The sequence below is a fragment of the Emydura macquarii genome, unplaced genomic scaffold, assembly GCF_026122565.2.
Source record: "Emydura macquarii macquarii isolate MOO-44397 ecotype Brisbane River unplaced genomic scaffold, CSIRO-AGI_Emac_v2 contig_1253, whole genome shotgun sequence".
Lineage (NCBI taxonomy): Eukaryota > Metazoa > Chordata > Testudines > Chelidae > Emydura > Emydura macquarii.
This window is the reverse complement of record NW_027131390.1, coordinates 87,540,527-87,612,615: the sequence shown is the minus strand read 5'-3', so window position 1 is coordinate 87,612,615 and position 72,089 is coordinate 87,540,527. Positions and strand designations below refer to the sequence as shown.

Below are 72,089 nucleotides of genomic sequence, written 5' to 3'. Positions count from 1 at the left end.
CAGTGCCATTGTAATCTTCTTTTTAGTGTGAAAATAAGGTACTAATAAGATAGTTGGCATTTTTCTTCCTTGTCTATTTCAACTTTAATATATTGGGCTTATTCTAGAAATTCTTGAGGTAGCCTTTAAAGATGGTATCAAGACAATGCAAGATGCTAGTGCAGAAAGAGAGGTCAGTGATGCCGTTATATTTTGTGCTTGAAAAGGAAGGAAAACTGAACCCAAAATAAACAGAGTATAGCTTTAAAAAAATATCAGTCACAGACAGCAGAATGATGAGATACTAGAAATAAAAGTGTTGTATCCTTTGCCCCTTCCCACCCACTACATCCTTGAGAGGAGAAATTGCTTTGTAAGTCTTAACAGAAAAGACTGAAAAAGTCAGCTTTATTCTAAGATGGGACTGTCAGCAGGCCTCAAATGAAACTTTTGGGAATGATGAAAACTTTAAAAGCTCGTTTTTTTCACCACACAGAGGTTCATACAGGGCAGCTTAGAGTGCTAATCTGTAATGACAGATACAAGATGAGAGAGTGGTTGTATACTGTAGGTCAGAAATCCAAAACCTTTCTACTAGTCCTGGCTCCTATTTTTTCCAGTCTCAACTTATAGATATTTCCTGAACATAGCAGCTGCCATATTAGCATTGACAAATTGTCTCTCTTCTCAATATCCGGTCTCCAAGCGTGGCCAGTACCAAATGCTGACTGACTTTTTGGGATAATGCTTCTAACGGTGTTTTACTGTAAAGGAGGAAGGGAAATTCTACAGTCTATTACCCTGAATCAGCAGGAATCATAGTCCTTATAGCTTTCACTAGGATTTGTATGAGGCTTTTGGAAGCCTACAATACCCTGTTTCACACTAAGAACTTGATTCAGAGTGTCAGTGGCCACAGAGGGAAGCTGGCACAAGGCCCCGGGGACCTAGAAGGTAGGCTTCTGCATTGCTGAACTAAATCTAACCTAGGCTTTGAGGAGAAGGTGACCCTGATTCAGCACAGTGTGTACACATGTGGGTACGTTCCGCTGCAGTCAGTGGGATGTAATCACATGCTTAAGTATTTTGCTGAATTGGGGTCTATGTAATTTAAATATAAATGGCCAGATTTTTCTCATTTACTTCAATGTGTATGTGGGATGACTACTGAAGTCAGTCTAGGTGCTCTGCTGGGTTTTCACTTGTGTAACTGAGAGCTGAACCTGACACAGAGACTTCAACCTTGAGATCTGTGTGATGTCTAGTTCAATACAGAAACTTGGTGGGATACAACATAACTGGCTTGGAAGTTTAAACATTATGTGAAATTATTTCTGTTATAGCTGAGTTCAGTGAGTTGACATACTATCCACACCAACCCTCTGGGGTAGGTAAGCTTTTTGCAGAAGAGTAGAGACAGCCACAGACCAGGATAAGTGATTTGTCTGAGGTCACACAGAATGTCAGTGGTAGAGCTGGGAATGGAGTCCAGGAGTTCTGGTTCCCAGTCCCCTCCTCTAATCACAAGTCAGCACTTCATTCCCTACCTAAAAAAACAAATACACACCAAAGAAAAGGGACTGCATGTATCTTTTTAAATATTATGATCCATTTCAAGGAAGCTGCCCAACTCTTATGATGTAATGCGATTAGATCTGTTTCAAGAATGATCATGTTCTGGACTCCAATTTACATTACGGAGTCTCTCCGACTGGAGTACTTTATGAATGCCTGAAATTCATTTGATGAATAAGAGCTGCTGCGTGGTTGAGCACAATTTCATATCTATCTCTGACATTAGGGGAGTATTTCCCTGACACCGTTGGCTTCAAGCCCTTGGGGGGAAAAAGTCTTCTGTTTGGAATGTTCTTTTAATCATGCCATATGTTTTTTGTTTCTGGACTTTGCACATTAACTTTGACCTTCAGAAGGATGGGAGAAGTGTAGACCTTATTACAAGGTTTTGGCGCTCAGCCCACAGAAACTAACAACCACCACCTTCATTTCATTAAAAAAAAAGTTTGAAGAATTTTAGGGTCATAACCATCAATCTGTCATCAGTTTTCTCAAGGAGGCACACAACTCTCAAAAACTAAAATATATGGAAGGGAAATTGCTGAATGAGGTAGGTCATCCTAGGAGATTTTTGATGAAAGCATTCAAGCTTTCTGTTTAAGTTTCTGTAATGGAATCAACAAAGCACCAAATGTGAAAACTGATTTGAAAAGGCCGAGCGCTACAGTATATTGCAGGATCTTGATTTAACTTTAGTCATATACACTCTAGGAAGCTGTTGGTACTGTACCCATGAAAATATTGCTTTCCCTACTTGAAGAGCTGCCACTCAAGAGATTTGATTTTTCTTATATGTGTCTCATCCCTTTGAAATACAACACTTCAAGTAGCCCCAGCATAATTTAAAATAGAAGGCTGCTTTCATAGTTGTCTAGCACTGCAAATAGCCTAACTTTTAGCTAGTTAACTGTAATGTCTCTCAGGAAATAGCCCTATAGCATTGTGTCTAGCTCAATGCACAGTATCGTTCAAAAATCAGATTGGTTAGGTTATCTCTAGAATGGGATAGAAAATCAGACTGAAAATTAGAGATGGTCAGAAAAAAATTGGCAGGAACAAAGTTTTAATGGAAATCAAATGTTCTGAATATTTTCACTCTTCCCCCATCCCTTATTTCTGACACTCTCCACTGAAAACTTTATAATGCTATTATATAAATTGATGGATCACCCTCACCTGAATATTATGTTCACTGCCATGGTTCCATCTCAAAATTAGATATGGAGGCTGTAGAAAATGTCCAGAGAAGGGTGACAAAAATGATTAGAGACATGGAGAGACTTCTGTATGACAAGAGATTGAAAAGACTGAGATAGTTCAGTTGAGAGGAGGACACAAAATATGGAATGGTATGGAAGAGGTAAATCAGATGCTCCTGTTTACCTTTTCTCATAAAACAAAAATAGGGCAACAGAATACAACTGAAAGGCAATATATTTAAAGCTGATAAAAGAAAATTTTTACACCATATATAATTAGTCTGCAACACTCCTTGCCACCACATATTATAAGACCTTATATAAATAATTAGATGATCCACACTCACAGTGAATCCCCAATTACTTTTTTATAGGATAAAGTTATCAAAAATGTGAGCCCTCATGCCTCAGGTCCATCTGGCTTTGGAACCTATGAATCTATCTACAATCAAATCACTAATGGATATGGGCTAGGAATAAATTCCCTTATTGGGCAAGGTATTGTACTGTGGTGTTTCTTGCATCTTTCTTTAAAGCATTTGGGATTAGCCTTTGTCGGAGACAAGAGACCGGACTAGGTGCACCACTAGCCTATGTTTATAAGGCACTTGTGATAGCAATAACGTTTCATGTATGCACAGACTGCATATGGGGATAAGTTTGAGCTCTTATTTCCTGTGTAAACATTGCTTCAGAACTATTTATGTCCCTTGGAAAAGAAAAGAATGTTGCTCTCCATGACATTATTTGTGTTCATTTTCTACTGCATGTTCCTAACATCCATTTTCTTCCTGGAAGACATCTCAATACCTTTTTGTTACTGCCCTTTGTAGCTTGATTTCTGTAACTGAATAATGTTCTGAACAGTCGGTATGCTGCCTGCTGCTAAACTGTTGTGTTGATGAGAGATGCCTCTTGTTACCAAGTTCTCCATGACTTTTACAGGCCTCATACAGGGACAACTTTGCAAGTATTTTATATGCTTGTCATATTATTTGCTTTTACTACTAGAGAGTAACATCTGGAGCTGTGGAATCCATTTGCAATCAAATTCATTTTATTACAAACTAAAAAGTCTAATCAGTTGCACAGAAAGGTTTACTAAGGATGAACAAGCCACAGACAATAGATAGCATTTTGGTGGAAACTCAGAAATTAGAAAATAAGCTTGTAAAACACACACTGAGACCTTCTTTTTAAAAATTAATAATTCAGAGCAAGACTTTGGAGTTTTTTTGAAAGTGATAAATGGGATTCAGTCAAAGGAAGAAATGAGTTTGGAGTTATGGCTCAACACTGGAAGTTGGAAGATCTAGTTCTATCTGTAGATCTGTTGACAAATTCTAGTGTGACTTCATATGGGATAAATGACTACTTATTTAAGGGAATTGCTTAGAATGCTGTGCAGATAATACACATTTGTCATTTTAAAAAAATCCATCGTCTCATTTACTGCATATTTTGCCGCATTTTTTTCTGCTGGGATTCATGCTATGATTCCGTGTGTCAAGTTGGAGATTGCTACTAACATTGGACTATAGGAAGAGTTGTAGCATCTGTTGTTACTAGTGCTATTAACTTTTAATGCTTAAGGTATTAGGACAGCTACATTCTAGTTACACTGCTCTCAACTAATTCTTGTAGTGCCACCAAATTATATTGCTAGAACTGTAGCTAGCTACTAATGATACATGCAACTAATGACATGAACTGTTGCATGAATACATTCACTGTTTCTTTAAATCTACATCAGGAAGTCAGGTAGGAGGGAAGCTAAGGAAGGTTTTAGGTAGCAGCTGGACAGTGAAGAAGATATGGCAGAAGAGTAGCTTCTTGGGCTAATGCTGTTTCCTTATTCTAATAACATTTTCATTGTTAAAGTGGCTCTTTCTGTACTGTTTTGCCAGTGTCACATGATTGTGCTGACCACTGGCCAATGCTTAGCTTCCTTTCCCTGATTTCAGGGAACTGAATGCTAATCAGACTAATGCTCTCTGCCACTTGCCATTGGACCAGGAGTTCAGAGTCCTCTGATCATCTCTCTTCCCTCGTCATGCGATGCTACCAAATACTTAATGTTTGTGTGAGGGAGCAAGACTCAGGAAACTCTGCGCTTGGAGATGGGTTGGATGACATAGGAGGAGCTAAAATGAAAATCAGAGAGAAAGTATGAAAGCTGGCCTCTGAAAGAATAAAAATGAAGGAGACTTTCCAGTTACGAAAGGATAATAGAAGGAGTAGGGGAGGGGAGAAGTTATTGCTGGGAAGCTGCGTGCAGGGCTCGTCGTACATGCACATAATTGCCTGTGTCTTTAAAAGATATTGTCTGTGTAGTAAATAGTTCCTGTTTGTTCTGTAAAATGAAATTTAACTTGAGAACATTGTTACCTCTTCATTTCTGTATTTGGTTCTTTATCCAAAGGTTATGCATGACTGCTGCAGAAGATCTGTTGTGTGAAAACAGTTTTAATGCAAGCCATCTGCTGTAAAGCCTGCTCTGTTTGTAAATGATCACTTTCACCTTGTGAAGTGCATCTTTTATTTAATGAATAATTCATCTTTTATTGAAATGCACAGTTGAATCCTTAATAGATGTTCTGGGGTATGAATAGTAGGACTGTTTGCTGAGGGAAAAGACAGATTTGTCCTGAAACCTACTTACAGTATTTAGCCTTCAAAGTTAGCTGGCTCACTGCATCCTTCCTGCATCTGCTATAAGGACTTCCTAGTCCTGGAAGTTGCTTTTGTATCTATATTAATTTCTAAATATTTTGTAGATGTTCATGCTTCCATAAGTCTGTATAATTGTTTGTTCGTTTCGCCAGATATCAAGCTGATACAAGCCTAACATAGCATTGAATTATTTATTTTCTTCTCTCAAAACTGAAGGCTGCTGCAGAAGATCAAATGCAGAAACATTTCCCGTGGGGTTACTTGAACTGCATAAACATTCTTAAATTCTTTAATATAACTTAGTGAAGGATTACAAATGATTACAAACTGTATGGTGGTGGTGCTGTTTATGTTACTGATCCAGTCCTTCATCTTACCAATACACAGAAATTGAGAGCCACATATTTTACAAAGTGAAGGTTTTTTGGCTCACATCTGAAAAAAGTGAAGTTCTGTCTGCCCTATGTGGACATGAGATTCTATTAAGATTTGCATAAAATCAGTGGTTTGCCTCTGTCTCCTTGACCACAGTGTCCCTGTTGTCTTGAATTCTCGTTACTTTTTTCTCATTTCCTACAATTATTTGAAAATGTGCAGGGAAGGGTTGTTTTGTTTTTGTTTTTAAAGCAAGGGCCAGTAAGATGGTGTGCTTCAAATGAAATGTTCTGTAACTTGAAAACAGATTGGGGGTGGGGAGAGGATGGGTATATTTGAGGCTGCTTAAAAGCAAGGCGTGTGCCCTACAGGTGTAGAATATACACTAATTGTACCTGGCCTTACCCCCATTAAATTAGTCTGCCTGCTTTCTTTAGCTTGTTGAGAAAATTGTAAATGCATTGCTAGTGGCTCCTTGGCAGTTAGGAGTTTAGCAGGACACTGATTCCTAGTGGATTTCAAGACAGACTCACATTGTTTATAATTAAAATCTGCCAAGAACTTATCAGATCCTGTGAGTAATGAAGCTCTTTCTTTTAGGGTAAGCGCCAGTACTGTCGGGGAACTGATAGTAATTATTGATCTTCATTTAATAGTAATCACTTTGAAGGATAAAAGCTTATTTTGTTTCCAGCTCCCTTCACATGGTTTTGATCCAGAACAAAAGAATAGTTGTTCAGTACGGCTCAGGTGTACTTGGGATACTTGTTAAGTGGGCTGCTGCTGCTTTCTGTGTTAGTGCACTGACAGTGGATTTTCTCAGGAATGGGCCTGTCAAGCTTTTTTTTGTCTAGTTTGTGGTGTGAGTTTCCACCTATATGGTGTTGAGGTTTTATTTTTAGAGACATCTTCTTTCCTTTAAAGCAATAAATCCCCAGGTAAAGCATCAGGACTTGACTTAATTCAAATGTTTGTGTGTCTAGTTGGGAATTCTATAAACTGACTTCTTAATTTTTTTTTTTATTATCTAGGAGCGCCAGTCATGGAACAGCATCTTATTGTACTAGGCACCATGCAAACACATATCAAAATGTGATGGTCTTTTTGGCCCATATCCATAGATCTAGTGGTTAAAGCATAGGAGTAGTAATAAGATGCTGTAGAGTCTAATGCTGGCTCTGTTTCTTCCTGTGTAGCTGTGGGTACACAGGTATATGCTGGTGGAGATCTTTGCTGCAAGCAATAACTCAAACTGCTACACATGTGGCCAAGAAAATTCTTGTGCCTTTCTCTCTGGTTCTGTATACTGCATACCAGTTTAGTTCTCTTTTTTTCAGGCTTGCACTTTAAGTGTAGGACCTACTAGTATTAGACTTTGGTAACTGAGCTTTGTGACAATGGTGATTTTTTTTCAGTGTATTGTTACTTTAAAGAGGGGCCATCAACTTGAAGATCACACTTCTCCATGAAAATGTGTGCTTCCTATAGTTTACTCATAATCTTCAAGATGGTTAGACTTTATAGAAATTAGTGAAGAAAAATCTGTTTTTCCAGTTTTACTTTGTTAATTGGACAGCACCAGGTTTATAGTCAGTTTTTTCCTTGTTGAAATGCCCCTAAACACTTCAACAGCGGAAGAGGGAAAACCATATCACTTTTTGAAATAATTTTTTAAAATGCTAGGATGAAAAGGAAGCTTTATCAAAAACTGGCTTAAAAAAAAAGCAAAACAAAAAACCCCTTAGTCAATCTCAAATGATTGCCGTTGTATCCTTTGAGAGGTGTCAGGCTAACTTTTGGGACTCACTGATGTGTTTTACTGCAAGATGTTAAAAAATGGCTTTTCCACAAAACACAAGGGGGCTTACAGAAGCTGTGGGGAAACCAGACCAGACCTCTCCCCATTTATCAAAGTGTTTCCCTAAATGAGAGCTGCAGTGCAAATTGTAATTAATGGACACTGAGCAAAGAAAATTAATCTATATCAGTTTTAAACAGTAAGTTTTGCTGTAGACTTGTTCGTTGTTGCCATCTCTTATCCCTTCTCTTAAGCAATGTTATAACTGAGGATTGGGAGCAGAGATTGATGGGATCAAGGGCCAGACTTGCACAGATACTGTGTATTTGCAGTCAAGTTATTTATTTAACTGAAGGGAAACTCGCAATCAGGTCGCTTGCCAGCATAAATTTTACTAAATACCCAGAATAATCTTGTGTTAGAGGCTGTCTCCATTGTTATCACCCTCTGTCCCCTTGTCACATGGATTAGCAATTTAGATTACAACTGTGAGTGTACAAATTTTGTAATCTTAATTACTAAGAAACAAATAGGTACATCTGAATCAAATGTACCAGCTGAATGTATTGGGTATGTCTCAGCAAGCCCTTGATACCAATGAGATGGATGATAGCAGCACAGAAGGTGTGGTAAGGGGACTAGCAGTGAAAAGATTAATTACAACAATTGGGCAATCACATTTAAGAAGGTTCAGGTTAGGTTCATTCAGCCTTGTATGAGCATCATCATATCCTAACACAAACATTCTTCTCATCTCTTGTATATAGATTATAGGTGATTTGCTCTCTGTGTGTGCGCTTTCATGGTCACTGCTTGCTTTGGTTTTTTAAGTTGCAGTTCATTCCCCCCACCCCCTTTTACTTATAAATTAGCTGTTTATGATTCAACATTAATCAGAAGGTTCTATAACACAGGTTTCAAGGGCGTTTGTTTCTGATGGCTTTATCCTTATTCAGTTTAAAGTGGGGCATAAGCAGAGTTCCGCTGCTTTTTCCTCAGTTTGGACCCCTAGGTTAAGGAAGGAATCTCTAGAGAGAATCTCATCTAGTTCTGCTTAACCAGAAGGATGGTCTCTGGCATCTAGAAGCCTTGACAATCTGTTCTGTTCCCATTGTTTTTTCAGTTCTACTTGCCTGAGACATCAGGCCTGTTAAAAATAGATTCTGGAGTTCCTGAATTTTTCAAGTCCTTTGAGTTACTTGAACGGTTAATTTTGTTCATAATTTCATCCATTCATATGCAAGCCTTGCTATCTACTCTGAAAGCCATCTTTTATGAAGACTTGGCAGTCATCTATGACATTGAGCATGAGAAACGTCATCTTACAAATGTTGCAAGAGTGAGATAAAAGGGTTAGGCTGGAATGACGTCTTCTGTCTTAAGTTCTGGATGTTCATTATAACACAGTTATCAGATATAGCTGTATTCTGCACTGCTTTCTTTTTTTGGTTCATGGAAACTGATCAATGAAAACCTTTTTTGAAAATATAGGGTTATGTCTTGGCCCTATTGAAGTCAGTGGGAGTTTTGCCATGGACTACAGTAGTCAGGATTTCAGCTATACTAAAAAATGCCTCCCCAAAACCAACCAACCAACCAACTAACTCCCTCCTGAACTTTGGACATTTCTGGGTTTTTTGAGCTAGTGTTATTTATAGAGCTGGTCCAAAACAATTTAAAATGAAAAATCTTTTTTTGTTTGAAAAAAGGCCTTTTTTCAAAACCAGAAATTTCTGTAAAACATATTTTTTTTTCCAATTAAGCTGGAAATATTTGCCTTACTTTTGGTTTTATTACTTTCTCTCCCCCACACTTTTTCATCTTTCAATGGCAATGGCATTGGCAATGGGGCAGGAGGTTGGAGAATGAAAACTGAAAGTTTCTATTAAAAATTCACTAAAAGTTTGGAATAAATGAAAACTCAGTCTTGAAACTTGAACAAAAATCGCTTCTGATTCCCCTCCCCTTTCCCCCCGCCCTTCTCTCTCCCCCCCCCCTTTTTTTTTTAAACTCTAATTATTTTGATTGGGCTGTGTTCAAGATGTAATTTCATGGTGTCCATATAAGGGAAGCTGTCTGTGTCTTCTACATACTAAAAACCAATATACTGGTAGCAAATCATTTTCCTTGTATCTGGATGATTGCCACTGTGGGTTAACAAAGCCCAGATTTTCTCATGGAATGCAGGCACTGATATCTGTGCTGTTTCTGTTAGAGCTATTAGCGCTAGAATGAAGGCATCTCATTTTGTGTCAGGTGTGCACAAAGAATGTTGCTGTTAGAGAGCAAAGTAAGAAATAGTGACTTTATGCTGCTCAACTATACAAATTTTCAGAGGGAGACCAGGAGATGTAATTTGACATCTCATTAGGGTGACCCCATTTCTACCTCTTCTTGTAATAATGTTACAGGAGTACTTAGAAATTTTATGCAAACACTGTAAGTGTTGGGTCAAGAGAACTTCAGGTTAAGTGGTGACAGGTGCTGTAGCATGTATTAGCAAATAGCTGTTTAGTCTTAAACTGGGTAAGTAGAAATTATAAGGGTTTGTGAAGGGGAGAATGATTGTCATTTGAGTTTAATCACTTATCAAGGTACAATGATGGAGAAGGACCATCAGTGCTTGTGTTGAGATATCCTGGGGATGGGTCCATTATAAATAACTTGGACAGATAGACAGGGCAGGCTTTAATTAATTACTTGAATCTATTACTTCATCATGAATGTTTGATTTTCTTTTTGAGGGATTAGTAGTCAACAACCCTACCTGGCAGTGAAAGAGACATGAGAGAGAGCTAGACTAACTTCTGTGATTAGTAAGAAGACACATTTTTAGTTTTGGAGGTAACTGAGTGAGAAAATGCTACAAAGAGTCAAATTTCTGGGCCTTGTTCAGAGGTTCACGGCTCCCTGGTGTGGTGGGTATTACTAGGACAGAACTAGAAATGTAAGTACCATTGGAAATCATTATCTGCTGGCCTCCAAGTCAATCATTCTGATCTGGGAATGGCTCTCGGTTCCATAGTAAGAACAGAATGAGGCCAAATCTTGCAGCTCTTATTGTTGATGTAGTTTTGACTTTGGAGTAAGTAGAATCGCTCTTGAGCATCAGGTCTTCAGTATTGGGCCTTAGAGAGGAACCCAACTCTCTCTCTCTCTCTCTCTAAGGAAACTCAGCACTGTAGGCCTGATCCATCTCCTATTGGCAATAATCGGAGCTTTTACGAGAGCAGGGTCAGGCCCACCTATCTTTGTGTTAATATCACATAGATGTCTGAGCACAGGCAAGCACATACCTGCTGTAAGTTGAACGATCTATTGCCAAAGCACGTAAGCAATAGAAATCTGTTACCCAAGCACCAACATCAAGAGTAGGATCAAGTGATCATAGAGGATACTGAGAAACTTAAGATAAGTCTTTGAGTTTTTATTTTTCCTGTACTTCGATTCTAGCTGCTAGAGTATATCAGGGAAAATATATAGCGGCTTTTCAATATTTGTATACCAGAAACCAGATTCATGCTGATATATTGATTGTACTATTACTTGTTTCTGAGAATGTGTTTAGCACTGAACAAAATAGTCTCTATTCCAATGACTTTATAGTCTGTGTCTCTTATGATTTTCATCTTTAAAGCACTATACAAACGTTAAACAATCCTCACAACTCTTATTGATGATTTGTGTGACCATAGCACTTATCTGCAGTCAAGGATCAGGATTCCATTGTGGTAGGCACTGTACAAACACAGAGGAGAGATGGTTCTGCCCCAGAGAGCTTACAGTCTGATTAGACAAGACAGACACAAGGGTAGGAGAAGGGGTAGAATGCACAAGCAGAGTGAACAATGGGATGGCAGCAAATGGCATGTGAATTCCATGGTTTTTTTCTTAGGTAGGTTTATTAAGGAGGGGATAAGCTAAAAGGAAGGAAGAAGGGATACTGAAGGGAAATGGGGTGCAGAGGACAAGGAAGGGGAAGGGGAGAAGAAGCTAAGAGTGACACTGAAGTGAAGTGAGTGTGAAGGATGAGGAGTGGGAGGGTTAGAGCAAACAGCCAATCAGCACATGGCAGAGAAAGTCCAGTGAAAACTGTAGAAAGTTCTTGAAAGGACTTTGGCTGCTTCTGCCCTTAACTGGATGGAGTCTCTGGATAGCTCTTCTTTGCAGCTTTCTCTAAGCCCCTGTTGGTAGATGCAGGGTACACCACCAGGTCCTAATGCTCCCAGAGTGTGTGAATGGTTTCCCAGATAAGTGTGTTTTCCCCATTTTACATATGGGTAAACCAAGGCAGAGCAATTAAATGACTTGTCCAAGGTCACAGAGGTAAATGGTGTGAGAGCTGGAATTAAAATTCAGGAATTTTAAGTTTTCCCTCTTTGATTCTGATTGATTTTTGTTGTTGTTGTTGCTAGATCTAAAACACAAGGCTCAGTGAATATGTATTAAAATACAGGTTTTAAAAGATCTTTGACTGTAATTACAATGTCCTTTAAGAGAATTAAAAAAAAAAAAATGTCCTGCTACATATGAAAGAATATTTGTGCTGATGTCTGTTGTTTGGAGAAGAAAAGAGTTGGGACTGTCAGCAACATAATAGAGAACTATGCTACAGTTGCACAACACATACAGCATTGCATATTAGTTTCCTAGCAGCTGTGACATTTATCAAGAGAGCTAAACCCTTCAAAATCCTGTTCAGCATTTTTAGAAGCAAAGTACTGTACTTCAAGTGAGCAACCCTGCCAACAGCCCTACTTTTGTAAATAAGGATATTGTGAAATATAAGCAATCAGAGACATTGATCATTTTATATTGCCTGTCAAACCTGAATAAACTGAGATTGATTAAACCATAGAACTTCTTACATTCCATGTCTGACAATAAGCTTTGGGTAGTTTTCAAAGTTATGGATATATGGGATGTATTTCTGTCCTAGAGCAAACAGAAATATAAAGAAGGTGCAATAAAAAACCAGCTCACGTGACATTTATCATCATAAATGTATGGTAGAACTTTGTCACTATTGGATTTGATTTTTAGAAAAATTAGATTAGAATTAGCTGTGCAATATCTCAGTGAAGTGTAATGAGAGGAATATAGCCATGATCTGTACAATATTTTGGTATAAAATATGTATTTTGTTTGTTTTGCTTTAAAGTGTGCAGTATGATTTGTGTACTGGAAAATGGAGTGCTCTCTTTACTCACAGCAAAGTCAGCGTAGCCAATGGTAATATTACCCTTACCTTATTGGAGTTGTGGGTCCACCATAAAATGCAGTCATCTCTAGGGTGAAAGAGAATAATTGTTAAACCATACACAGCAATGTTACATAGCAGTTCAGGAGATAAATAAGAAAGGACATGCATTTACTGCATATGTTTAATCGACCCCTGCTGTCAACTTTTGCCCTTATGTACTTCTCCCCGATTTGTTTTCTGGTTCTGTGGCAGGCTTGCATGACATATCTGCTGTATTTATAACATCTTACCGAGATAAAACACGAGGAAGGGAAATGTATGAAAGATCATTTAAAAATCTGCAGAGTGAAAAGTTGTGTAATCAGCTGCAAATAATGAATTTGCCAACTCATAGATCCTTTGTGGCTGGCAGTGTTCCTACTAAGACATTCCTTGCCATCCCCTGTCAAATTAAATAAAAGTGGGGAGTGAAATCAGTAGTGTGCTTCAGTAGCTACAAGTGTTGAAAGGAAGGTGAAGAGGCAGAGCAAGTAGTTTCCAAGACCCACGTCCTTAGTCTATTCTAAATCATGGGGATACATATGTAGAACTTCACTTGTCACAAATGATATCTGTGACTCAAAATGTACATCTTAAAAGCCTGAATCCTTAACTCTTTACCAGTTTTCACTCAGTCCTTACTCAAGCAAAAGCCCGATTGTCTTCAGCAAATGTTCCTGATAACATTTTCTATTGAAGTCCATTGGAATTCTGTCTGTTTAAAGCCTTCTCTACGTTATAAATGGTTTGCTCATATAACTTATACAGATTCCCTGAAGAAAGAAGCTACACTGAGAAAACACTTTTCTGCTGGTATAACTGTATCTACACCAGACCTTTATAATTTCAGCTACATCAGTAAAACAAAACCAAATGAACCAAAAAAAAATCACACCCCTCCCTGATGTAACTGTCATGATATAAGTTTTTGAGAGTAAGCCAGGCCTCCTTCATTTTCACATAGTGACTTTCAGCTTGAAGGATCCCAAAGCACTTTCCCACCCATATATAAATGAATCACTTTATGCACCAGAAGGATTCAACCAGAGTTGCACAGGCATTTTTCAAAGAAATATTCTGAGTTGTTGAAACCAAAACTATACATTGGGAAGAAGGAGAGACAAGATGGGACCAACTTCTGTTAGTGAAACCGACAAGCTTTCAAGCTCCACAGAGGAGTTCAGAGCTGTTTCTTCCCAGATCTGAAGAACTTTGGAACTCGAAACCTTGTCTCTTTCACCATCAGAATTTGGTCCAATAAAATATATTACCTCACATCCTGAGACCAACACAGCTACAACAACACTGCAAACAACATTGGAAAAGGGTCAGTTTTGACGAATTTCCCATTTTAAACAATTTTGGAAAAAGTTTTGAAAATGTCTTAAAAAAAAATCTAAACTTAAAATAAAAATTGAAATTGAAAATATCAAAATAAAACATTTTGATTGACTCAGTCTGAATTTTTGTTGGTTGTAATTCATGAAAATTTAAGATTTCAATTTTTTGTTCTGATTTGAGGATGGGGGAAAAGTTTTTGAAATCTTGAATTTTCATGGCATGGGAAAAACCCATTTACTCCCGTTGTCTAGATTCAACCACTTCTACACTTCTAGGCAAAATGTAGGAAACTGTATCCAACTGCATGGGGAATTTAGCTAGGCTGATCGTAGTTCTCTAAATTGGGATTTGTACAGGGCAGCAGGAATAAAAAGCTACCCTTGCAAAATGTATCATGGGCTGTTTAATGTTCACAAGCATTCAGGATCCCTTATTTACAGATCATCTGGAAAACAGCTCAAAAATTACTTCCAACACAACAAAGCCCCTAATGCCACTGTTGATTCAGAGAAGTTTCAGAAGGAAAAGTACCACCTAATGCACTCCCAGTACCATATCCTGCAACACATTGACTTTTCTCGAGGTCTGTTATCCAAATGTGGTGCAGGCTCATCCCTATTTAGCTTGCAAAATTTGCCAACCTGTGGTGGTGTGACTAAGGAGTTTCCTTGTCAGGTTTTTCAAGCATCTAAGATTACTTATCCCAATGGAAGAATACAAAATATAATCTGAGGCAACTGAATGGAAAAACATGTTACAGTTCCAAATTCAACTGCTCTTTCAAGTACATGGGAAAAGATGTGAGGTTTGACTCTAGGATGTGTTTGCTTTCTTGAACTGCCTAAATTTCACTTTCAACTGAGTTAATAGTTGTTGGAAATAGCGTGAAAAATTAGTTCAAGATGTATTGCAACAGTAATATTTACAATGTATCCCTCCTTAATAGTAATATATTGTGTCAAATCTTCCAGGGGAAGGAGGAACATGTTTCCTTTCTCTCTGCTTTGGATGAATTGGAGGAAATTCAGAGAAAAGCAACAAAACTGAGTGAGGCTTGAGGGAATGATTTATGAGGAAAGGGTAAAAGAGCTAAATATTATTTAACCATATTCTACATGACTAATGAGGGGGAGAGAACTGCTAAAAGTATTTGAAGGATATAAATGCCAATAAGGAAGATAGCTTGTGACCCATAAGGGTTCAAATAGGAATCAGAGTATTAATCTGAGCAAAGGGAATTTTAGGTTGAATATTAGGAAATCTTTCCTCATAGGTTTAAGAATCCTGCGAACGGGCTTTCCAATATGTGTAATGTTAATCACAGAAGGAATTCCCTCTCACTTCCTGAATGAAGATGGGAACTGGTACAGAATGATGAGGAAATAGAACTAACAAAAATGAAAATGTAAGTTGTCAGTTTCTGAGGTAACTGCATCTCTGACCCCACAGCCTTCTTGAGGGCCCCTACTTGAGTCTGAAGCATCTAGATATCACCTTTCTCAGGAGAGGATCCCACAATGAGCTGCCTCCAGACTAGAAACTTAGGCTGCAAATTCCTACAGTCACTGTGATTATCTCAGCAGGTCTCACTCTAGTTCATCACCTGCAGACCTGTTCTCTCAGGGACAAAGAAAGGTTAACCAGCGACCAGCCAGCTTTCGCAAAGCAAAGTACTATTTATTCAAAACACAGGCATTACAGAGAAACCATACAATGAAAACAATGAACAGCTTATATTCATGCCTATCTTACCAGGGGTTGCCCGTCTCCTAATTGGAAACCCTGACAGGCTTCAGAGTACATCAGGTTCTAAGCAGGACCTGTCAGTGGTCACAGGTTCATGTCCATTCTTGTACTGAGGGTGAGCACCCCTTTTCCAGATCAAGGGGGCTTTATACAGCTCTTTGTTTGCTCAGCCTCTTGAATCAGGTCAAACCAGAGTATCTATTTCCCAGGGGACAGGAGTGGAGGAACTTCCCCAGACTTATCAGCTTTAAGGATTTGCAATAATTACCCTCAGTGATTTGTTTCTGGTAGGAAGCATAGTTTGGTTTGCCTGTTGAGCCAGGAATATATGTAGCGTGATCAGACAGCAAGTGTGAAAAATGGGGATGGGGGAGCATAATCGTTGCCTACATAGACAAAGCCCCTAATATCAGGACAGTCCCAATAATATTGGGAACTCTGGTCACCCTAAATACATCACTGGCCAGCCCACAAAGATACAAGTAACACTTATAAAGTTTGCACAATAGTCTTGGAATATTCCATGCTTCTGAAGCATTGCATCTATCATGTAAGTCAGGGGTGTCAAACATACGGCCTGCGGGCCGCATCCAGCCCACGAACCTTTTTGATCCGGCCCATGTCCGGCCAGATTTTTTGAGATGCACTGCCGCCCAAAGTGAGGGCATTGGCACTTAAAGAGATTTCTCTGCCTACGGCATTGCCGGTTTAAGAGTCCATGAAATGTCTTAAAGCGTCGATGCCAGACGCAGAGAAATCCCTTAAAGCGGCAATACACTCAGTCCGGCAACACAGTCCCCCATGAAATCCCGCCGCCGAAAAGGGCTGATGCCGCGCCGCCGAAAAGGGGAAGATGGCCCAAATTTTTCGGCAGAGGGTATTGCATGGCCCCTGTGAAGTGCAGTTTATGAGAATTTGGCCCGTCACTATCAGCAAGTTTGACACTCCCGCTGTAAGTGTTAGTTTAAACCAAGGGTACGCCTACACTTAAAACACAGCTGCCCCACTGTACTGGTTCAGTGTAGACACTACATATGTTGACGGGAGGGGTTTTCCCATTGGTGTAGGTAATCTACCTCCCTGAGAGCTTGAGAATTCTTCTGTTGACCTAGCACTGTCTACATATGGATTTATGTTGGTTTAACAGCGCTGCTCAGATGTTTGGATTCTTCACACACCTGACCAATGTAGTTAACCAACCTAATTTTCTATTGTTGACCAATCCGGAGCTTTGTCCTTAATTCAGATCAAGAACTACATGCACACACAATTTCTTTTAAAAGAGGCTTGAAGATCTCATTTTAAGAGATGGTGAAATAGCACAAGTACAATAATGCCCTGGTGACAGCATCACTGGTCCTAACCACATCAATCACACCATAAGGGGCTCATTCACCTGCACATCCACTAATGTTATATATGCCATCATGTGCCAGCAATGCCCCTCTGCCATGTACATTTGCCAAACTGGACTATCACTATGCACAAAGCTAAATGGACACAAATCAGATATAAAAAATAACAACATCCATAAACCAGTTGGAGAACACTTCAATCTCCAAGGGCATACTATCTCTGACCTGAAAGTTGCTATCCTATCACAAAAAAACTTCAAAAACAGACTTCAAAGAGAAACTGCTGAGTTAGAAATTATCTGCAAACTTGACACATTCAAACTGGGTTTAAACAGCGATTTGGAATGGCTATCTCACTACAGGAAGTAATTTGCTCCTACTCAATGGGTGTCATTAGACCTCAAGTACCCAGCTTTCATCCACCTAACCCATTGTTTTCTATGCCTTTGGCTATGTATATGTTACCTACTATATATATGTTGCCTGTATTTGCTATGTTATTTCTACCAACTGCATCTGAGGAAGTGGGGTGCAACCCATGAAAGCTTATGCCTAGTGAAATTAAATTTGTTAGTCTTTAAAGTGCTGCAGAACTCTCGTTGTTTTTGCTGTATACACGGCTACCCCTCTGGAACTCTTTTACTTGCAGTTGTGATTTTTGACCACTAGATGTCTCTAAGCTGTTTTGGGAGTTGCAATAAAGGGAATGATCTCTTGTTATGAAAGCCCATTTGTTTTGTTTGTAGCTTCTTGCTGTTCTTCTGAGAAGTGCAGGATCCCAGCCATTAACTACTGAAGCTCAGGCAGCTGTTCAAATTTTTTCAATGCCTCTGCCTGCATTCCTCAAGCCTGACCTTAGAGTCCCCCTTGTGGGATGACATGGTAGTTCAGTGTCCATGCATGTGCAGACGTTGGCCTATGCTAATGAATGTGCCAACGATACTTGGTCCTTTTATGATGTGACGTAGGCACTTATCTGCAAGCAACTGGAGGAAGACCTCCAACTTATTCCATGCAGACCATCAAATAGTTATTAGAAGCTAATAGCTTGCACTCACTGTTGACTTGAATTGGATTTGAACCAATGACTTTGACATGAAAGATTCCATACTGTAATATTCCTGCTCTTAGCCATCCAGTCCTCCACGAGAGTAAGCCTTAATTTATTCTTGACTTCAATTTAAAAACAAAAGTAAGCATAACAAGAATTTTTCCTGCACTTAACTATAGATTTCTCCATAAATAAGTCTCCTATTAATGAGATTTTTGTCTACGCTGTTGGTGATTTGGGTTGTGCATGAGATCAGTAGTACTGTTTGTGCTTGATGTAGTTAGGGCAGGTACCATACATTTCTTAGCAAATTCAGCCCTGTATAGGTAATAACAGTGATGCTCTTTTTTCTAATTTGATTCAGGTCATTACTGTGACTTTCACTTGCCATTTGTTAAAAATTATTTATTTATTTTTACTGGGTAGAGCTTAATGGTTCCATGTAAGCCTAAAATAAAAGCTGAGATACGTTCTATAAATGCGAATGATACTGGTTTTATTTATGTTCCTATAGTGAGTGAACAGAAAGTAAGTATTTTTGAGTGTGGAAAAAAAATGACTCTTCCAAAAGTAGGATATTATTACTTCTGCAACAGTAATGACTAAAGGCATCAGTCAGGATCAGGGCCCCATTGTGCTAGGCAGTACAGCAAAGAGGGAACAGTTTTCCTATCCTGCAAAAATTGTTGAGATTTCAAAAAATGTTCCCACTCTGCACTGGAACAAAACCAGAACATTTTTGCATTTTTGGGGAGGGGAAGAGGGAAAGCCTATTTCTCCCCGCTTCTGCCCAAATAGTCAATAGCCCAGTGGTTAGGACACTGACCTGGGGTGTGGGAGACCCCAGTTTCAAGTCCCTGCTGTGAATCAGTCAGGACTTGAACCTGGCTCTCTCTGATCCTAGGAGAGTCCTAACCATTGGACTTTCGGCTGTTGTGTCTCTCTCTCTCCTGTTGGAGCTTTTTCACTATGTATAAACTATTAAATATTCATTAGGCCAGAGAGAGAGGCCTACTCTGTAGCACAGTGGTTGGGACACTCAGATGGGACATGCCAGTCCCTGCATCTCCCATATTCCAAGTGAGTGCCATAACCACTGGACTGTTGTCTGTTCTTGTTGTATGCTCTGGATCTGGTTTTAGCTGAGATTCCATCCTGGAGCTAAGAAACCTTCCTGATAACTGTTATCAGAACTGATATGTTTTTGCAAGAAGTTTTGATTTTGATGAAAAACTGTTTTGTCGAAAAATTCCTGACCAGCTTTACTGGGCGCTATGTAAGTATATAGACAGAGACACAGACCTTGCTCCTAGGAGCCCACACTCTAATTTGTAAAGTGCATGTAAGGAACAGCAGAAGGGAAGACAAGAGTAACAGTAAGATCACATAGGGACCTAGGTTAGCTATATACACAACTGGATGGCTCCACATTTTTTGAAGTTTAAAAAAAAATCTATAGAATGATAGCAGCTGTATCCATCTGTCCCACAGCCCTACCAGCATTTAGTGGCAGATTTCTTGTAGGTGTCACAGCAGAAGTGGGCCTTCTGAAGGGATTTCCAGGAGAGGCTGGTGGCTTTCCAGAGCAGTTGCGGGAGGAGGTTTTACAGTGCGAAATTAAATGGTTTCTTTGATGATCTGTGTGTTTCATCTGTTCTGTTTATACTTGGGATGCACAGTCACTGCTTGTCTGGTCATCATATGTTGCCTGTGTAGTGAAGTCCAGTGAGCTGGCTTCACTGATCCTTCAGAAGGACTTTGTGCATATTGTAGTGTAAATGTTAGGCCATTTGGACTCCATGGTTCTGTGGCTATGTAATTTGAGCTGGGCTGATGAATTTTCTCCCGGCAGCAGCAGCTTTGAGTATGAAAGTCTGATTTGCAACCTCTTATATATTCTCCCTTCACTTCAGCAGTCATGAATTCAGGGGGGTAGAGAGGTGGGGTGGAAGGGGAAGCTGACAATGCGCTGCTCCATGTGGTCCCCTTGCCCCATCTCTCCTGCCGTAGTGGAAGGAAGAGAAAACTGATACTAATTTCTTCCCTTCTTTTTCTGTGACCATCAAGTGCGTGCATTAATTTCCCATTAATATCATACCCCTACAGTGGAGCTGTTACTTACCATGCATCATTGGGAAGTGTTTTCCCCTATTACAATTCTAGGCCGATGGATGAATGTTTCTGAAACTGCCGACAGTGGCTGACTAATTGAGATGTATAAATTCAAATACTTTCTCTCTGCCCAGGTTTGACAAATTCCCCTTTGCCTGATGATTACAGGATTCTGATTTTCACATGGGGAAATTTGCAGGGATTCACATTCCTCTGCTGTTTGCACAAAGATAAACCAGAAACCCAGGTGATACTGAGAGAGCCCCTGTTTGCAGACCTTGGAGTACTCAAAGGTGATTTACCTTTAATAACAGAGCTATGTTCCACATGTGTTCACAAGGCAATTCCTTCTGGGAAGCACCAAGGAGGGTTGGTATGGTTGCGTCAACAAATTGGGGGGTTGCATATAAGATCCAGGGAGCTAGCACCTTTAGCAAACTAAAATGAGGAAACCCCTCTCCCCCACGTAATGGTGAGGCACAGAGAGTGCACGGGAAGAGTGGGATAGCCACAGAATGCACAGGTGGCTTAAACTCAGATTAGCAAATCTGAGGGGTGAGGCTCAAGGATTAATTTCAAATCACTGTGAGCTCTGCCAGCAGTGTCTCAATCCTGCCTAATCAACCCTCTTCCTCTGCTGAGACTGCCAGTGGGACATGGTGGTGGCCAGCAGAATATTCATGGAGACCACATGTGATGGGTATGTCAAGTCTGTTTTGTCTCAGAGCAAAACAACTCATGGTTCCATGTGTATGCTGTATGGTGAATGAACACTCAACATGAATAACTGCATAAACTCCACATGCTAGAAGCTTGTTCCAAAGGCTTCCAGTTCAAGGCTGCTTTTCATTCCTGGAGCCATGCTTGGTATAAATTGAGAGGCTTGATGAGGGTGGGAACCCAAAGCTATTTATAATTAAACTGGCTGGGATTATTTCTATTGCTGTTTTTTCACTGTTTCAGTGAGGTCTTCTGATAGGAGGTCAGCCCTAAGGCACCTTGCTCCTCTATTCCTGGAGTGCAGGCATTTGTAGCAAGGAGATCTGTGATAGGTTGAAAACTGTATCAAATGTGGGAAGGGGAAGTGATGATACAAACAATGCCACCAAGTAACGCAAAAAAAGATGTACCGCAAAACCTCAGACTGGGAGAGGGGAGTGGAGATTGCTAGGATCAGCAAACCTCTAGATGTGGGCATGTGTTCTACATTCTGGCTAGGGTTCCCTGAGCTCACTGACTTTTCATAGTCAGAATCCTGCATCCTCTTCCATAACTTTTTGTCAAGTTGCTGAACCCATTACTAATCAACACGCATTTTTCTATAGCAATGAATGTTGAAAAAAATCTGCATGGGAATCAGCAGGCTGCATTTATTATTTTGTTATATTCAACCCATGGATGGTAAACCAAACCATTCTCTTTTGAAACTCCTCCACTCATTCTTGTATTTTGTTTTGAGGATAAGACCTTAGCTGTGATTGTTTTGGGCCATCAGATACAATTTGCACAGTATCACTTGGTCCTAGTGGAATCTTATTCCCTGGGTTTACTTTATTACCAGGTGGGTTCTCTTCCACTTTCTGTTCATGGTAACATACTGATGAATGTTCCAATTTTGATTCTTCTACAATACAATCTTCTTTTGTTATTATCTAAGAGTCAGAGGTAGTACTGCTGATTTTTTTCCTAAATTAGGCCCATTTCTGAAGTTGAGGGTAAGTCATGTTGAATTTTGTTGTACTTGCTTTTCTTTTATGCATTTTGTTTGATGAAAAGTTCTGAAATTGTCAATGATCTCTTGCTTGACATTTCTGAAAATATTTTTTTTAGTGACTTGTGTTCAGAAATGGGGGGGCCTAAAAGCGGAGGCCCAGGCCAGGCCCTCTTGCAGGTTAGCTGTTTTGGACTAGTCCGGGCTGCAACTCCCAGGCTAGTTTCCTCTTCCTGTCTGAGTCCATGCCTCAGGAACGAATGTATGCCCATGTGGGGATGGGGAGTGCTGTGCCAGCCCACAGCACAAGCCTACTGTGAGATATGGCCTGAAAAGGAAAGGATCCATGCACTGCACCCTTCAGCGCCTGGGCTCACCTGGCCTGGGGTCTGGCCTGCCTGGGCAGAGTGTGTGTGTGTGAGTGAGACAGAGAGAGAAACTCCTTTGCAGATACATAGCCTTCAGGGATATATTCCCCAAGCAAACAGGGACACAGGAGGGTCATCGGTTTGAATCTCACTTCCATTGGTGTGTGTCCCTGTAGACTTTGCATTTCAGCATCAATCTCCCTGCTCTCTGAGGTAAGGAACTACCTGCTTGTATTTCATGAATCACTTCCACCATCACATCTCTCACTATAGTAAGGGAACAAACTGGCTTGGTTGCTATTCTACTTCTCTGGTCAGCTGGTACAGTGGAGGGGGTAGCGGGAAATATTTTGGAGGGATGCCTGCTACCCATTGGTATCATCCCTGGGTTGCCCCATAACTGTAAATGCAACACTCTCAATCCTTACTAGCCGGAGACCAAGCTCTGGATGTGAATGAGTCCTGTAGTTCATCAACGGGCAGCTACATCTCACATCTACTGTTTCTGTAGAAGACAACACAGTTTTATTTTTGCAAGTCTAAAATATGAGCAGCTTCTCTCTCTCTCCTTCCCAGGAATGTAAAGCCACGCCTCCAGGAGGGAGGTTGCCATGCAGGCTTCGATTCAGACCTCTGCCAGTGCAATGTTACAGCCACAAACAATCAAAAATCACAAGGCAGGCCCCAGAAAATCATCAGACTGGTTTGAAAATCACAAGAGTTTGAAAATAAATGTTGAGCTCTTTGCATTCACCTTCTGGCCTTTGACCCCCTTTAGGGGTCACATTTCAAGCTTATCTGCACAACCAGGAGGGCTAGAAATTTTAAACAAAATAAAAAATAAAAATACCCCCATTGCCCTAAGATTCTGAGTACTTACATGAGTCCAGGAACTGGGCATTTAAGAAAAACACCTAAATATTGCAAGATTCATGATAAAACAGGAAGATTTGGCAATATTTCAATGCACTTCAGCCCTGGCCTGTAAAACCCCATTTCCTTCCTTTCAAGAGTAGAACATTTTTTGCTAAACTGTTGTTGGGATCTGTGATGTGGATTAATGTTTACTGTGAATTAGGGGGAATCCGCTAATCATATTTCATTTGCGACTTAGTGCTGGATTTGAACTCATATCTATATGTATCCATTTTAAATACTTACGTAGTCCCTATTACCATAGTATCTGAGCAGCTCACAATCTTAGGGAATGTCAACACTTCGAGCCGGCAATGTGATTGCCAGCGTGAGGAGACATACCTGTGCTAGTTCTGATTAAGATAGTGAGCTAAAAGAGCATGGTGGTAGCAGGAGGGACTGGCCACGCTGAATTTATGTCATCTCAGACAGGTGTGTACGTAGGGTAGCTAGCCCCTCCTGCCACTCGCGCTGCTACATCCCCACTCTATTTGTAGCTCACTACCTCAATCTGAGATAGTGTGGGTATGTCCCTTCCAGCTGGCAATCACGCCCCCAACTCAAAGTGTAGATATACTCTTTAGTTAATGCCCTAATTATTGGACCATCCTTCATTTCTAGATCTTCAGGTAAATGGCCAGTGATTTATCTTGTAGGCCACTTTAGCCCTTGAATTTATAATTTGTCTCTGATCTGTCTTCAGAGCATGTTATGCAAAGACTGGTACATCAGTCAATTTTCTTGAGTGAGTTTAAAAGTGTTGCTCTTCTTTCGTTCCAGCACCTTTATCACATTAATTTTCCTGTCCCTAGTTATTTATTGTTTAGATTGCTTCATGTGAGCTGTTCTCAGTGCAGATTAGCAGGTCCTTAACCTCACTTTATCTCTTGTTATCTCTTATTGTGGATGGATTGACCTGCTTTACTTGCAAGCAAATATCTTCATTCTCCAGCTGAGCAGCTTTACAGCTTCATTCCCTAAAGCAAGGGTTTAAGCTGTAATAAAACAGCATCGTGTTCCTCAGCTGGGCCTGCTTAATTTGGGTGTGTTAACTTGTGACACCATTCTCGGATAACTGTAGCAACCATCAGTGGATGGAGAAGCTTATCTTCCCATGGCTGTTAGTGTTTACACTGTATCTGGAGAAGGAGAATTCCTTGGTCCCATGTAGCATACTTAATTGCATTCAAGCAGAAGTTGCTTTCTCAGAATATAAGGATACGGAATTTGCAATATTGATGCAAGTTAATTTGTATATGAAAATCATCTGTTGTATAGAGCAAAGTCTACATGCATAGGCCATAGTTACACAGTATAGATATGTTGGTAGTTAAGAAGGTCCTGTTACCTCTCACTGAACACACTTTCCCCCAGTAAAAAATGCTATCTACCTTGCTTTTGTGATAGTATTGATTGGTGTGACTCCGCTGGCTGTCCTATTTTGATAGGGCTCTTTGGAAATAGGCTGTGGTTTCCTGAGCTGGGTGCTCTCGATTTAAGAATTTGCTTCCCTTGCTTACCTGGTAGATCCAGAGTATTTTAATCCTTAGGATGGATAATTGGGTGCAATTTACATAGTAAATCAAATAAATTAAATAAACAAATCCTAAACAAATGTGAATGTTTTGCGCCTTACTGGTGGCAGTGATGGAACTGGTAGCTACCAGATATTCTTCCTAGCACAAGCAGTAGAGGCTTATGTGTTGGAGGAAACTATGCTATGTTCTATTCCCAAATGCTGTGTGTTCATGGAATAGCTGATGGCTGGGGTGTGTGGTTGGCCACAGATTTGTTATGACAAGTTTTGCTAGTTGTATACTTGAGTGAAATTTAAAATACAGGCAAAGGTTTCCTTCTTTCAGTGCTGCAGGAAACAGTGCAAATCAAAGATCAGACAGGCAGGCACAATTTTTGGTAGTGGAATTACAAGACTGACTGACCCTGGTGGTCCTTTCCAAGCTGTAAACCTGTGAAACATCAAAGAGTCAGTCCACATCAGTGTGTGAAGTATAGGAAGTAACACGCACATACTAACAGAGCTCTTAGATGTTTAAGTGTTAGCTGCTCTTCTGTCACCTTTTGTGTGTGTCAGCAGGGTTTCAGTGTGGCTGGGGCTTGTAGAATTGAATTGTTTAAGGGTCACTGATGATGGAAGTGTTTTCAGATTATTTTTCTAAGCTTTAAAATGATTTTGCACTTAAAATTCCAGCACATTGAATCATTTTTGGGTTACAAGAGCCTGGGATCTCCTCATGTCCATCTCATTGTTGCCTCATCCCCTCAAAGAGACTATTGCAATACAGAAAGCTGCCTCACATTATCCACAGAGCACATCAGAGATACTTGGAGTATTGGCTGGGCAGACCTGATGGAGGTAAACTATTTTCTCCTCTCCCGCTGTTCCACCCAGGAATTTAATGCTGCCACTACAGTGATTCTAGCCTCTGTTGGCTTGAGGAGCAAGGGATAAGCATTAGGATGTTTTGTGTGCTGGCACATTTAGATGCCAGTAGCTTGCTGCCCAGCCCAGTTTGCTGTTTTTTATATAATCTTACTAATTTTATGTCAGTGCTCTGTTGTAATTGCCATACAACCAGATACTCTGAACTCTTACTATGTATTGACCTGCATCCTAGCTGCTAGTTTCAATATGACATAGTAACTTCAGTATGACGTTGTATAGCATAACACTGATTAATTTTAAAAGTTGGTTTTTTTATAAAAATACGTATATAAAATAGAAATTAACTTTTATTTTGAAGAAAGATATGTTCTTTCACCAGACCCAGTGTATAGCACTGCATAGTTGAACCAGGTGTGTTTTGTGAGATTTTCTCTTCCGTCTCGTAAGTGTTAACTGCTGAAGGCAAGATACCAGATGTGATGAATCTAGGATTCTTCCTTCTGGCACATGCTATATTCCATGTATTCTGTTATTAATCTGTTGGCCTGCTAAGCTACTTTTTGACAGCATTATCATATGTCTGAGATGTTTCTGATGATGTGGGATCCTTTTGTACCAATGACACAAGCTATCAGTGCATAAAGCTATGCAGGATAATTTAGGAAATTATGAGTTAGATATTTGAAAATGCAGTCATTTTGAACAGTTTAGCAAAACATGTGGCTATGCAGGGGATGTGTCTTTGGGTTCTACACTGATACCCTTCAGGTAGAAAATAGTTCAGATACTGAGGGTTTGAGACTGGTGGTGGAGACCTGAAGTAGGGAATATTAAGGGGATTCTAGGTGTCGTCCTTTCCTTCTCACCGCTGCATGGTCCAGGTTGGAACTTCCAGTGTCCTCGTCTCTGATGCACCTTTAAATATGTAGTTGTAAATAGTTTTTAGAATTTTAGAGGTTTTATAGTAATTTTAACAATTGTATTGTAGTTTATCATAGTTTTTAGTGATTAGTGTAGATAGATTGGGGGTTTGTCTCCCCGCCCCTTCTTCTTCTCCATACCCACACGCAGGTACTGGACTATGCCCAGGACTCCAGGCTTTAAACTCTGTGCATCCTACCTATGCTCCTTCTTAGTCAGCAACGAACACCAACGCAGCCTCTACTGCTTGGGAGAAGCTCATATTGCAACCAGGTGCAATATCTTGCCAGTCTTTCCCCAGCTGTACCCGAGAAGGCTGGGCTGTCCACCTCTGGAAGCATCTTATGGAAGTTGCCACTTTGACTCAGGCTAGGGGATTCCCCCTGCACATTGGCCTGAAACCGTGTGGAGAATGCCTCCTACTACAAAATCGGAATCTGGCACTGGCGGTACCACCACTGTGGACCCCATACTGGGGCCTAGTCGGGAGGTAAGGAAGCATACCAATAAGTATGGGAATAAGTCTTCCTCAAAAGTGAAGAAAGTGGACACTTCTTCCACGTGTTCCAAACCATGGAGACTGAGTGCAAGTCCCATAGACACGACAAGAAATCTCACAAGCAGGGGGATTTGATGGTTCTGAACTCTGGCCCCCTGGTACCACCAACATTGATGCCCCATAAGACGAGGGATCTGCCTGCTCTGGGGAAGTCCTCAGCACCACCACCAGCATTGACTACGAGAGGGTATCTCTGACACAAGGGAGATCAAGAACTGTGTTTGAGCCCCCAGACATATTCACCTTAACAGAACCTGGATCACCCCATCTGTCAGGCCATTCTACCTCTAGGGAGGCTATTTCTCCCCCCTTGTGATATGCCACCACTGTGGGACCCCTCACCTCCTGCTCCAACGATCTACACCCTTCCACCAACCCAACAGTACCGCTAATGAAACCGGAGTCCGTTTTCTCATCATCTGATGAATCAGATGCCAGAGAGGGAACATCTATGTCATAACACCTCTAAATGCTCTCACAAAGGCTGTCCCGGTCTTGGCAACATCCTCTGCTCCAACTGCCACAGAGCCACTGGCACCCCATGCTGTGGGGATCCCCTCAGCATCCTTTGGATCCTAACTAATGGCTGTACTGGGGACCCTGGTCCCAATTCCCTCCCTCAGAGCCAGCCTGATCCATGAAGGTACCTTCATCTACCTCCCCATCGAGGGCCCCTTCTAGCAGGTGCTGGATCCATGGATGGAGGAGGAACCCCTTAGCTTGGTTCCGACGGTGCTGCTGGAACAAGAGAGATTTCCCTTCTCTTCCCCACATGAAGTAGTAATTACATCATCCCCTTCACCTCCGGATGATTTTAGGCAGTTCCAAGAGCTACTGTGCAGAGTCTTGGGGGATATCCTCCATTCCTTGGTATTAATTAGAGTGGCACTGTCTATTAATGAATGCCATTTTTGAGCCTGCCAGGAGGCATGGCACATCCCAGCCACATGCACGCCTACTTCCAAAGGGGCAGAAAATCTCTAGTATGTTACTGCAAGTGTTTGGGGAGTAAGCTCTTTTCTTCAGCCAGTCTCCAATTCAGGATTTCAAACAGTCAGATGTCACTAGCCAAATAAGACTTCTTGAATTATAGCACATTTGAGGAATTTGCTGATAGACTCCAACAACAGGACCTGTCTCATTTTCAGATGCCCGTTGAGGAAGGGAAGCTGGTAGCCAGCAGAGCACTCTAATCAGCTATGGACGCAGCAGATACCTCTTCCAGGGTATGGTTATGGCATAGCTATGTATAGAGAATCTTGGCTCCACTTTTCTGGTTTCCCTTGGGAAGTGCAAAGCACTATCAAAGACTTTCCCTTTGATGAATCCCATCTTTTTAATCAAAAGATGGATGATTCCTTACATACGCTCAAGAACTCTAGAGTCATCCTTCGCTGGCTGACATCTACACTCTTGCCCCAAAATGTAAGTTCCACTGCCTGCGACCCACACACTACAGGTCCTCCCAGTTCTATCCTCAGAGATATTATGAGCCACCAATGAAGCGACAGAAAACACAGAGATCCCACCTCCTGGGACCCCCTTCAAAGGCTTCCACTTCACAGCTTCAACCTCTGACCAATAGATATTTCTGAGACAACCTCAGCAGATGCCAACCACCTTGCCTGCCACCTGAAGGCCACCCTACCCCCTTTGGGAATTGTTTAACACTCGTTTCCCAAGCTTGGAATGCAATAACAATGTACTAATGGATGCAGAACGTCACCTACCATGGCTATATGATCAAATTCATCACACTGCCTTCTCCAAAAATCCCCTCCCAATCTTTCCTCAGGAACCACTCTCTTGACAGCATTCTCACCAAGGAGGTGAATTCCTAACTACTGTGAGGAGTGGTAGAACATGTTCACCTGCAATATCAGGGAATGGGGTTCTATTTGACTTACTTCCTGATACCCAAGAAGAAAGGCGGATGGAGGCCAATTCTGGACCTCCATCATCTCAATCGCTTCATCCACAAACCCAAGTTTCATATGGTGACGTTGGCAGCTATTATTTCATCCCTAGAATGGGGCATGTGGTTTACAGCTCTTGATATGCAGGACACTTATTTTCACATGGATATCCACCCGGCCCACAGACACTTCCTGAGATTCACAGTCGACACCCATCATTTCCAGTACAGGGTGTTCCCCTTTGAAATAACCATCACCCTTACAGTCTTCACCAAGATTTTCTCTATTGCAGCAGCCTATATTAGATTTTATGGGGTCCTGATGTTTCCATATCTTTGTGACTGGCTCCTAGCTGCACTGTCCAGGCACAAAACCTGAGTTTCAATCTGCATGTTACTCAACCTTATTTTGTCCATGGGAGTCAGCATCAATGTCAAGAAATCAATCGTAGATCATACATAATCCCTGGACTTTATAGGGGCCACTATCAATTCAGTCACAGCATGGGCCTACCCACTGAGGGGCAGGTTCCAGACAGTGTGAGAAATCATAACTCACATTGTTAACAATCCTCATGTACCAGCCAGGACTTGCCTGTCCCTCCTTGGCCACATGGCTCCATGTACATATGTGAACACCTTCACTCAATTCAACTTTCGCTGCTTCCGGATGTGGCTCAACACAGTTTACTCACCAAGACATCGCACCGTGGTCCTCATGCTGACAGTCCCCGCCAGCATATTGTCACCCAGAAGTGGTAGGTAGACCTATGTCATGTATGCATAAGGGTTTTCTTCCTCCCCTCCTCCCCAGACAAGATGATCATCACTGATGCATCCCTCCTTGGCTGCGGAGCACATATGGATGATTACATGACATGGGGGACATGGTTTCCTCGAGAAACCAGGATGCACATCAATATCTTGGAACTTCAAGCTGTAAGGAAATTATCAATCTTTTCTCCCCTTCATCCGTTCCCATCATGTTCTCATTGTGTCAAATGATACCATCATTGTCTTTTACATCAACAATCAGGCACAAGATCGACTGCTTTATGCACAGAAGCAGTCAGTCTCTGGAATTGGTGCATCACTCACCAGATCCTCTTGTCCCCTATCTTCTGGAGACATAGAATGTGCTCATGGACTTGCTCAGCAGACATTTTGTGATCGACCATGAGTGGGAACTCCATGATTCATTAGTTCACAACAGCTTCACTCAGTGGAGGATTCTGACCAGAGACTTCTTCACCTCCCATATAAGCAGCAGATGCACCACGTACTGCTCCAGGGGAGGTCTTGGTCAGACCAAATCAACTATGCCTTCCCTTTCCTATTGCTCCTGCCTCCGGTACTCCACCAGTTCTGATGAGACAGAGAGATAGTCCCCTGCTGGCCCAGACAATTCTGTTTTTCCAATCTGCTTCGTGTGTCAATCTGTCCACTAATTCCTATCCCCACCTTCCCCAATCTGCTGACACAGTGCAACAATGACATCAGACATCTCAATCCATTGGTGCTCCATCTCTAAGTGTGGGATTTGGATGGGCATCTGCTTTAGAATGGACCTGTTTTTCATCCATGCAAGATATCCTCTCCAGCTGCAGGAAAGAATCCACTAGACACTGTTATCAGGCCAAGTGGAAATGTGTCACCTCCTGAGCCAAACCAAATGGAGTTTCATCAGAATCAGGAGGCATCCCCCTCCTCTTGGACTACCTTCTATCCTTGAGGGCCTCGGATCTTGCCATCAACTCTCTGAAAGTCTACCTGGTGGCAGTTAGCACATTCTACCTGCCCTATGGAAAATCATTCTGTCTTTATACACTTGCTACTGCTAGGTTTTGGAAGGGCATCATCAGAACCTTCACACCCGTCCAACCCATTGCTCCGCAATGGGACCTGAACCTAGTTCTATCCATGCTAACAAAACCACCCTTTGAATCGCTGCCATCATGCTTTATGTCCCTCCTTTCCTTGAAAGTCAACTTCCTTGTTGAAATCCCTTCTGCAAGAAGGGTCGGCAAACTCAGAGCTATGATGGAGGACCTGTCTTTCACAATTTTCCACAGATAGTCTCTCTGTGCCTGCAACCCAAATTTTTACCAAAGATAATCTCCCAGTTTCACATCAATCAATCTGTTCCCTTACCCGTTTTCTTCCTGAAACCACATGCATATGCAGAGGAACGCCGACTCCACTCCTTAGACATTTGACGAGCTTTAGCCTTCTACCTACAGAGAATGCAACTCATCAGCAAGTCCCCCAGATTGTTTGTTGCAGTAGCAGAAAGACTCAGGGGACAGGCCATCTCCACCCAGAGAATCTCTAAATGGATTTTGAGTTGTGTTAAACTTTGCTATCAACTATCTGTCCTGCCTCTCCTCAATGGGATGTGCGCTCGTTCCAAGAGAACCCAGACTTCTATCATGGCTTTCCTCCATGTGGTGTCCTGTACACACCTTTGCAATGCACTACACCTTAGTACAGGACTTGGAGGTGGATGCCTCCTTCGGTGTGGCAGATTTCCGCATGACAATTCCATCTTCATCCTTGTACCTTTCTCCGACTTATATACTGCTTGTTAATCATCCTCAGTGGAATATACTAGAGACCATCACTCGAAGAAGAGGAGATTGGTTACCTGTAACTGAGAGACCATACATTTTGAAGATCCCCATCTGTATTCCTCTTCCCACTCTCGTTCCCCTCTATTACGCATCTGCCTGATTCATGGTGCAGAAGAACTGGAGACGCAATCAGTCTGCCCTGCCCTTTATCGCCTTGGATGGTGTTGCAACGCAGTACCTGATATGTCCACCTCTCGCCCCCACCTACCCACCTGGTGCATCAGTAAAACCTCGACCTGACCTTATTAGGCCATTAGCTCACTCCTGCTGAAACTGACCTTATTAGGCAATTTCCTCGCTCCTCCTGAAACTGACCAGGTGACTGGGAGCAGCTGTCTACCTGACTAAAAGCACAGCCACCCTAACGGTCGGCTCACCTCCCAGCCAAAGGTTTGCCCTGATTCAAATGTCTCCCCTCCAATCAGGAGTAACCTTGGCCACCTGAAGCGATTAGTATAAAGCCGGGGCACGCCCCAGGCTCCAGAGAGAGAACTCTCAGTCTGCTAGACCCACCAGCTGCCCTGTTTTTTCCCTCTCCCACTCTGGACTCCGAGCCTGAACGTGTAAGCCTGCTCTGTGTTGCAGTTTTTGCTTCAGGGTGTCATGTTGCAACTCTTCCTGCTGGGACTGGTGAGATCCTAACCCTCTCTCTCTTTTAGTTTCTGTTTTAAACCTGCTCTGAAAGCAGAAGCTGCCCCCCCCCCATTGCTAACCCTCTAAACCTGCCCTGAAAGCAGCCGCCCCCCCCCATTGCTAACCCTCTCTCTCTTTTAGTCTCTGTTTTAAACCCCGTTTGCCCCTTGCAGTTAACTGCAGTTAACTGCCCGTGTGACCCCCCTTTCTGTGCCCTGTGATTAACTCATTGTCTGTGAAATCTCTATGTGAAAGCATTCCCTCGTGTAGTTAACTGCTTCTGCCTCGGTGCTTTTCAGTTAACAGTTTGTGTAACCCCTTTCTGTTTCCTACAACCAAGTGTAACCCCTTTCTGTTTCCTACCAGCAGCTAGCTGTCTGTGTAGCATAGTGGTAAGTGTCCTGTCTGCCATGTGGGAGACTGGGGTTTGATTCCTGGTCAGGGAACCACTGTCTGCTTAATATTAGTTTAGGTCTTTATAGTTAGTTGCCTGTTTAATACTTTCTTATATCAGTTTGTTTTGTGCTTAATTGTTTTTATGTCCTTTTATAACTAGTCCTGTTTAATACTTTCTTATATCAGTTTATGTTTTGTGCTTAATTGTTTTTATGTCCTTTTATAACTAGTTAAACCTATATTACTCCTGTGTTTATAATTAAACTCATTTATTTCCAATCGATTCATTATTGACTCTGGGGGATCATTTACCTGTCGGAACAGATGGAAGCACGATCTGAGCCAGGGTGCATGCACGTACCAATGGACACTACTTTCAAATTCTCCGACTCTGGGCACATGTGGCACATGCATAAACCTTCAGTGGAATACAGATCGGGGCCATACATCTTGAAGAACCTCCAGTTACTTGTAAGGAACCTCCTATTTTCAGACCACTGCTGGGCAAAGGTCTGCCCCATTAAGCATCATTTTGATTCTGCCCTATTCCCATCGAAGCAACTGCTGCACACATTGTCTGCTTTTCTTTTCATCATCTTGCAGCAATGCTCTACTTCATTTGCAATCGATAGAACACTATTCTAAAAACTTGGACCGTCTCTCATCGGTCCATCTCGTGGTGTACCATCGACCTTGTTCCTTCCTTTTCTTTGCATAGGCTACCATGTCAGTTATCAATAATCAGCTGTCCAGTGGATGTCTTTACTCTACCCAAATACAATTATTATAGAAACTGCATTAGAATATACATATATCTTAAAAGCTACTTAGCCTGTTAATTATGTCATGACATTGTACATGTTCTTCAGTTCATATGTTAACTTAGTTTATGGAATGGACCAACCCTATACCATAGCATTCAATGCAGCAGAGTATTTGGTTTAGGATAAGCATGTTCCAGGTTTTAAGGGTGGTGCTAATGCTTTTTCTGTTGCTTTTGAATCGCTCAAGTCCATACATGACAGATAAGTGGAGATTATTTCAAAAGGCTGCTGAGCTTCTTTTCTCCTGTAATAAACATAATTGCTTCCTATGCATTTGCATGGTGATATGAAGACAGTTATCTGCATCTGCTGTGTAAATTTATGCCACAGAATTTGTCAGTTTATGCTTAAAAATAATCAAAGATATTTGCTGATTCAGCACATTTTTTCACATTCTGAGCAAAGTCCTAGACCTTCTGCTTATGAATTTTATTGTCTAATTATTTTACTGATTCAGTCCATATTGGGTTTTCCCCTGACTCTTTTGTTAAGCTATATTTTTTCAGGACACTAATAATTAAGAATCTGTCAATATATCCTATATGTACTGCTCCCTGTGTTCAAGAATGAATATTGCAGCATAACCATAAACATTTTCTCCTGGCTGACACTTGGCTTAGAAACTCTGAATGTTTTGTGAACAATTTTACTATATATTTACACACAGTTACAAAGTCATACAGTAGATGGTAAAGTTCTGTTGTCACTTTTTAGATAATCCACTTTAAAATAACAGGTAATAGCAAACTATGATTCAGCTACTCTTGCTCATGTGAGCAATCTTTTGATGTTGGCAGGATTGTCCATATGAGGAAGGACTGATTAACATTCATTTTCACATTTTGCACGATATAGTGCAGCTCATACAACATATATGGTTATCCTCTGTTTGGAGAGTCCATTTCCAGGCTCTAATATGTGTTTTCTTTAGGAGCCCATTAGGAAATGCATATGTTAAAACATGGAAATTGGGAATATCATTAGCAGAAATTAGATAAAGCAGCAGCTGAGTAGAAGTGGAGGCCAAATAGTCGCCTAACATTTTTAATAATTGTTTCCAATTATAGGGCCAGTAGCTAGCACGTCCATGATGTTGAGCACAGTGTGTATACCGGAATTTGTTTGCAAAGAAAGAAGAGAATTTCAAAACTGCTACCCTGCAGCACAGTGTGAATCGTTATCTCCTTATGGGAACAGTCAAGAGCAGAACAGTGGAGACCTCTTGGATACTTGAAAATAGCTGTTCTTATTTTCACATAAAAAGTAAGATAGAAAAACTTCCTAAGAACTTTTATTATTATTTCACCCAATGAAAAATAAATTGAAGATGTCTTGAAATATACTTGAAGAAAATAGTTCTGGAAGATATATAGCAGTATTGCCAATCCCAAGGGCTCAAAAATTGAGTCAGGTCCACAAAATCAGGAGATTCATAGGATTTAAAAACTGTGTAGTGTCTTTTTATTTGCCTTCTGATTTTTGAGCTTTTCCGCTTCATGTTTATTCAGCTTTTCTTCATGACCATGGGCCCTAGAAACCTGAAAAGAAATGCCAAATCTCTCAAGACTCGCAATACAGTCATGAGACTTGGTAACAAAAGTTGTCCAAATACATTTATAGGAATGCCTGGCATTACATTTTAGGGTCTACATGTAAATGTGATGGCCCTTCTAAGCTTGAAGGCCTCTTCAGGAAAGGTGTAAGGAGACCTGCTTCTCTTTGAAAAATTCCCCAACACAGAAGTTGAATACTCTTAACATTAATTGCTTTGAATGCAGATTATGGACTTACATGTTTTTTTTTTTTTTTCATGTGGTGGTTAAAACAACATAGATCATAGGTGATTAATTCTGTAAATGACGTATAGGGTCATCTAGTCTATTCCCCCCCCCCCCCACCCCCCCAATAAGCCCACTTGCTACAGTGCATGATTGTTCTCTACACTATTTCCACAAATATTTTATCTTATCTGCTCTTATGGAGTTTTTGTAGATAAGCATGTACATCTCTTCCTCTAGTCAGGTGAGTAGATCTATTCATTCTCATTCGATCACCCACCTATGTCCCTTTCAATGATCTGAGGCTGGAGTCTAGATTTTAAACATAAGATATTGATTATGGTGTAAAAATCCATTAGGCAGTACCCTGGCTTTTGATGCTGCCTTCAGCAAGTAATTAATGTGTGGATTTGAATTGGTGTCCTAGAGGTAAAATGACCTGTTTCATTTCCAGTTCCCCAAGCTACACATTTTTTTTAAATGAAGTGTAAAATCCCTACAGATAAAGTCCTTAAGTTTATTTTTTCAAATGAAAACTGGCTTTAATGCCGTGGAATACTGATTTCCAAACTTAAAGACCATTGAGGAGATCTGTCTTTTATAGTCTAATTTTCCTCTATATAAATTAATCTGAATGCAGTCTTTTGTTGATGAAATAGTTTCACTTCCTTGTTTCCTGACAGTTCCTCTCTTTGCATGTACTGTATAATTGCTTGTGAACAATGAAGAGAATCTGTATGCCTTGTGTTTTAGAGGTTGTAAAACTCTCTTGATGTGGGAGTATCACCAAAGTCTCCATGTACAAGGGATAGCTCTTGCATTCAGAGATCCTAGTATATTGCTTACCAATGTTTTTCTTTTGCCTTTATGTCCCATTTATTCTATTGCTAATTTGATAGTACCATATCTTCCTAAAATACATCCAAGGTCATACAAAGAATTTGTGCAAAGTTTTGGGTATCGTTATGAAAAGCACGCGGTAGCTTTGATTGTGAATAGTTTGAATGAGAGCTTTTACACACAAAAGGAATAGGATTTCTTTTTTCCCCTAATGAATTACCTCCTGTTTAGAGTGGAATAGCAGTAAGGTAAGTTTTCATCTGTGTTCATGTAGGAAGATAGCATTTTCAAATGGTGTCTTATAGAGTTTGGAATTGGTGTACATGCTGATCATGAAGAGAGTAAGGAGGAACAGCGGGAATAAACATTTATTCACTCTTTTATACTGAATTGTGCACCTATTTTGAAACACACACAATGTGTAAGTATCTGTGTGCATGGAGTACATATGAAATTGTTTCTGAACTTGCAGGTAAACTTTCACTTTGGGTAGTGAAACGATTTGTTTGTTCCAATGGGTATGTGATGCTGTGCATGTGTGTCCGAGGGGTGGGGTTGTGATGTCACGGTTTAGTGGGGAGGTTCTGAGTTAGGTAAAAGGGATAGTTTGAGCTTCTGTGTCTTAACTTTGCAACCATTGTATTTTCATTGACCCCAACCAGTTCATAAATTTTGATATTACATCAGAAATTCATCATTAATCTGAAAATACGGGATTTCAAAAGCAGTAACCAGTATCACATCTTAAAATAAAACAGCAGCTTTTAAGTAGTCCGTTCAAAATTACCCGAAGGTGACAGAGATCTAATTATTTCCCATCGCTTTAAGAGAAGATTTTTTTTTTATTGGTGGTGGTTTTCTTTTGAGTAAGAACATCAGAACAGTCATACTGGATCAGACCAATGGTCCGTCTAGCCCAGTGTCCTGTCCTGACAGAGGGCAGTGCCAGATGCTTCAGAGAGAATGAATGGAACAGGGCAGTTTCAAGTGATCCACCCCCTGTTGTTCAGTCCCAGCTTCTGGCAGTCAGAGGTTTAGGGACACATGAAGAATGTTGTTGCATCCCTGACCAGTCTTGGCTAATAACCACTAATGAACCTATCATGAATTTACCTAATTCTTTGTTTAATCCAGTTAGACTTTTGGCCTTCACAGCATCCCATAGCAGCAGGCCCCACAGGTTGACTGTCCGTTGTGTGAAGTACTTCCTTTTGTTTGTTTTAAATCTGCTGCCTATTATGTTCATCAGTTCTTGTGTTATGTGAAGGGGTAAATAATACTTATTCACTTTTTCCAACCATTCATGTTTTTATGAACCCTTATCATATTCCCCCTTAACTATCTCTTTTCTAAAATGAACAGTCCGTCTTTTTAATCTCTCCTTATATAGAAGCTGTTCCATACCCCTAATCCTTTTTTGTTACCCTTCTCTGTACCTTTTCCAATTCAAATGTCTCTTTTTTTAAATGGGGCAACCAGAACTGCATGAATATTCAGGGTTTGGGCATGATTTATATACTGGCATTATGGTATTTTCTGTTCTTATTATCTATTCCTTTCCTAATGGTTCCTAACATTGTTAGCTTTTTTGGCTGCCGCTGCACATTGAGTGAATGTTTTCAGAGAAATGTCCGTGGTGGCTTCAGTATCTTTCTTGACTGGTAACAGCTAATTTAGACCTGTAACTTTGTATATATAGTTGGGACTATGTTTTTCAATGTGCATCACTTTGCATTTATCAACACTGAATATCATCTGCTATGTCATTGCCCTGTCATCCAGTTTAGTGAGATCCCTCTATAACGCTTTGCAGTCAGTTTTGGACTTACAAAACTACTCAAGATAATTATCATCTGCAAATTTTGCTACCTCACTGTTCACCCCGTTTTCTAGATCATTTACAGATCCAAGTACATCCAAGTACAGATCCTTGGAGGACCCTGTTATTTACCTCTCTCCCTTATGAAAACCAACCATTTACTCCTATCCTTCATTTCCTATCTTTTAACCAGTTATTGATGCATAAGAGGACCTTCCCTCTTATCCCATGACTGCTTAATTGCTTAAGAGCCTTTAGTGAGGGACCCTGAAAGTCCAAGTACACTTTATCAACTGGATTGCCCTTGTCTACATGCTTGATGACACCCTCAAAGAATTCTAATAATTGATGAGGCATGATTTCCCTTTACAAAAGCCATGTTCACTTTTCTCCACCCTCTTGTATTTATTTATGTGTCTGATAATTTTGTTCTTTATTAACTTTCAACCAATTTGCCTGATACTGAAATTAGGCTTACTGGCCTGTAATTGCCAGGATTGCCTCAGGAGTCCTTTTTAAAAATAGGCATCACATTAGCTGCCCTCCAGTCATCTAATACAGAGGCTGATTTAAGCAGTAGGTTATATACACAGTTAGCAGTTCTGCAATTTCGTATTTGAGTTCCTTCAGAACTCTTGAGTGAATACTATTGGGTCCTGGTGATTTATTCCTGTTAAATTTATCAGTTTGTTCCAAAATAATCTCTATTGACACTGCAGTCTGGGACAGTTCGTCAGATTTGTCACCTAAAAAGAATGGCTTAGGTGTGGGGATCTCCCCAATATCCTGTGCTGTGAAGATCAGTGCAAAGAATTAATTTAGGTTCTCCGCCATGGCCTTGTCTTCTATTAGTGATGCTATAGCATCTGATTATCCAGTGGCCCCACTGGACTGCTAGTCAGGTTTCCTGCTTCTGATGTACTTAAAGCAAATTTGATATTAGTTTTTGTGTCCTCAGCTGGTTGCTCTTCAATTTTTTTTTATTGGCATGCCTGATTTACACTTGACTGTCCAGAATTTCCTCACTAGCATTTGACTTCCAGTTTTTAACAGATGCCCTTTTCCCTCTAATTACCTCTTTTACTCTTCTGTTTATCCATGGTGTTGTTTTTTGGTCCTCTTAATGTTGTTTTTTTATTTGGGATACATATTTAGTGACTATTATGGTGTTTTTAAATAATTTCCATGCAGTTTATAGGCATTTCACTCTTGTGATTGTTCCTTTCAATTTCCATTTAACTAGCTCCCTACTTTCGCTCACTCTCCTTTTTGAAGTTAAATGCTACTATGGTGAGTTTCTTCGGCATTTCCCCCCCTACAATTATGTTAAAATTAATTATATTCTGGTCGCTGTTACTGAGAGATTGAGCTATATTCACCTTTTGGACCAGATTCTGTGCTCCATTTAGGACTAAATCAAGAGTTGCTCTTGATTTATAGGTGAGGGGTGAGGTATGTGGGGGTTAAAAGGAAAGGAATCCTGCCAGCTCTTTAATCCTGTGCATCACAAGTAAACTGTATATTAAGCAATTCCCACCACTCCGAGGCATCCTTACTGTATTTTCTGCAATTTTCACACACAAAATAAAAGAAACACTTTATTGCCTTTTGGGCAGATATTCTATCAGTGTCTTTTTCTGAGTCAGGTTATAATAAGCTATTCATCTTATTGTTTAGTTTGTTATCATCTCAACCAATGACATGAATTTCTCTTGCTATTCCAGGCATTTGGCTGTTTCAGAATTGCAAGTCTGTCTCTGCTCTGTCAGGAATATTCAAATGTTAGAGATAATTTATGCCTAAGGAGCAGCTGGCAGGACTTCTGGAGGAAATACAGCAGTTTTTAAATTTTTAAATAACATTGTGCTGGGAGAATGTCAAAGCTGGAGAAATATTGAATAAAATCAGGGGTTGTTCTGACACTTAATTCTAAAACTCACTGGATCTTAAAAAACCATAACTTGATACCATTCATGTGTGATCACACAAAAACATAAAGTGCTCATCAGGTACTTAACAATCAATTCTGTGTCTCCTGTTTAACATAACGAGTGGTGTTAGAACACTGGCAGACAAGGGGCAACTACAGCTTCCAGACGTTTATCCTAACTAAAGTCCCAAAGAAGTGATCCTCTGGTGAACAGCACTACACTGATTTGAAGAAGGAAACTCCCTTCACTAGTGCATGGATATGATTTCTACAGCTGATAGAACTGATGTTTAGAATCTTTCATCTCTTCCAGGGTGAGTGGGTAGAGTGTTTGCCTGGCCGCAGCCCTTTGCAACATACCTTCTGGGAAAAGGACATCTTTGCCTGTGTCCTTTTGACTGAAGCTTCTGATTGAGATCCAGACATCCTTCACCTTTCGCTATCTCTTCTTAAGAAGTTTAAAGATTGTTCTGTTTTTGTGATGGCCTGCATCACATTAACAAATTAGTTTACTGAAGGTAGAATACATGCTTCCTTCTGCAAAAGTTAGTGATTAAATGCTAATTCACATGTCCATTGCTTTACTTAGGGGTTAGGTCATGCACTCAATCTCTTTGTGCTAATGTGTTTATCAGCCTCTCAGAGAAGCAGAGTGTCATCCTCTATACCAATTTGCACTGTCTGTGATGCTTATTGCTCATGTATATTTCATATTCTCTGTTACATGCTCTGCAAAGTATGCCCCAATTTCTCTATTCTTATAGGAGTAAAGGTGTTTGTGATACAAGCTTCATAAAACTCAGTGAGGCCCCAAAAAGCAAGAGCTGAAAAAGTGCTGGGTCCCTGAATTCATCAGTTCAGCTGCCAATTTGTTTTGTTTTTTTGTTTTTTTTGTTTTGTTTTTTAACAGAGAGAGAGAGTTAAAATCTTTTGTTGCCTGATTTTAGGTGCTCAATATTATTGTTTATAGAATAGGGGTCATAGGCTCACCAATTAATCTGATAGGAAGATCATAAAGTTCTTATCCCAGAATCAGGCTTTTGCAAGGAGTTTCTCAAGGACCCTCAGGATGTATAAGGACACTCACACTGAAAACAAAATATAGCCTTAAAGAATTGTATTGAGATAAAATAGAATAATAATCAAATGGATAATAATCAATCAGGATTACAAAGGCAATAATCTTGTTCTAGAGATACATGTGGTATTATATACTAAAGCTTTTTAGATTAATATATTCACACCCTTCCTTGATAACCTGCTGGTAAGAAAAAAGGACCAGCCTCGCCTCTTGTATGCTGATGTCCAGGTTCCTCAATTCTCGAGTGGAAGGCGGAGAGCTTAAGAGATGCTAGAGGTCTAAGAGCTATAGAAAGACTATAAGGTCTAACTTAGAGTTTGACTCATCTAACTAATTTAAGAACTGAGAACTATAAAACTAAGACTAAGAATATAGGAGCTATAAGACTATAGAAGACATGGACTGTAGATCGAACTAGAACTAAAAAGAATTCTGTAGCTAGGACCAACTTAACATGGTGGATTGCCCCTCTTATAGGCTGAGCACTATGTGCCCTCCTTCCATGTCCAAACTTAACTTCCTCACCCACAATATCAGGGTTCATTTATTCTATAGGCTGACATGTTCGTGCGTATTAATGACAATTAGCTCATTCTCACCTCTGTTATTTCTGGCCTAGCCATGTTCTTCGTGATGTACCTGTTAAGTCTACCCAGGACATACTGAGGTAGCCCCCATCTTAATTCATCCTGCCTTATCTTGGATAAAGGTTATAAACATATACTTTATGCTTTAGTTCATCATCACTTGTTTAGGCTAAAGGTCCTGAACATATATATGCTAACTTGTCTTAGCTTATCATACAGGGTGTGGCCTGTAGGTTTCTTGTGTTACAGCCAATACTCTTACACAAATCTATAAACCTATTATAATAAAACAAGCAATTAAATTCATTAAGATATATATGCAAGCAAGCAGGATAGTCCTATGGGCTACACTATATATTTGAACACTAGAAGTTTTGCTTTCCAACTTGAAGACATGACATAACACTGAGAGGAAGAAAGCTCCCAGGACACAAATTTATTATATCCTAAAGAGTGAAAAATTCATGTAGACTAAAGCTGAAAGGGGATCATCTCAATACACAGATATGTACAGCACATAGGTAATGTTCTGGGTATAGAAATGACAATATGGAGAGTATGAAGGCTACTGCATGGACAGGTTCTTAATTTGGCCATTTGACAAGCAGTAGCTTTTCTTTTGAGCATGGTCCTTGACACATTAGGACGTGGTGATTGTGTTGCAGCTGTACCCTACAAGGATGGAAAGTTTTGAAATCCTGAAAGCTAGTCTAGTAAAAGGCATTATATAGCACTCAATTACGGGCTTGTGGGTGGCAACAAATCTTCCGAGTGCTGGGCCTGTCTTCACATTTTCATGGCCCTTGCTCTTATCCTTCCAAAGGAGGCTGCGATTTCCATCTCTGTAAGCTTTGCTAAATTGAAATATTTCCTTTTACAAGTCTCAAGTCTGGAATTTTACAGCTATGAAATCTAACCCAGCTGTAGAATGAGGTGTAGCAATATTCCCAGAATAGTTTGGCACAGACAACAAGCATTTTCCAACATGACCCTTCCCAGCCACATCATATGAAATGATGATTTTAAAACAGTCAGCCATGGATTTTAAAACTCTGCTATAGCTGTCTAGTTGAGCTGATTAAGGGTTAACTACTGTGAGCCTGTCCCCCTCATGACCATGCCTTTTAGAAAGAGAAACTTGGTGGTTTAAGTTACCAAAAAATACCCATGATCTAAGGCCTCAGTCTAACGTGACCCCCTAATAAGAAATAGCTATACAATGTGTGTATATGCTCTTTGTTATACGATGTGTGGTAATCTACCATGCAGTGGGTGGCATTATTGTAATTTATCATTTGTACTGCTTCAGCAACTCAAAGCCCCCATCAGATGGGGCCTCATTGTGCTAGGAACTAATACATGCACTCACAGGAAAAGTGATTCCTAACCCAAAGAGCTTACATTAAAAAGCAGTTAGCATTTAATATCTGTGGTTGGTAAATTTAGCAATGTATCTGCAGTATTTGCTATGTTAACTAGCTGAGTCAAATATCATGCAGTAAATGCTGTTTGTTAATGTCGCTCTCTGTATATTGATTGACACTATAAATTTAAGTTATCTGCTGATGTAGAACGCTTCACAGAGGAAGCCTTTAACAGTGCAGAAGAACAAGTAGTTTTAGTGGTCCTACAAAACCCAGGAGCTATGCTAAATATTCCTGAGCATCATCTACTGGCATTTTATTTATTAACTATATATATAGAGAGAGATACAAATGTAGAGCAATCTCTTAACAACGATCATCCTAGGTGGTTTGAATACAGGAATTCCAAGCTGTGCTGAGTATCCTCGCCCTATGGAACAAAAGAAAAGCAATGGTGGTGAGGAAAACCTTCTGTAATTTAGCTGCAGTACAATGGATTGGTAAAATGGTTCGGAACTGTCAAAAACTAACAGTCCTGGAGTGCGTCTGCCTTTTATTTTTAGAAAGTGGGTGTTTAGGAGTCTTGCATTGTTTGAGTGCTAGGGTCACTCTTGGTCTTGGAGGATTTGACGGATATTTGCGGATAAATAGAAAATGTATAGTGCAAATCTCTAGAGAACCTGTGTTTGACAAAAACATTAATATACATTAAATCAACTTCTGTGAATTGAGATGAAAATGTTGTTCAAGAATAAAAGCAAATAATTAAGAGAAACTGAAAGATTTACTGCCTGTATTGCAGTAACTGAACACAACTATCTAAGGAAAGTTGGAGCAAGAGGAAAGAATTGATTAAAAACAAATAACTCTTATAGCTTTTATGATGGTCTGAATTCAAAGTAACCCATAACCAGCAACACAGTGTATTCTTTTGTACACCTAATGCGCTTATGCCTTATGTAAAAGAGTGCCTTGTACTGTAAGTAGTTATATTTACCTTTTAATAAAAAAATAGGAAGTTAAAAACTAGTGGAGGTATTGCATTCTCTTTAGTTTCTGAGTATAAGAAATGCCAGATTTTGCTAAACTTCACTAGTTGTTCCTGCACTTTGATTCAGGAAGCTCTATAGTAGCAGATTCTGGTTACACACCATTACACTTGTGAAACCAACTTGATTAATGAAGTCACTGGTGGTAGGCAATAATTCTTTAGAAGTATTCAAAGAAGTTATTTTTTGTTTTCTGCAGTTTAAACAGGCAGCCCATTTTTCAAGAGACTTTTTAGTTCAGTGTAATAACAAGGATTATCTCAGCTGCTTTTTAATGTTTAATCTGGAATGAAGGCAGGGTGGGAGAGAAGACAAGTATTATAGGAGGTGAGACCTCACTAGAACCAAAGGTTCCATCCTTGAAGAGCATGCCTGGTTTGGGTTCCATTACTAACAAGAAACAAGGCCCAGGATAGTGTAAAGGTGGTAATATCTTTGCTTAACTTTCAAGGCTGGACTAATATATGGTTTTGTTGTAAAACTAGAGACATGGTCAAACAGTGAAATTTGGTTCTAGGTTCATCTGTAAACCCCACCTTCCCCCAAATTTGATGTATGTTTGGAGCTGATATTTCAATTCAGACCATCTGTAGTTGAAATGATGAAAACTCAATGATTTCATCTCAGAAGTATGTAAAATTTAGTGGTTTTCAGCTCATTATTTATTTAAATCCCAAACTTAAATTCAGAGGCTGTGAACATGTGTTAATTGGGATGAAGAGAAGTCCTTAAAGACTGATACTGCCAAATGTTCACAGCTCTAACTTGCACAAGCCTTAAAGTTACTGTTACTATATCTTGGCAGACAAATCTAGCCATTGTCAGCAGGGTTTGTAGAGGCTGCATTTATTCACAAGAAAAGGGCTACTGCTCTTCAAATTGCTGGTATTCCCAATTCACTCAAGAATTCCAATTTAAGCAGAGGCAATGAATTTTTCCATCTTACCATTGAGGAGACAATTCCAAAAATCAAGCTATTTCTCAGGGTGCATACACTTTGTAGGAAAGGAGAGAGGTTTTTTTTGTATAATGGAAAAAATTTCTATCAGTGGAACAAATGTTCAGGGAACCTCCAATGATTTTATAGCATCCTCATTAGCACGAGGGTCTGTTCTCGACTGTGCCAAACCCAGTTTTGGCAGGCCCCTAAGCAATGTAATATGTACAGCTCCTTCTGTACCTATGGCTAGGCCTCTCAACCTCTGCCTGTCATTAGGCCAGGAATGCAACAGGGGATCTGGAACTCTGACAGGGCCTCTGTCCATGAGGTTGAGAGGAGAACTTGGCTCAACCATTCCTGATACATGTGTGACGGTTGAGCAGAGCAAGCATGCAGAGAACTGCTGGTGGGAAATCCTCTCTGCCTGATTGGGACCACTTTGTAAAAAGAAAAACAGCCTCTGAGCGTGGAGAGGAGTGTACATAGCACTGAGAAAAGCAGTCCATTTGGTGGATCTCTGTTTGAGCAGAAAATGTCAGTCATGCTCAGTACAATGTATTTTGCCATGCACATGGATAAATTAGGAAAAAAGCCCCCAAACTCGCTTTGATTTGTAATCAAAACAGGATTTGACCTCAGTTCTGTGCAGGCAAAAGGCTAGATAGCACTACTCTACTGCAGCCTTCTATGATGCAAAGTACTAAATTAAGGCTGGGACTGTTTCTAATATCTGGAAAATGGAAGGGTGCCAGGTGTGGTGATTTGTATTCTTCAAACACAGGCAGGGGCATGGAAAGGAACCTGAGACTAAGCAGTGAAGTGACTTGCTGCAGTTCACATGTGAATTACTGGCACAGCTGGGGTTGGAAATCAGGTGCTCCGGACTCCCAGCCGTGTGCAGCCTGTTCTGCCTTTCACATCAGATTTTAAAAGAAAAGAGAATCACGGGTGAAAGCTATACTGTAAAATAAATGTTGTTTGCGGTGGTGGTGTAGCTGTTTTGGTCCCAAGATAATAGAGAGGCAAGGTGGGTGAGGGTAAGAAGAGCTCTGTATAAGCTCAAAAGCTTGTCTCTCTCCAACCGAATTTGGTCCAATAAAAGCTATTTCTTCACCCCTCTTGTGTCTCTAATAGAATAAATATTAGTTTGGCTTTGACAATGAGCACCTTCAAGTGCCCTGTATCTTTGATGGATGTTCTGATTCTTTGTGAACCCTGGGAATGTGTGTTTGGATGATTCGCTCTAGCAAATGAGCCTAGAAACCAAGAGAGGATGGAAGCCAGGTCTCACTTTCAGCTGGCATATGCAGTGTTTAATTAAGTTTCTTGTATTTTCTGGAATAAACTACAACTTCAGCTCAGTAGGCTGGAGGTAGGATATTCATGGTGAGGGAGGAGCATAAGAAATTGTACAAAACCTAATGCTTAGCACCAGATTGTCCCCATGGAATTTTGTGAGTAGAAATTGTGTGCTCACGCCTGGCTAGAAGATTTGACTCTAAGAGTGGAATGGAGCAGAGCAATATTTGTATTTTCTAGTTGCAGTTATGGCATACCTGTCAGCAAAACGTTTGGACGCTTCCAAATAGGAGATATTTATGTTCACACACACTTCAGCAGTATAAGCAATTCATCTTGCTCCTACACTGCAAAAAGTAATATATTATATTGGAAAGGTAAATTGTGCTGAACAATGCTTCACTGAAATAGCTGTGACTTAGCAAGCCTGAAAACCAAGCAGCGTGATCTGACATTTGTTATGTTCCGCTTTTTGGATTGTATGGTTGGATAGTGTGAAACAAGAGTTGTGTTATACAGGAAGTCAGACTACATGATCTAACGGTTCCTTCTGGGCAGGAAATCTGTGAAACCAGGCCCAGAGATACAGCAAAGTTTTTTTTGAAAAATGAACTCTGTATTCTTTTAAGTTTTAGTGTTTATGTTCACATCATACACACAGAGAAATTAGAGAAATATAATTACCTTTGTTGGAAGGTTGCAACATTATCTACTTTATTTCAGAGAATTCAGAATGAAACCTTGCATGACCCCCAAAACACAGAGAAAACAGGTTGCTCCCTAGGGTAGACGTGCGCATGCACGCGCGCGCACGCACACACACAACTTGCCCCACCTTACTGTAAGTTGACTTTCAGCAGAACTGATTGCTGAACACACAAAGCAGAGGCTGCCTCCTACTTTGCAAGCAAAAACAAGAATCCTCTCCCCCCCCACACACCATACTCTTAATGTTATAGCTTGCAAATCTAACACAGTGCTCGATACAATAACGTTATCATATAAGGAATTAAAATTGACTTTTCATCTGTCCACTAATATTCATGGGAAACATTTAGCACTTGTCAAACATTATAAAAACAAACAAATACTGCTTCTCCTTTCCCCATCGCTTGCGTTTATTGTGAGGTGGATGGGATCTGAACCTTCTTTGCAAGCCTCTAATTAAAAAGCAAATGCTGTCATGGACACTGCCACGTATATCAAATATATTTAGGAGGAATGAAGAAGAGTAACTCTCATCAGCTCCAGCCAGTCATCTCCCTTTGATTGCAAGTACTGAGAGTGAAAAGGTTCAAGTGGAAAGAGTCCCCAGTGCATACTGTATACAGAAAGCTTCATAGTGGAAATTGGATCACATTTCTTTCTTTCTATAACTTTTAATAGGCTGCTTACTACTACATTTTAAGAAGTTTTAATTGGAGTACCCATCACTCCAGATTGATCTATTTATGCAAAGTGCTTCTGAGAGAAAAACCATAGAACAATGCATGATATGAATGTGTCAGGTGGCCCAGGCTTATCTGAGAAAAAGAGGTCTGCACGCTGTCCAGTGAAGACATCTCAAGGGCAGAGACATTTAGGAGATTATTGTAGGGGAAAGGGGAATTTCTGAGACAGCAGAGAAGAGAGCTGAGGCAATCTCTTGAGCTCATGATGAATGTGAGTGGGGAGAGAGAGTATTTTTCAGTCAGCTGCCAGAACCTGTGTCTATATGAGAAATCTGGAAGAGTTCAAACTTGTACAATAAGGTTTGCATTATCTGATAGGTGTAATGGGTGGTACTGTGCGTAATTTTCTGTTTGAAATTAGTTGTGCTACACAGTGTCACTACAGCATTAAATGTGACATGTTATGCTGTGTCATAATTATACATATCCATGCAGGGTCCACAAATTTCAGTGACAAGCTTTTATATGAATTAGCTAGCTGCTGCTTTTAGCAAATCTCTCAGAAAACACAAACACCATAGGTGAAATCCTAGCATTATTGGGAGTTTCTCCAATTATTTTAATACACCAGGATTTTTCACCGCTGGCCTCCAACATATTTCTGATTAAAATCAATTCACTTGATAAACATAAGAACGTGTGAGCCATGAAACATAATTTGCAGACCTGAAAATTTCCAGTCACTTAAGTTTTACAAAAATACACTTTTGTGGTTATTTCATAAAAGCTGGGCTTGCTAGAGCCCAGGCAGAGCTTCAGCTTGCCGTGCACTGGAGATGTTTGTGGGGGTGCTTGTTTTGCCTGTGTAGCTGCACTGCTTACACTGCTCTGTGTGTTGGAGGAGGAAACCAGGTTCCGTGGGGCCACTACTTCCCCCAGCCCTTCCTGTTCAGGGAGTGGTCTTGTTTCTGCCATGTTCCCGACATGCCAGTCTGCAGATCTGACCTGGCATTGGGGGTGGGGAAGTTATCTGTATCTGCTAAGGGGTGAGATAAGTGATGTCTCCTTGGATATCCAGGTTGGACACACGGTAGAAAGTGTGACTCTGAGTCACCCTGGGCTGCTGTTGGGCTCGTCTGTGTACTATTCATATACAAGGTGAGAGACAGTCTCATTCCAGCCCTAAGCAAAAACATTGTCCTAGACAGAAAGCCAATACAGGCTCTGTTTCAGTTGCCTAGTGCCATGTGACTGCTGTAGTGCATAGGGGCAACATTTCTTCGTAACTAACTTTCTGGAGATAAGTTAGTGACAGGTTCTATAAAGGTAATATAAATTAGCTGGATCATGAGCAGTTTGTTTATGGTTACTGCAATGGAGTTTTGATTCTCTGGATACCGAATTACAGAGCAGGGGCTGACAGGCACCTCTAAATGGCCCTTGTGGTCAGTCCCAGTGCATTAGAGGGGACTACAAAATCTAAAATCATAGAACATATACAGTAACAGACAAGTGTTAATGGCATGCTGAAAGGTCTCCAAATGTAACTGTAACTGGGGAATCATCAAAAGGGTGTTTCTAGAGGAGTCCAGCAGGGATTAGTTCTTAGCCTTACATTTTTAATATGTTAATGGACTGAAAGAAAACATAAAATCATCACTGATCAAGGTTGCTGCTGATACAGAGATTGGGGAAGTGGTAAATCATGAAGGGGATAAGTCATTGAGAGAGAGCAATTTGACTTGGAAAGCTGGATGCAGGTAAACAACATATTTTAATGCAGCCAAATATAAATGTATGCTTCTAGGAACAAAGAATGTAGGCCATGCTTACAAGATGGGGGTCTTTATCCGGGGAAGTAATGATTCTGAGAGAGATTTGGGAGAGCGGTGGATGACTAGCTGAACATGAGCTCCAGTGCTACTCTGTGGCCAAAAGGCTAATGTAATCCTTGGATGCATAAACATGGGAATCTCGAGTAGGAGCAGAGAGGTTATTTTACTTCTGTATTTGCACTGGTGCAACCACTGCTGGAATACTGTTTCCAGTCCTGTGTCTACAAGTCGAGAAGGAGGTTGACACATTGGAGAGGTTCGAAGAAGAGCCACAAGAACAATTAAAGGATAAGGAAACATGCTTTTTAGCGATAGACTCACGGAACTCAATTTATTTAGCTTAACAAAGAGAAAGGTAAGGGGTGATTTGATTACAATCTGTACGTATTTACATGGAGAACAAATATTTGATGATGGCTCTTCAGTCAGTCAGAGAAATGTATAATACAATCTAATGGCTGGAAGTTGAAGCTAGACAAATTCAGATGAGAAATAAAGTATACAGAGAGGATAATTAATCATAATTTCCCAAGGATCTTGGTGGATTCCCTATCACTGGCAATTCTAAAAGATATGTGCTAGGAATTATTTTGAGGCACTTCTGTGGCCTGTCTTATAAAGAAGGTCAGACTAGATGAGCACAATGGTCCCTTCTGGCCTTGGAATTGATGAAAATCCCACTCAGTATATCCCTGTTAACAATATCCAAGGATTAATTTTTTGGTATAAATTGAAATGCTGGGTCAGTTAGTGCCAGAATCTTGATTTGGCACTTTTTTGATGTTCCTGTGCTTTACTACTGGAGAAAAAGTGGAGAAATAGTCCCTCTAGTGTTCTGTTGTTGCAGAAGTCTCGAGGATATCTATTGTGTTTCAAAGAAGTGTGTTGGGGTAGGAAGTTACAAAATAATTTAAAACTGGACATTTATATTCTGTTTTCCAAGTCCTTGTAGCTCATATTTGAAGACAAATGAAACATAATTAAATACTGAGCAAAGAGAGTGCAGGTTGGATTTGCAACCCTTATTCATGCAAATAGGCATATTGATTTCCATTGTGTGCATAAGAGTTGCAGGATCTAACCTTTAATCTGTGATTTAGACATGGGCAAATTAGGGATGGTCTTGGATCTGGCATATCTGGGTTTCATTTTGTCCTCTGGAATTCAGGAATAGGACCCCCAAGAAAGTATGGATAAATGGATCTGATTACAGTTTATCTATCATCCCTGTACAGTGATAAATAGAAATCCCAATGAGTAATTATTGGAAGAGAAATCAATGATGTAGATGATTCCAGGAATAATTTGCCTTATTGACACACATTCACCATTCCTGCAACAGACACAGACACAGAGTCATTGTCTCTTCCAGAAATCTCAGTCCATATATAATGTCTGGTTCTCAGGAAGCTACGCTGTCCCTCGAATTGCATCCAAATATAGAAAATAAAGTGGAGAGCAAACTTTGTCTGCTACAACTTATTTCCAAGGACTGCTATATAACAAAACTAACAGTACAGCATTCCTTCAGAGACTAAAAACTTGCTCGCAAACTAAAGAAGAGAACTTGTAAGACTGTATGTAACAGCACCATCTTATGGTGCCTGCCATAACAACATGTTTATATTGTGTCTAGTACAAAAGGGCTCTGGCTTGGTTGGGTAGATGCAATAAAAATGTTTAATAATAGCCATTTAGACTTTAAATTCTAAACAGCTGAAGAACAGCAAACATAGGGCTATGTCCTGTCCTGTTTCTTCACAGGAGAGGAGGTTATAGGCAACTATAGAATCCCCTAGGAACAACTCTGCATGGGATTTCAGCTGCTTTGCAGAATTTCTCTGTAGCATTTGAGTGCTATAACGTATATTTTGATAGTATACTGGCCTGGCCATTGAATCTCCTAGGTGGGTTTGGTCTTTGGTATATGCCGTGTCCCCTCTCCCAGCTTAACACGATGAGCAGTGTAAACTACCTGGTAGTAGTGGACATCTTGCTCCTGAGGGTTAGAATAGCAGAGTGCATGCCATGGTCCTGTGTTGGCAAGTCTCCTGCAGCAGAAGACTTACCTGAATGCATCTTTGCATACACAAATGCTTCAGGACAAAATTTAGCTTTCCAGGGATAAAATTGTCTAGTTTTACTTTCACCTGTTTGTTTCTGTGTTTGGATCAATGCTTTGCCAAACAGGAAGAGCTCTAGAGGTAAATGGGGATAGACCACATTTGCCAAAACATGATGCTCTTACTCTGACACTGAGTGCAATTAACCAAACAAGAGCATATCAAGTCTTGTGTATGGACTACATTTGTTAACGTGTAATCATTCTGCAACTGCTGCTGACATTCGCCAGGTTTTCACAGATTTTTTCCTAGAACATAATCCTGTTAAATGCTTACTTAGCATAGGCTGGGTTTTCGGTCATTTCACTTTCATAACCTAAATTTTAAAATACCCTTAAAAATGACTTAGCATTGGTCCTATAACAAATGGCCTTTTAAAAATCTTGAGGAACTCCAGCCATGCCACATTCCGTATCACAAAGTCCGTTGTTGAACTGTAGGTAATTTCTGTTGTTCTTCAATGCTTCACTTACAAGCCTGGGGTGGAAGGGAAGAAGCTCATGAGCAACAACAAACAAAACAGCCCAGCTTAAGATGGCTGATGAAACCGATGTGAATAAAATTCTCAACTGACTTTGTTCATCTCTGCATGGAATTTTAGGCTCAGTGTGGTTGACTGAACAACTTCACTACATTTCTTGGCAACCCCGGGGAGTTAGAGTTGGAGTTCTGCTCTAGCTACTTTGGGATGCTCAGATAGAGCAAAGTGGCCGGATTCTGCCCAGTTGAGGCTAATACTGGCAGCCTGGAGATACCCCACGATGAGGGTGGGAGAGGCGACTGGGCTTTATGAAAGAGGGTATGTGTTGGGGGACTGAGTGGATGTACTGAGACAGGGAGAAGGTTGGTGGGGGCATGGCAGAGCTAGGGACTCTGTCACTGCAGAAACAGGTACCCTTAACTGCCTCCTTGCTGCTCCCCTCCATGCTGAGTAGAGCTTGTATGCAGGGAAGAATTGAGCCCTTGATCTCTATATGAATATATATTGTCAGGCTCTGCCCACCCCATCAGCATCTCCAATGACACACTGAGAAATGGTCAGAACTTAAATGAATAACAGTACAACAAACTGACTTCATGCAAACTATAGATTTAATGTGCTAGGAAATATACAAAGGAGCATAACTTAGGGACCTGGGACCCTGCAGAATGTACAGTTGTGTTGACTAGATGCAGACATTTCACTGAAGTCAGTGATTGTGTCGAGATTAAAGCACGAGTTGGGGCCTGGAGAGATCTGAGGTCTATTCCCAGCTCTGCCACAGGCTTCATGTGTGACGCGAGGCAAGTCAGCCAATCTTCTTACTTAAGTTTCTCCACTTGTAAAACTGAGATGTGATTGTTTCCCTGCCTCGCAAGCTGTTGGCTAAATTCGTGAATGTTGGTAAATTGCTTCCATAGTCTCTGACTCTATTTAAATGTAATGTATTATTTATTATTCTGTCCATTTAGGGTCATTCATGCCATTAGAACAAATATATTTCTCTGTAGCATGCTGCGTTTGTTTTTTTTCACCTCATTTTTCAAATAGAAAATGGAAGTTAACTCTTTCCTGACTAGTTCTTTGTTCAAAGATTACAAAATAAACTAAAGGCAGAAACATTTTGAAAGTTGATCTTGCATGTTTGCTTTGTGCTGGAGCCAGGCACTGATTATTTCCATCTGGACTGTTATATCTTGCCTGTTCTGTTGAAAGTGACCTAACCAGTGTGTTGCTAAAATTGACCTTTGGAGAAGTAGGTGATAAGAGACCAAAGTTCCTGTTAATGAATTAGTAGTGGGGAAAAAAGAGGATTGTAGGGTTAGGAATGTGGCTGTTCCAGTTTGCAGCATGAAACACATGAAAGAAATGCACACTGACACCTTGTAAAAGTGGAGCTATTATTATGTGACTTAGTTTTTAGCTTGGAACATCTAATGCTTTCATTGAAAGGTTCTGGCAAGAAAAGCTCCCTCCTTCAAAATTTGAGTTTATCACTTATTCAAAGCAGAAGTTGGCATCACTAGTTTGCATTAACATGTATGCTGCTCTGAACTTTTTTTGACTTGGAAGATGTTAGCTGTAATAGGGAAGAATAGAAAAGGCTAGGTAGAGAGAACCAGTTTTTTTGGTGTGCGTGATTGTCATCAGCTTTCTGCTGGTGGGAAAAAAAAACAAAGTGTCATGAAATGAGATCAATGACTAGGTGTAGATAAGTGGAGACTGATATTGGGGTTTGCCCTACATATCGGTCAAGTTGGGTTACCAGAGTGAGAGAAGCATTTTCTTCAGTTCTGAAATCAAGGTGGTAAATTATTGAAATCTTGCTTGAGAGATGCAATTGAGAGTGAAGCTTGTAAGAAATACTGTTTATGAATAATGACACAAAGCTGTCAGGCCATATCTTCTAACCTGCTTAATCACAATTTCGCTACTTTGCCTTAAAATTTAATGTTAGCTGTTCTACAAAAAAGGTTATTTATTTTGCATTGATGAGGCTGCAGATAGTTTTGTTGCTGTAATTCTTTAGAGCGAAGCTTATGATAGCATTTTGACTCATGACAAATAAGAATACGTTAGGCAAGTTCTCTGTTTTTATTGCCTAGATGACTTTCTTTACAAGATGGGTTGTAGGCGCATAATCTTTGCACTGCATCTAGATCTATGTTATTGGGGCCTAATTTGAATCAGAAACAGGATTCCTCCTGAAACATAAAAAGCATCAAAAACGAAGGAAGTGTACTCTAGGTTTTTATTCTATACTTAAAAATCAACAGCAATTCCGCACTTCCATTTTTCATTCAGTATTACACATGATGAGTCAGATCCTCATTTGGTGTAAATCAGCATGAATCCATTGACATCAGTGGAGCAATGCAGATTTAGGATACGGTCCATTGTACTTTGAACCACTAGTTGCCTTCCCTTCTCTTTTCCCCCATAATACTGGACAAGTCTGGTTTGCTGTTTGTGGAACATGCAACATTAAACTGTATCAGTACATGAATTACACTGGATAGGAATGATTTAATCTCAGCTCATTGGAACAAAGCTGTTGTTTTATGGTACCAATGGTCATCATTATAATAATAATTTTACCTAATGACTGAGCAACTATTTGACAGAAACAAATAGGAGGATAGAGAGAATAAAGAGAAATATAAACTATGTATGTAATAGTGTAGAACATTATAATGTAAAACAAGGGAGCCAGGTCTAATATCTGCAGCAGGAGACTGTGAGTCAGGAGTCCTTGCTGTATTCCCAGCTTGTTAGATGATGCTTTATATGATCCTTATTTAAATCACTTAAGCTGTCTGTGCCTCAGTTTATTCATATATTAAAGGAGTATATTAATTTTTACCTGCCTCACAAAGGTATTGAGGTTCAATTAGTTAACAATGATCTAGCGCTTTGAGTTTCTTCAATGAAAAGTTCCATAAAAGTGTAAAATAGTAAAACTAAAAGTCTAATTTATGAGTGCTTTTAGGAAAGAAGCAATAATCAGTCATTAACAGTTTAAAGTGCTAAGTCAGCTTTAATATATAAATATAATTTTCACTTTTATAGTACCCTTGTGTTAAAATAGTTAGATGAGATATTGAAAGAAGCTTAAGCTAAAAAATACAGCAATTTAGGCAAGGAAGTAGAGAAATGCAGAAGCATTCAAATATTTTCAGAGGTAGCAGGAAAGATGTGTGTGTCTATATATCTCAATTTGAAGCAAGACTGGATAAATCCTTTTCTTCTGATTTTCCACAAGGAAAGTGAAAGCTTCTTGCTATATGGGAAACATCTCATTCTTTTTCAAGTGATGGTCCCTATTGTATTCCACTGAGGGATTAATGCATGTGCGCCATGTGTCCAGAGCCAGAGAATTTGAAAGTGGTAGTGTCCGTTGTTCTGCACACGTGCACTTGCTTTGCCTCATAGTTTTGACTGAAGTGATAAAGAGTAGGGTGGGACCAGCTGTGCTTCCAGTTCCTTCTCACCACTGCATGATCCGAGTTGTTAGTGTTCTCTCGTCTCTGATGCACTTTAAAAAAAACACAAACAAAACCCACATAGTTTTAGAATTGTATATAGTTTATTTTCTTCTAGTTTTTGCTGTTTTGATTGTATTTTAGTGTATAGTAGTAGTTTTTAGGAAAAAAGAGACTTTGGAGAATCTGTTTACTGGTGCCCCCTTCCCCACCCCAAACCCAATCCAGCACCTATGCCTGGTTACTGGATTATGCTGAAGATGCCTGGGTTCAAGATCTATGTCTCCTGCCTGCGTTTCTTCTCAGAAAGTGATGAGCAACAACGCTGCCTCTACTGCTTGGGAGCGTGCCCCCAACCGCAGAGATTGATCTGGTTCCAGAGATACCAATGCTACAGAACCCAGGCCAGGGCTTATTCGGGAGGCAAGGAAGCATGTGCATATGCATGGCAGTAAGCCTTCCAGGCCTAAGACGGATGATGCGTCTTCCATGAGTTCCAGCCACGGAGAAGCGGCGCATTCCAAGGCTCACAAGCAGGATGAGATATTGCGTAGACCAGCGGATCTGCTGGTACTGAGCACCGAGTCGTGCATGCTTTCTAAGTTGGCCCCTCTTAAGTCAAGGGAACCATCGGTTTTGAGACAGTCCTCCAGCTCCAATTCTGGATACAATTATGGAGCATGTGCTGCTGACACCGGGGAGGTTGGAGACAGCTCCAGGGCCACATGAACTCTTTGTCATTGGAGAACTGACTTGTGAATGCTTCTTCTGCTGTCTGCATGTAGGGAGATACAATCTCCAACCCAGGACTTACCTCAGTTGAGTCATGCCTCCATCCATTCCCTTATGGTGTGTACAGTTCCACCGCATAAACCCTCAGTGGAATACAGATAGTGACCACACACCTTGTAGGACCTCCAGTTACAGGTAAGTAATCTTCTCTTCCTGATTGGTATAAGTTCCCATTTTCAGCTCTTTAGTGTTGGGAGATGCAGGTTTTAAAGTCATGACAGTTGTTGTACATAAAAGCTATTACTGGCCCGGGACTGAATTGCTTGCCCATCCATGCCCTTGGGCAGGTGTAATTCTTTGAGGAAATTCAACATTTGTAGAGCGGAGGAGGAAACATTCCCATGGTAGGTTCTATTTTTAAAAGAGGGAGTGAGGGAAGGAAGGAGGGAAAAGGCAGCTTTTCAACGGTGGTTTGCAGTTTAAGAATAAGTTTCAGATCAATGGGCAGTGAGCAGGTTAGGCAGTAAAAGGTGCATGATAAATCATCACATTACATGGATATCACTTTTTCTCATGGGTTGCCAGTTTTGGTTGGATGTATTCCTGGAGGTTTCATCACGTGACATAATCCTTAATTCCTGGATGTTCTAGGACAATCCTGGAGTGTTGGCAATCCTACTCATGGGGTACATGTGTATACAAATATAGTCCTCAATCCTGCAAATGCTTATGAATATGAGCAACTTTAGTGAGATTATTCCCATTTCTAATATCACTCACATCCATAGGTGTCTACAGGAGTGGGACCATAGTATTTTCTGAGCCACTCTGCTGCCTGCATGCCTCTCCACCTTGGCCTAAAAAGCTCCACTTCTCATGGTGCCAAGGCCAGAAGGGGGACAGGATGTCGTGGGGAGAGGGCGCCCCGCTTGTGTTCTGGATTCCTGGTATGTGGAGCTAGATTCCTCAGTCCCAGCAGGAGATGCTGGCTCTTGAGCAGTGTTTCTCAAGAAGGTTCGCTGCACAGAGAGTGAGTCCCGGTGGAAGGAGAATGGGAGTCCTGGGGAAAGGGAGAGAAGAGTCCCAGGGGAAGGAGGGAGATCCTGAGGCCCTGTGTCTGGGTGTCCTGGGAAGAAGACCCTGCTGGCACACAGATGAGAATCTGCCCTTCTGTATTTTTATTCCCTAAAATTTTCCATTTACCACAGATTATCTGGTTTGAACAATGGGAATTGAGATAGGTTGGGGGAGTCTTGAATTTGTAGAAAGCTGGCACAGGTGTCATTGTGCTTCTGTTTACTAGCATATCCATTTGATAAAGTTAACCAGTTTATAGATCTTTCTTTATATAAAGGCAAATGTTTCCCAATTTGTCAATACAAACTGAGGGAAATGTATATGAGGAAGACCAACCTCACAACTGCTTCACCTTCACAGAGTAAGCATAAAACAATAGCCCAGGTGTCAGAAGTATATTTAAAGTCAAGATTGTGTGATAAAAATTGGCCTGACTAGGGAAAAGCAACAATTTGTGGTATTTGAAGAGCATAGCAGGAGCTATTTAATGAAAGAAAGGAAGGAAAGTTTGCATTTGGGGCAAAAAAAACAAAACAAAAAACAACTGAGCTGTTGCAATGCCACCAAAGTTTTCAAAGCCTTCAGGGCCTAATTAAGTATTTAGCCCTTATGGATTTGAAGCAAACATTCAAAATTGATCTGAGAGTAAACATGTCATGCTGCCTATATAAGGGCTGCAGAGATTCAGGTGGCGGCATAAAGGTAACGTTGTGTCACCCCTGTAGTGGGGCCAGTTTGTCCTGGCAAAAGTTAGAGCAGCCTTAGGGCAGATGTAATTTTAGGGGTACACCAATGGCCATGTCCTTACCACTTACATGTCCCTGGCACACTGGGGTATGTGTGGCGAAGAGGGTGAAGGGGGTGCTATATGTGAATGATAGCCAAGAATCCTTTTACTGCAGCAGAATCCAACCCCCCGCCTCCCATTTAGGGCAGCTTCTTAGTCCCTCCGAGCAACCAAATGGCACATATGGAATATCATGTGAGTGGGGATCTGGCCTCTATATTTGTAAAAATAAGCACAATGGAAAAGAGCTGGCTATTTAAATGGATCATAATTGGGATTAACTTAATCCCCCCTCATAGGTGTTTTAAACCCACACACTGGAGCTCTCATTTGTGGGCTAAGAGAGAGAACCAAGTTTTAGATCCAACGTCTTTTAATGTGGATGTTTTTAGGGGAAGCATATCTTTATAGGAAATGTAGTTAAACAGGAATTTACTTCCAAGACCTTTAATACACCCGCAATTTTTCATTTATCCTGGGATGGTGGTGTGCCTCAATTAATGAATGAGTGCATGGCTGTGTGTTTGATTTCTTCTCTTGTGCAGTGCATTGAAATCTGAGCAGAAAACTTTAAGTTTAATGTAGGTTGAGGGGTTTTTAATCTTTGTGGATGAAGCAAAGGAGGAACTCATCACATTTCTCAATGGGTCTCTCAGAGGAAAGGAACTGAAAAGCTTCCCTCTCTCAACACAAGGATAAAATGTTAATCCAGGAGCAAAAACTGACACAGAGAAATCAGCCAAGTGATTTGTAATGTATAGGGTGGAAAGGGAATATAACTGGTGTTTCTGCCAGGGGACATTCTTCAAGCACGGGCTTAAAATAAAAGCAAATAATGTAGAACACACAGAGAGCTTTGGTGGGACTGTTGCTCGCTCAACAAGTGTTGGTGCAAACCATTCGTTCTAAGAAGGATTAAATGAGGACAAAATAAGCCCGATAAAGTACTGGGACATTGGTGAGATGTGATAGGGTCACCATCCCGTTTTCTCCATTGTTAGTTCTGATTTCTATGGTATAATCCCATGTTCCACAAATCTAGTTTGTAGATTATTAAAAAAACTTCAGCAGCTATAGAACATTACTGCATCATGAAATCAGTTTACAATATTGTGATGCAACGTGATGTTGATTTATGCCCTGCCAGCAGAAAAGTATCATTCGTGACACACATACTTGTCCCATCTGTTAAACGTTCAAAACTGCCAAAACCATGCTTGTGTTTAAAATATGTAATAGATCTCTTATTGCATGTATTAGATAGGGTGTTGTTATGCATTATGTCTTCTAAAGTAGTGGTCTCATAATAATGCAATATGAGCGCACACACTCATCTTTTAAAAAATTTCTGATCATCTCCTAGATTTGTTGGGCTCTGGCTTAGATCAATGCAATTGTCTTCCTGTTTCACTGAATGGTGAACTGTTGGGGAGCTGTTTAGCTCAAGGCTCATTATTAACCTCTGTCTTGGAAACTGGAATTCATTTTCTTTTTCTCAAAGGATTCTCTTGCTAGAGATCAGTTCCTCCATTTTGAATCACAGGGACTGTTGATAGCTTTGAGAAATAAAACTAGAGATTAAGAGCCAAATATATTATCTGGAGTAAACGGTCATCGCACTATGACCCGGCTCTAAGTCTTTACTGGGATTTTGATCAGATAGAACAGATGGAGAAATTATTGTGCCAGTTCTCGTCTCTTGCTAAAGAAGGAAACCTTTTGTCCTGGTGTTATATCATTATCTAAACCTTTGCTTCTTCTCTTTTGCTTTCACTGAGTCAATCTTCCCCGGAGATTAGGGTATAATGGAAAGTAGGAAATCTGTACATCTGTATTAGCTTGGCACTCACTAGTGAATAGTAGGGTTATGTAATGTAAATGTGTTATGGCACATGCGTTATCAGCGTTATCATAGATACATATGTTCTTTTCTTTTATTACCAATAGTATTAAAGGCATATTAGGTCTGAGCTGACTCTTTCCCTGTGTATAGAATAATGATGATCACAAAGGCACTGTTTGGTGCTTTCAGATGCTTTTCTTGACCTGTTTGTGAACTCCTTGGGCTCCAGTCCAAAGAAGACCTGGGGTGTCCACAGGAAACAGTTCTGGAGATACACTGTAAGTGTGGTACAAAAACTGTTTCTCAAATATCTGCTAAAATATCCCGAAAAATAAACATAAATGAAAAAAACTGCATTCACCAAAGTCAGTAAGGCCTAATACACAAAACCAAACCTTCTGCCACTGACTGCTTGCAGGCCAAGAACCTGTTTGAAGTAGTTCTTTCCTGCTTGCTGTCCCACCTGAAGCATAGGAGCAGGAAGAAAGTCTTGTAAGTGAAAGTGTCAGGCCCCTCCCTCTTCTCCCAGAGTTTTCATGTGTCACAGGTGCTGTTTCTGCAGCTTCCAGCCTGGAGTTGACTTAATGGCACTTTGACTCCCCCACCATGTGGAGTGGATTTGACTGGAAAATTCACGAATCAGATCTGCTTGCCCATCCCTGCTCTGTCTTTGAAGGTCTGCTACACACTTTTGTGCAGGGGCCCCTAAGGGCTACCTGATGTCCATCCTAGTCCTACCCTTCTCCATGCAGAATGTCACTGTTCCATTGAATCTGGAGTCCTCCATATCCATGCAGAGGGGGAACAGGATTTGCTCCATAATGCACACATAAATCTTGCACTTGTACTTCCCCAGCACTAGCACTAGCACATGCAAGGGAAAGGACTTCATTCCTGTGCATGCATGGGGTAGAATTTATTGGAACTGGCTAAAATAACAAAAGTAGCATGAGCTGTTTGTGAAAATGTCTGCAAAAAATGTGTCCCTGTTTTTCACAGAAAAATGTTGAGTTGTGAAATTATTTTGACCAACACTAGGATTTATGTGCACAAGCCCAGGAGACAGAGTTTCACACTGAAGTCCTATCACCTGTGCAAGCAGTTGCTTAAAAAGTTTGAACACAGAGCTGAATATGTACAAAAGAGAGTTTTGGTGGGACTGATATGACAATTGGACCCATTAGGTGTACAGTACTGCAAGAGGCCGAGTTTAAGTGCACCAGGGTAAAGGAATGGCAGAAATCCTATTGATGGTTCTCCCTCTAATTTGTGTTTATGATGATGGCTTGCTTTGGCTTTTCTTTGAGGAATGCATTTTTAAGGATATATTACAATGTAAAAACAAGAATTTAAATACCAGGCCAGTCATAAGTGTACTTATGGAAAACAAGCTCCAAAATTTTAGCCCAGGTCCTGTCCTGGTATATGTTGGCATAACTCCATTGATGTCAGGAGTGCTGGGATCTGGCCCTCTGAATTGAGATTTTACATTGCTGATGTAAAAATTATATCTGAGATTGCATCCTGCTTGGTCTACAAAGGTTTTAATTATGTCAAACCCATGTTATAAGCAAGTTACAAGAAGTATTTTTTTCAAGAACACTCTGTATTGCTGCGCTGCAATAAAAGACCTGTGGCACAGCCATGGCTGGCCCAGATCAGTGGAATTGGGCTCCTGGGGCTTGGCCTGCGGGGTTATGAAATAGCAGTGTAGATGTTCAGGTTCAGGCTGGAGCCCAGGCTCTGAGACCCCGTGAGGAGGAGGGTCTCAGTGTATGTCTACCCAGGAATAAAATACACACGGCTGGCGTGGATCAGCTGGTACCGGCTCATGGGGCTCGGGCGCTGGGGTTGAAAAATTGCTAAACATCTACACAGCAATTTTTAGCCCCACAAGACTGAGTCAGCTGACCTGGGCCAACTGAAGCCATGCCATGGGACTTTTATCCCCATGTAGACATACCCTTGCAGCCTGGGTTCCAGCCTGAGCCAGAACGTCTTCACTGTTATTTTTAGCCCTGCAGCTCGTGCCCCACGACCCTGAGTCCACTGACTTGGGCATTGAGACTCAGTGCCATAGGTTTGGTATCTCAGTGTAGACATACCCTTATAAGCAGTTTCCAAGACTGATGTTGCCTGGGTGAACTCACCATGTAGCTGAGTAACATAGCATAACGAAAATCACTACAATACTGACTGTAGAAATTTAGCTGTACTGTACAAAATCCTAACCAGTAGAAGGCAGTAGGTGCTCAGCTATGAGTGGCTCAGCATTGTTAGTGAGGTATGCTTACAGGCACTAGCAGTCCATTGAATTGTCAAGGTTTGAAATAAAGTTTACATGAAGTCCAGCGCTCCACATTCTCAATCTTTTATGGTTCCTCCGTCATAATGCATGTTCTTCTTTTCTAGGCACCAGTATTTCAGATTTCCCTGTTCAATTGTAGTCAGCATGCTATTATTCTATCACATATTGGCTGTAGCTTTTCTTCAGATCTTCATCCATTCAGGGAATTGGGCTATAGCCAAGAACATCAACTTCTATAATGTGAGACCTCCACTAGACCGTAAGTAGCCAGTTGTGGCTTTTTTTTGTATTTGAGAACATAGGTTAATATTTCAGCTATCAGCTTTCCATTGTTATCCCTTGTTTTCAGGACTGTCTCTTAAAATACAGTGGCTGTCTCTTAGATGTTTGGGGGTCTCCTCCAGAGTTTAAAACAAAACATTCATTTGGGTGCCTCATCTGGCTGCTCGGTATTATTCCTAACATTTGAGATACAGTCTGAATGAAGTTGGAACAGAGAGGGAGAGAAGTGTTTGATTTGTACTTGGATAATAAAGAAAACATTTTCAGATTTTGGATGCTTTTATGTCTCAAGAATGACTTCATTTTGTACAGTGTAAACGTATACAATGGACTAGCTCTTTCTGGTTTTTGTACTGCTTTTTTGTAGGGAGGTGGATGAATTGAACGCTTTTAAAGTTAGTCCTTAATGAAAGAAATTAAAACCCCTGTAGTAGCTGTGGAATCAGCTGTCAGTAATAGCATCACATGTCTGCTTCTTCATTTGCACTCAGATTACTCTCTCCCTATGTATCCAAATGGGTAAGATTCTCTGTGATATAAAGGATTAAAGTAGTTATGTTTAGCAGGTGGCGTTTGATGCCAAGCTGCTTTAAAACTCGTATATGTGTCTGTGTAAAATACTATAAAAACAGAATTTGAAACCAATCTCATTAATCCCTTTTTGGCAACCACTTGCTCAGAGTTGGGGGCAGTGATTTGGAGCAGGTTTCGAAGCAGAATCTGCCACATCTAGGAAGCAAAAACTGATTAAATGTAGATTGGGTGACTGTGTACATGTGTGCATACATATGGACGACATGTATCTTGTATGTTATCTGTAATGTACAGTGATACACTCTTTCTCCATTTAAACAGTGTTTTGATTGTGAGAGAGAATGAAAAGACCAGAAAATGTTTTAAAGTTAAGACTTGATGATGTTAGTACAAGAAGTAAAAGCTTCTATGGTAAGGTTTAAAATAGTTCTTATTGCCCAGTAGATTGACATGAACTGTATATGCGGTGATTATACACATATGTGTATAAATGTGTGCATATGTGTATATATGTATTCAAATGTTTATATATAAATATTTTTGTCTAATAAATGTAAAAGCAAGCACTGTTTGTTTGACATTTTCATTTTTGATATTTGCAAACTTAACATACTTTTAATATTTTTAAAGCCACTCCATTTCCAAACAGTTTTAAGTGTTTCACGTGTGCAAATGCAGTCGACAATTACAACTGCAACAGATGGGCTGAAGATAAATGGTGTCCTGAAAGTAAGTGTGCCTGTCTTAGGGAGATTCTTTAAGGTATTTAATTTTGTTTTTCTCCTGACTCAACCATCTCATGGACAGCTAGTTATGTAGGATTAACATACCATCACACTGATGCCTTGGGGATATCATTAGTAACAGTGAGTCTTATGATTTCTCTTGAGATGAATATTCCAGCCATTTGAATATGCTAAGCAATGCTTCAAAGCGTATTGAAGGCCTTGTATTTTTAGGTTTAATTTGTATTTGAATGAGTCCTGTGTAAAGTATCTTTTTATAGAATAAGGAAGCTGCTCGCTAGAGTATGTATAATTAGAAATTTGCTAATATGACTTGACCATTTTGATGGGTTGGCTGGATTGTAGTAAGGATTTTAGAGGAATTTTAGAGTACTGTACTCTTAAAGCACAATCACATTTTTGGATAGATGGAGGTCTTGTAGTGATGTGTGTGCACTGAGTGGAGAATATAGGATTTGAGATTATGTATATAGCTGAATTCAGCCCTTTATACATTCTAGATTCAAAATGAATGATCAAAGCACAGTCCTAGCTGACACTTCCATTTAATTACTCAAGATAGTTAGTCCAAAGCTGTCTGTGAAGAGTTACAAACAGATGTCACTAAATTGGGTGACAACACAATGGCAGATGAATTTCAATCAATAAGTGCAAAGTAAATACACACTAGAAAATAATCCCAACTATACATATAAAGTGATGGGGTCTAAATTATCTGTTGTCATTCAAGAAAAAGATCTTGGAGTCATCATGGATAGTTCTCTGAAAATATTCACTCTATATACAGCAACAGTATCTATCCCTTTTGTAATGGTTCCTAAAACAGAAAATATCATTATGCCACTATATAAATCCATAGTATGCCCACACTTTGAATACTGTGTGCAGTTCTGTTGTTGCATCTCAAAAAAAGATATATTTGAATTGCAGAAGGTACAGAGAAGGGCAACAAAATGATTAGGAGTATGGAACAGCTTCTATACAAGGAGAGATTATAAAGACTGGGACTGTTCATCTTGGAAAAGAGATGACTAAGAGGGGAAGTATGAGAGATGTCTACAAAATCCTGAATGGTGTGGAGAAATTGAATAGGGAAGTGTTATTTATCCTTTCATATAACACAAGAACCAGAAATTGTCCAATGAAATTAGTAGGCAGTAGGTTTGAAACAAATATAAGGACGTACTTCTTTGCACAACACACAGTCAACTTGTGGAACTTGTTGCCAGGGGATGTTGTGAAAGGCAAAAGTATAACTGGGCTCAAAAAAGAATTACATGAGTTCATGGAAGATAGGTCCATCAATGGCTATTAGCCAAGATGGTCAGGGACATAATCACATGCTTTGGGTGTCCCTAAACCTCTGACTGCCAGGAGCTGCAGCTGGACGTTGGGATGGATCACTTGAAAATTGCTCTGTTCTGTTTATTCTCTCTGAAGTGTCTGGCACTGGCCACTGTCGGAAGATAGGATACTAGGCTAAATGGGCAATTGGTCTGACCCAGTGTGGCCTTTCTTATGTTCTTATTTTTGTACTCCCTCTTTGTAGTTTTATGCCAGATTAATATGTATCATAAATGTCTATAAACATACTTTGGGTTCCTCTTTTCCAATTCTTCTTTTCTGTTTTACTTGTGCTTGTGAAGAAACAAACAGTTTTATTATGTTGTTTCTAAACTTTTTCATGTAATGTTGGTCTTGTTTGCATTTTCTCTTACCTTAGCCATTAACTTACCCAGCATTGGTACATGGCTGGAAAACATTTTGCCCTCTCAAATGATATTCCCCTCTCCAAAGCCAGCTGTTGCCTTAGTACTGTCTCCAAGAGTATAATTTCTTAATTCAACCTGGAGTCAAAGATAAATGTGCTACCAAATCTACCATCAAGCGTAGTGTCTTTTGCAAAGTTAACATGGGATCTCAAACAATTACTTCTAATATTTAGTGCAGATTTGTTATTTAGGGATGACTTTATAAAATAGAGCTCTATAAAAGGACTAATAGAAGGTTTATGCTAAGCTGTAGACATAAACCATTGCTGTATGTGGTTTCAGATGTCTTATATGTGAACTCTCAAAATGGAAAGTGTCATGTTGGTGCATCCATTGGTAGTGCAAAAACATTTGACAATAAGCAATAAGGCCTGAAGATCACACTTAGAAGAGAGAATAGCAAGCACACTGAAATTAGGAAAGGGAATGTACCCTAAAGAGAGGGAGAAGGGGGGGAAATGTTTGAAGGAGGAGAGTTGGCGGCTGAGGGAGAAATAGGGTGGAAGAGTGAAAGGAAAAAGGAAAACAAGTCTGAATGGCGGGGAGAGGGAATGAGAAGGGAGTGCAATCGGGAAAGGATAGCAGCTGCTAAAATTAGCTAGCTAGAGCCAAAGCACTAGGTAGAACAACCTCAGTGGCCTTTCTTATAAGTTGTGGCGTAGGGGCCAAATGGCCTAGCAAAGACATTGTGACTGTTAAATGACAAATGTTTTTTTTAATAGAATGCCATCTTACTGCTCTAAACCCCACCCAACCTCTAACTTTTCTCAGTGCAAGCATTTTATTGTAACCTATCATTTAGCGAAAGCTTTCAAAGTATGTGATAGAACTCACATTGCATGAAAATAAACCCGGTTTTGGTTTATTTCTTAGATACACAGTACTGTTTGACAGTTCATCATTTCACAAGCCATGGAAGGAGTACATCTGTCACCAAAAAATGTGCTACCAGGGATGAATGCCGTTACGTTGGCTGTCATCCCCACAGAGAGACTGGTCAGAAAGTAAGCATCAGTTTTTGCAATGGCAAATGTTTGTTTTAAGGCTTTCTAAATAAGGGTCCTGTTCAACATTTGTTACTCAGATAACTACTGCTGGAGTGAATGACATCTGCCAAATGAGACTATTTAATGTTTGCCAGGGCTGGGTCTTGGGCAGCTAGACCTAGTGGTTAGAGCCAGGGTCCACGGTCAGGATACAAGAATCAGCTGCATCAGGATACCAGGAGATCAGAGGCAGGAGACAAATGAGAGATCAGAACCACAAGTCAGATGCCATGAGCCAAGCCAGGTCAGGGCTCCAGGAAGTTAAGCCGGGGGAGCAGGAGGTGCAACATATGCGGTCCAGAGCAAGGTGGATCTCAGTTGTTTGGACAGTTTCCTGTTGCTGGCTTAAGTAGAGCCAGCAGGCCAGGTGGCTGCTCTGGGGCTCCACCAATGGGCGGAGCTTCAAACTGGGGCTGGGCTTCATGGGTCCTGGGTCAGCAGGTGTCAAGCTGCCAGGCGGAAGGTTGAAGCATGGCTGCTCCTGTAAACTCTGTGGACCTGGGTTTGAGGCCTGTGGGTCATGACAATATTTTAGTATTTTAGACGTCAAAGTTCTAGAACGGGAGCCAGGGTAGCACATCTTCCTATTTTTCTATGAAGAAGCTAAGCTATAGTTGCAAGGAAGGATCAAATTCTTGAGTCAAACCTAGCTCAGTTATGCTACCCCATGTTTATAGAGGGAATTGTTGCTTCCTCAGTTATGGTCACAAAACTTTTTTAATTTTGTCAGGATTCAGGGTGGACTTTTTTTTTCAAAATCTTAAACCTTTTGGGACAGGAAAACTGTTTCCTGCCCACCAATGGTAATGTGTCGTTTGTTTTTTTAAGTAATAACCCTTGCAATTGAAAGCATATATACTTCTGCTGCAGTCACTCCTATCTACCAATCTTCTTTTTATTAACAGGAATGTGTTTCTTGCTGTGAAGGGATGATCTGCAATGTAGAAATACCGACCAATCACACAAATGCAGTATTTGCCGTAATGCATGCTCAGAGGACATCAGATGGCAGCAGGAGGACAATTAGCATTCCATTGCTTGCATCGGTTATAACACTTATGTTGTTATGATGCAACTTTCCATGTACCCATGTGATTCATAGAGATAAACTTTCCGGGCTCTAACGTGAAACTGTAAGAAGAACGTTTCAGTTTGAAAAAAGTCTCTGGCCCTCTTCAGGTTATAGAAGATGGTAGGAAAACATGCACATTCACATCATGAAATTTGTTGATGGTTTATTGAAAATTTTTGCAAATAGTCTACAGTATTTAAAAGAAAAAATGATGACCAGATACTATAGTAGACTTAACCAGTTATCAGAATTTTCCATTTGGTGGTGGAAGCATGTATGCACTCTGCACGTTACTTGAACAAGGAAATTAGTTGTCTGTAGACAGTCACTTGACCAGGTGAGATAAAAGGATACTTCAAGATGCCACAGCTGTGCCAAGCTTGTCTCAAGAGAAGCCACTTTTTTCATAACTTTCAGGATTGACTTGTAGTGTTGAGACTCTTGTCTGCCTTATTGAGGAGAAAATGTTTAAATTCATCCTTAATTCTGGTGTTCATGAAGAACTATATTTTCCAACAAGGTGCCTAAGAAATAGACAAAAGTGCTTTTTTTAATTCAATTTTGGTCAGAACTGCCAAGTCCTATGGAAATACTGAAAAATATTTTTAAAAATTCTGTCTATCTCCTGCTACAACATTGTATCACCTCCTCAGATTATAAAAGGATACGAATCCATGAAAAAGTCAAACTCCTAAGAAAAGATGATCAACAGCTTAGGCTCCTATAAATCTCTATTAGGCATGTAAGTAAAAGCAGCCTGATTTTCCAGAGTGCAGAACACCTGTATCTTGGATAAGATGTGTTGGACGATCAGTTCTTCCAGATACTCCAACACTTTCATTTAGGACCCTAACTTTAGGCATCCAGCTTTGAAAAGTTTGGCCTAAGTTTCTCTAAATGTTACCAGTCTTACCCTTTCTTTTCATAGCTATAGTAGATTTTTTTAAAAGTCTGGTTATTGCATATTTTGACTAATAACACACATCTGACCGGCTGGCAAAATTAAATATGGGAGAATTTAGATTATGATTGCATGTTACAAAAAATCTTTGTTTTCCTTTGTAGGCCTTGCAATGAACAGTGTGTGTATCATATATATCTGTATTCTCATCCCTCTGGTTCAAGGGATGGATACCCCCCGGTTCACTATCTCTGTCTTTCACATGAAGAAGTCAATCCTGAAGACTGAGAGAGATTGATTTCACTTATTTTCAGTCAGTATTCAGTCAGATTTACAGCATATGCCAATGGAGATTATTTTTCTTGTTAATATTTTGGCTCAGATTCTCTGGGCTTGCAAACTCCCTGATACCAAGGACCAGCATACGTCAAGTCAGTCATGAGCACAATTTCAAGGCTGCTCTGTCTTAGCCTACCTCCTAGCAGCCACATGGGACCTGTGCTGATGGTTGTGGATGGAGGGAAGTTTCAGCCATGCCTCCTTTTTGCCGAAGCTTGCACTGAGTGCCTTCACTTACTGGATCCACCATCTCTTTTGTACTGCAGCATGGCCATGAGCCGGACTCATACAGCTTGAACAGAGCACTGCATTGCATTTTTTGTTTCAGATTTTTTTTTTTTTGGTACTTTATTTGTGAATTCCCTAGCGTAACCACTAAAAAGTTACTTTTTTGATTTCTCATCATCTTAGTTTTTCAGCAAAAGCTTTCTGTTTAATAAATCAGAATTAGTTGAAAACATGAGGGGAGAAAAAGTTGTGAAAATTTTGTCCAAATATTTTTGTGAATTTTTTATTGAAATTTTCAGTATCGACATAAAGATTTCATTAAAAATTGAAGCTGAAAATTATGACCAAATCTATAGTTTCAGCCTGTGTGTGTCAAATTTTTTGTATTTCTTTCTAACTTGTTTAAATATACTTCGCTATTTTAATTTTAACTGGCAATTGGAAAAACTTCTTAGCTGATATTTTCAAAATTGATGACGATCTGTAACTGCTCCAACAATTATCCAGAGATGATCTCAGAATGGTGACCCTTTTTCTTCTATTTTTCCTGCATGTAAATATGTGACTCAGTCTAAAATCTATCTCCATGATCTCATGAAAAGGCACTTACAAAAAAAAAAAAAAAAAATTAGAGTTGTAAAAAGTTACAGATGGAAAAGATCATCCACTCCGTTTGCTTGCCAAAGCAGGATTCTTTCCCGCCATCTAAATCTAAATGTTTCAAGCAATGGATGTTTGACATCATCTTATGGGAGACTGACTATTCCACAGTCCAACAGTTCAAGCTGTAAGTTAGAATTTCCTAGTGTTGAGCAAAATGTTTCTTTCTGAAAAGGTGTAATGTCTAAGTAACACAGCTGCAGCTTTAATTGTTATATCAGTCTAGCAGGTAATGACAGCTGTAGTTGAGATCACAGCACTTTCTATTATTAATTCCTGGTTTTAGGTTTCTGAAGCATTCTTTTTTGGGCTGACATTTTCCTGGCGTGGTTCTCTGCCCAAAGGTGAATTCTTCAGTAAAGTTAAAGCAAAACCTTTTCAATGGTTTTCTGAATTATGAAAACACGTAAGAATACACTTTCCTGACTTCTGTCTCTTAACCTGCACTTTCCCACCTGCAGCCAGCCCTCCAGGCTCTAGGTGCTCCCTCAAATCCTTCTACTTGGAATGATTTGTGCAGTTGACAATGACAATATAAGGCTTAACAGGGCTTATGGCCTTAGCTGAGTTTACCGTAAATAGTTTTAAGAAGATCTAAAATTTTAGATTTGTTTATAATGCAAATAATATTCCAAACTACATGATTTGGGAGTAGAGCTAGGGTCCTGAAGTGTTGGCCAGAGGGTTGGCCATGCTTATGCTTGAACTGATAAGGTTAGCTGCTGTGCATGCACAGGTGAGGCATGTAATTGACAGTAATAAGAGGCAGTAGTTCTTCATTGACTGTCCGGTGCTTGATAAATCTGCAAATGTGCAGGCCGCTAATGACATTGATTAGCTCTAGTTGGCCTCGGTTAATTGATGTCTGTTCATTGTAGAACTGGGGATTTTTTTCCTTTTAAGAAACTCTAGGAAATTAAATGCAAAAAACTGTCAATTCAATTATGTTGACTTTCCTAGCATCCCATATTTGTAATTGTGTTTTATCCAAGTACTTTGTGAATCCAAGTTCCTGGAAAAAGATTGTGCGCTAGGAAGTCTGTGGCAGAATCCAATCCAGCATTCAACTGCCTTAATCAGGAGAATATCCTTTTTTTTTTTTTTTTTCCAATCCCTTATCTCAGTTGTATATCTTCCAGCTCCTGTAACTAAGGAGACAGGAGTCCTGTGGACAGCTGCCTCCTTCACAACACAACACTGATTCTCTGGGCACAATCCATCCTGTTCACTGAGTGAGGCAGGGATCATGTGGAAAGAATAGTATGTTGTCATGCATTTAAAGACTGCACGCTCTTAATTAAGAGCCTGAATAAGAGCTGCAAGGTCAACCTTAATTCTGGTATTTCCTAACTTCCGAGTGCTTAATTTTGCAATCTGAACATTCTTTTAATGCAATGATTATTAACAACGTGTAACTTCTAATTTTTAAAAAGTCTATTATATGGAGCCATATTGCTCCTCAATTGGGTGCCAACAAGGTTGCAGCTACAGCTGGTCAAACTGTTGTGAAAGCTACATATTCCATGCGGACGTATCTATTCCATCGAAACTTTTGACAGATCACAGGAAGGCTGGTCAGCCAGTTTGTCTGGTTCCCTGCCTGATGGGTTGCTTGACTCCCAGGCTGCCTAGCTCCACATCTGGCTGGCTGCCCAGGTACCTGGGATACCTGCATGCCCAGCTTCCTAGGATGCCTGGCTCACAAGCTCCCTGGGCTGATGAGCTGCATAGGGTGTTCAGTTGCCTGCTTGGCTGGCTGCCTGGCCAGTTGGCAGGGAGCTGGCAGCCTGCCTACCAGGTGGAGAACCAGGCCATGCCTGCCTGTCTCCCAGGCAGCCAGGTGGTGCCTGGCAAGCCCAGACAGCTGGTGAATGGGGCAGCCGCACCCACCTGCCAGGAGGGCAATTGGAGAGCCAACAAGCCCAGGCAGCATTAGTCCCATTAAAAATGTTGGGGTTTTCAATTTTTGTCCCAATTCGGGCCATTTTTTCTCCCCAGAACCTCACTCAAAATTTTTAGTGGGCTGGAGATTTTGTTTCCT

General features: G+C 40.4%; 1 protein-coding gene across 1 annotated transcript; it reads left to right on the top strand.

Moving 5' to 3' along the window:
* The first annotated feature begins 34,951 nt into the window (after positions 1-34,951).
* Positions 34,952-69,731, top strand: LYPD6B (LY6/PLAUR domain containing 6B). Its single transcript, XM_067549896.1, has 5 exons — positions 34,952-34,985; positions 62,573-62,727; positions 63,915-64,013; positions 66,676-66,806; positions 67,754-69,731. Exons 2-5 carry the CDS (start codon positions 62,613-62,615, stop codon positions 67,916-67,918), a joined length of 510 nt encoding a protein of 169 aa, XP_067405997.1. The 5' UTR covers positions 34,952-34,985; positions 62,573-62,612; the 3' UTR covers positions 67,919-69,731.
* The last annotated feature ends 2,358 nt before the right edge of the window (positions 69,732-72,089 follow it).

Excerpts from the sequence above, each read along its gene's own strand:
- LYPD6B (XM_067549896.1), top strand. The coding sequence starts at position 62,613 with ATGCTATTATTCTATCACATATTGGCTGTAGCTTTTCTTCAGATCTTC. Across the intron at positions 62,728-63,914 it reads TGTGAGACCTCCACTAGACC|CCACTCCATTTCCAAACAGT; the intron begins GTAAGTAGCCAG and ends ATATTTTTAAAG. Across the intron at positions 64,014-66,675 it reads AGATAAATGGTGTCCTGAAA|ATACACAGTACTGTTTGACA; the intron begins GTAAGTGTGCCT and ends TTTATTTCTTAG.